Source organism: Cannabis sativa, chromosome X, assembly GCF_029168945.1.
Source record: "Cannabis sativa cultivar Pink pepper isolate KNU-18-1 chromosome X, ASM2916894v1, whole genome shotgun sequence".
Taxonomy (NCBI): domain Eukaryota; kingdom Viridiplantae; phylum Streptophyta; class Magnoliopsida; order Rosales; family Cannabaceae; genus Cannabis; species Cannabis sativa.
In genome coordinates this window covers 82,404,190-82,476,278 of record NC_083610.1, presented here as the reverse complement: position 1 = coordinate 82,476,278, position 72,089 = coordinate 82,404,190, and the positions used below count along the sequence as shown (strand labels likewise).

The window sequence follows — 72,089 nt, the reverse complement described above, 5'->3', positions numbered from 1 at the left end:
TTTGATTTTCAAAGTTTCGCTCTTCCTACAATATAAATACAAGGCTAAGGTTCACTCATTTGACACACTACTTTTTTATCTTCAAACACTGAGCTAGAAAGCTATTTCAGACTTGCTTATTCCAATAAGCATTTTCATGAATCTCTAAGTATTTGATAGTATGGGAAAGTAAATTTTTTTGGATAAAGGTATAGAAATCTTGTTCAAGCTTTTTTGGTGATCCCCCTTCAATCATTTTGTGTTATCCTTCATATTATTTTGTACACTATGAAAAACCAAATTTTTGTAAATGTCAATTATTATTACAGAAAAATAATAAATATTTAGCTGTAATAGTCTGCAGCAGCAGAAAGTCATTTTGTTACTGCAGAAAACAGTTTTGCAGAAACAAACCAGAACCAGCAGAAACAAAAAATTATTGCAGAAAATAAAATCACTTGACACAAGAGATTTGTACGTGGCATCAGTGTTCTTTCGAACACTCCTAGTTCATGGGGCCACGCCCAGAGAAAGAAATCAATTAGTAAAGTCTCAACAATTACAAAGACAATTGACTTATACGAGTTTAGACTCCCTCTAAATCTTTGCTGCAATCCTTGTAATGCACTTCACGAATCTAATTTCAGAACTACCTTCAAATAGCGAACTCCCTTCGTCTTTGAGGTGTGAGTGCTTACTTCCTTCTGAAGTAAGGCTTGAACAAGTCTTCTCCCGAAGACCTTTCTCTTGTTTAATCAAGATGTTCTAACCAACCCTAAGACTAGTATAAGAACAGATATATAAACACTAAAACCTAGATGTACAGCTAGGTTCTCACAAAAAGAACTCTCTCTTCACAATGAGAATATGCAAAAAATGAAAGCTAGAAGAGTTGAATCGATTGGTTGCTCTCTAAGTTCTATTTATAGAACATATGAACCCTAGAGACAGTCACAAAGTCGATTTCACAGTTGTACAAACTTTCCTAAATGAAAATCCTATTTTGCAGCATTAGAGACAGGTTCTGTAGCAGCAAACCAGACCAAGAAAGGAAACTTGCCAAAATGGTGTCCGATCATGTATATGGACTTGATACCTGCCAAAAACAGTGTGATTGATCTGATCTTATCAAGACACAATCGAACTCATTAAGAAGAAATAACAATAGTCAAAGTTTCTATGTAAAGCCAACTTTCTATAAGAGAATTCTTCTCCTACAAGAAGTTTCCAAACTTAAAAAAAGGACAGTTAAAAAATAATTCTTTCCTAAGATAGAAAAGAGCATTAAAAATATATTATTAAGGTGAGAAAATAGATTTATTAACACAAAGAAATCACACCATAAATAAAATATATTTTGGCATCTAAATTGCCAAAAAAATTTTTTTACACACTATACCCACTTCTCTTCTTCTCAATATATAGACGCTAGTATATATAATATTATTCTCTCATATATAGTATTATATATTATATACATTATTATATTATTTAACAATATAATATAGATTAAAATGTGACAAATATATGTTAATAAGAGAATAATATATATTATACTGTTTGGTGAATAAATTGTATAGCATATAATTTATTATAAACTAAATTTTGTAACATAAATAAGAATTCAAAAAAGTAACTATTTTGTAACTTATGGATCACAAACATAAATGTGTAATTTAAGTGAGTAAACAACTAATATCTGCACTACAACAGACTCCTCTTATGTTTCTCAATATGAACTCAAGCAGGGAGATAGTGATGACAAGTCCCCTAACTATTTCTCAAGAAGATCTCGAACAAGAAAGTAGTGATGAAGACTCTCCCCCTACTTCCCAAGATGACTCGGGAGAGGGGGAAGTGACGCAGATTCTTCTTCTGTTTCCAATAATGATCAGGAACATGGGAACAACAGGGGAAATGTATCTTATGAGTCTTCTGAAGATAGTGACCAAGAAAGTGACACTGAAGACTCCCAATGAGAGAGGGAGGGACCTTATATCATCACAAAAGCATTTGAACCCGAGATAAATAGGTTGGAGTTTGCTATGACTGCCACTTGAATCCAGTGCCAGTATTAAGGTACTGGAAAAGAGAGCATTTGAGACGATATTATCGACAAAGTAACTGTTCCCTAGATAGTTCACTTCACAGTGAGATTCACTTTATCTTGTGCAAGTGAATCTATTGCCTCTCGAACTGACAAGATGTGATGAAGTCATCTTTAGGTAGGGAGGTCCATTGCTAAGGTATGACCCCTACACTATTATTCAAACAAGACAATAGTGTAGTGGGGATCACTTCAGCTAAGGTTTGATGAAAAATAGAAGTCTACAACTACTACTTCTTTTTCTTTCAACTTAGCTCACAGTGATGTAACTGAATTTAATATCTAATGAATAAGAGTGTTGAGTAAAGTTTTTTGGTATTTCATTGTTATTAATCGATTGCAGCTCACGAACCTGACGACGCTTTCAAGCACTGAACAAAACTTGTAGAGTTAGTCTTGAGGTAACTACATCTATTTTTTTAGTGAGTTAAACACTGTTAACCCACAAATCTCCAGATAAGTGGACGAGTGCTCACACATGTAAGTTCAAGTTAAAAGACACTTTACCTTATGCACAAGAACTTTATAAAAAGTCTTGGTTTATTCAATTAAAGTGGGGGATATATAAAATATTTAATTGATTAAATAAGTGTTACAATAAAGTACCACAAGTTTTAATCTAGTGGAAGGAATATAGTATTATTTATAAATTAATTAAATAATATAATATTGAGATTAAATTTTAATATATTATATATTATTAAGAGAATAATATTTATTGTAAATTACATATTTTATAACACAATAGATGCTACAAAATTATAAGTTACATTATATATGGTGTAATAAATACAAAGTTGTAGCATTTGGGGTGTTACAATCTGAAATGGGTTTCTAAGATATGAATCAAACTTGATGATAAGTAATTAAAAGCATACTTATAGAGGTTATGAAAACATGTGGAGGAAGTTTCTCTGTTTGAAATTGATGAAATCAATGTATTTCACATGTGAAGAATTAGAATTGTATCATTGAAGAGATTCAAATCTCCAGATTTGAGCTAAAGAAATGTTTCAGGCGACATGTCTCCTAAATAGTGCATAACATGGTTTTCAACGTTAAACGTCATATCTCAAAGGGTTCAAAAGGTTTTGCTCCAAGCAACATGTTGCCTTAGCCATTTTTGAGATAAACATTACAAAATATTGTGCATTCAATGGGGGACATTTCCAACTTCTTAGCCAATATTTTTATGCTCCACAAATCTCTCTTACACGGACATTTCATTTGGTGTATGGGATTTGATTTTCAAAGTTTGGATCTTCCTACACTATAAATAGAGGACTAAGTTTCACTCATTTGACACATTACTTTCTATCTTCAAACACTAAGCTAGAAATTTTTTGAGGCTTGTTTATTCCCATAATCATTTCCATAAATCCCTAAGTATTTGGTTGTATGGGAAAGTAAACTTTTGGACAAAGGTGTACAAACCTTGTTCAATTTTTTTTTTAGACAAAACAAAAATATCCATTAATAGATAAATTGGACAAAGTCCATTGCATGAAAATATAGCTCAAAGAGCAAAATCATTAAAATTAGGCATACCAAGCCGTTTACAATAACATGGAAGAAAACCCTACCAATAAGTCACCAGCGGTTAAGCATAAAAAAAGTGTGAAGTATACTAGGCTTCCAAACTAAATAAACATCTGAAAGTATCCACCTATCAAAGAATATCAGCCAATGATCTTCCAATAAACACTGAAACATAACAACCCCATTATTTAAATCATAACTAAGGAAAATAACGCAACCAACCATGTTGTAATGCTTAATCATAAAATATTAGAGTATATATCAAAGGGCCAATAAAGATCTGGAGATCTCCTAGATCTGACGACCAAGGAGAGAGACCAAGATATCCTCTCCAAAATAATTTGGAATTATCGATGAGACACCCATAAACCAATAGTAGACAATACTTACATCTTGCACCAGGCTAATAACAATCCTTACTAATCTAGTAGGATGGTGAAAAAACACCACTATTAAAAAATTAAAACAAGAAATAACAACAAAAAACTAAAAAAAGACACCAAAGAGGGCAAACCAAAGACACAAATCTACCAATCAACTTCAATCTCCTAAGGATCTTTCCACACCCCGAAGCCCCCACACACCAAATCCGAACAAGCCACAAAGATACCCATGGTCTCAACCTAAGCACAATCCTGGCCGCACCCTCCTCCCACATCCCATAAACCAAACGCAATCTCCTTCCCTACCAAAACTGAGAATCGACCCAACCCAGAACCAAAAAACTGCCTTTGGTAGGCTCTACCAGATCTGGGTCGATCATCACCTTTCCATAGCACACGAGGCCAAAAAATACACAACGACTATCAGATAAATAGATTGAAACTAAGAGAAATAAAATAGATACAAGATTAAGGTGAACCATTCACTTACCCCCAACGTGCCAAATAAGGATCCCGACTAGAGCCACACCCAAGCTCGGGTTGGCGGGCCTGGCCGGAGGAAGAAATAAGACTGGCAGTGACTAGGTTTTTTGGGAAAACTCTAGCAAATTGAGAGAGAGAGAGAGAGAGAGAGAGAGAGAGAGAGAGAGAGAGAGAGAGAGAGAGAGAGAGAGAGAGAGAGAGAGAGAGAGAGAGAGAGAGAGAGAGATTTCTCCAATCGTACTTTCATAATATAGCTTCTTAATAATTATAATGTGTAAATTTTTGTTCAAGCTATCAAAAGAATTTCGTTACCCGCTTTTGAGAATAACTTATTATTCCACACATTGAGATGAGAACTGACTCTCTTAAGAATAAAATTAAAACTAACCTTCTTCGACCTGCCAAAACACTGAGGAACCTTAAGTTAGTTACACATAAAGGGTTTATTATCCAAACCAAAGTTATTATAAAAATAATTCGAGACACGAGGAGAAGTATTAGAGGAGAAAAGGATAGAAGATTTACCAAAATTGACCTGCTGGCCAGTGGGTTGATTATAGAGCTAAAGATCTGCCTTAAGAGCATCGCAAGAATCATGAGAAGCCTTAGCATACAGGAGGGTATCGTCAGCAAAAGGTAAGTGAGAGATGACAGGAGCAGAGCGAGCAATCGAGATACCCTTCAGGTTACCAAGTCTCTCCTGAATACAAAGGGCAGCTGAAAGCCCTTCAGAACAAAGGAGGAATAAATATGGAGATACGGGATCCCCCTGTCTTAAACCTCTAGAAGGGAAAATTTCTTTAGATATATGTCCATTGATGTTAAATCGAATAGAAACGGAAGATAAATAGTTGTTTATGAGATTAACAATTTTATTAGGAAAATTGAACTTTTTGAGAATTGCCAAAAGAAAATTCCATTCGACCATATCAAAAGCTTTTTCCATATCAAGCTTAAGGCCCATCCACCCAATCTTACAAAACTTCCTATGACTAATGGTATGGATCATTTCCTGAGCTATAAAATATTATCAAAGATAAGGCGGTTAGACAGAATGGCACTCTGAGTGGGAGAAATAATGTCCTCCAAAACAGACTTAATCCTATTAGCAATAGTTTTAGCAACAATCTTGTACAAGGTAGTACACAAGCTAATAGGCCTAAAATCTTTATGAGAGGAAGCATTGGTTCTTTTTGGGATAAGGACAATAAGAGTGCTATTAATAGTCCATACTAGAATTATTATTAAGAATGTCGAGAATCGCTTGACACAGATCCCCCCAGGGTATTCCAGTTTTTTTTTTTTATATATATATATATAAAAGTAAGCATTTAGCCCATCAGAACCTAGAGATTTGTCCCCAGAAAGCTGAAACAAAGCTCATTTGACCTCATCAGCAGTGAAAGGGGCATTCAGCAAGTTGAATTGCTGATCAATCAGTTGGGTGTTAATAACAGATAGGAGCAAATCAATATCATCCATGTTGCAACCCTAAAAGTTAAAAAGATGGGAGAAAAAATGACAGACAACATTCTCAATATCAACCAAGTTGGAAATAGTGCTACCATCATCAAGGTTGAGAGTCCTAATGAAATTAGTTCTCTTCTTGGAAGAGGCTTTATTATGAAAGAACTTGGTATTTTTATCCCCCGCCTTAAGCCAATGAACTTTGGATCTTTGTTTTTAAAAAAATTCTTGTTTATAAAGAAGACTATCTTATTGAGATTGGAGTTTAGAAGCTTCAAGCAAAGTCTCCTTGGAGACAGGGATAGAGGAAAAAATGTTACTAAGCTCTTTGTCCGTTCTATTAATCCTAGTAGTTAAGCTATTGAAATAATTATTCCAATTTTTAATTGCTTTAACACAGTTACTCTGTTTACAAAGGAAATTATACAAAGGCTGATAACTAGAACTAAGATCAGTATGGCTCCAAGAATTACTAACATTATCAAAAAAGGAATGATCAGTAAGCCAATGATTTTCAAAATTAAATCTTTTATTTTTTATTTTATGCATACTATCATCAGCTAAAACAAGCTTTAACACCCTATGATCCGAGCCATAAAAGCTAAGATAATGAAGGGTAGCTTGAGGATAAGAATCTAGCCACTTATTATTAGCTATACCCCAGTCCAAACGCTCATAAGATGATCCATATTTCCAAGTGAACTTATCTTCAACATAGTGTATAGGGGATAAGGAAAACTTACTAACAAAATTTTGGAAATTAATCATAGCATAGTTAAGGGGTGAGGAACTACTACTCCGATCGTTAATAGAGAGGTAATTGTTAAAATCATCGAGAATGAGCTAGGGGAGAAGAGGGGCATTATCAAAAAGTCTATCTAAAAGTTTCCAAGTATGAATTTTATCATTAAAATAAGGAGAACCATAATAACAAGAAATATGATTAGTTAAAAGTGGCAATACAATCTATGTAATTTAAGGAGTAATTTAAAAAATTGGCAGTAACCTCCTTTTCCAAAATAACAATAAACCACCACTTAAACCATGTTGGGTTTTATGCCCTAAATAAAACTCTTTACAATCTGATTAGTTATCAATATAAGAAATTTGAAGTGATTGATGTTTGCATGAATTTTACATGCTAATGGTTTAATATGTTTATTACATTCATACACACAAAATCAGTTAAATCCAGATCATATGTTTATTCACAATTACAGTATTGTCAACACAATGGAATGTGATTGTGATCATATATATCAAAAGTTTTGGTCCCTGTTTCATTAGTGTTATTGGATTTACACTAATGTGATAATCAGCGATGATGTGTACTTACACTTGGAGTAAGTGTTATGTTCTTTCCAGGACATTAGTAAAGTATACTAGTTTCGAATGTATGGAGTATACATTGGAGTAGATAGATATTGCAACTAAGTTAAGATATTACAAACTTACCGTTATACATATCTTTCCAAGTCAATATCAGTAGTTGATCTTAAGATTAAAAGAATCTAAATCCTGATATGCTTGGGCTCAACTCAGGAGTCTTATTCATGTTCTTTGATTTATTAGTTAAGCCTACTTTTGGGTCAGGGTGATACGTATATTTTGGGAACATGATAGTATGATTGAGTGGGAGTCTTGAACATAAATATGGAATCTATAACCTATTTGGTGTATAGAAGTCAAGTGATGATTCCCTTCGAGCTTAGCAAATAGAAGTAAATGGATGAGCTCTTGTTTAACTGACTAATTATTAGATCACTAAACACCATTTACAGGTAGCTAAGTGTTTTAAGGGGCAAAATACATTGAGGGGTGAGAACGGTAAAGAAATCCCATCTCGATGTAGATCATCTATATAGAGGATCTTTAAATCACAATAAGTTTATAACAATGGTTAAATGAGATAATATATTGATATCGTGGAACATACAATATGCTCTATATAAGTCTGAGAGTGCAATTCTAAGTTCTAAGAGTGGATTCAACGAAGAATTAATAAGTAGGAATTTACTTGGTAAATTTGGTTCACTTATTGGAAGCTCAGCATATAGATCCATGGTCCCCATTCTAGTTGAGAACATTCTGCTTGTAAGACTCATTAATTGATTCGTGATTGATCAATTATAATTCTAAAGTTAGACTATGTCTAATTTTATGAACTTTCACTAAGCAGGGGTGAAATTGTAAAGAAAAGAGTTTTCTAGGTTTATTTATTTATTAATGGACTTTATATGTCTAATTAATAATTAAATTAAATGACAATATTATTTAATAATGTATTTTAATTATTAAATAATTAGTTTTGGCATTTAAAGGGTTAGAATTGGAAAATTGGCGTTTTTGAGAAAATAGAGATAAAATTTGATAAAACTGCAAAATTAAGTGAGGCCCAATAACACACCATGGCCGGCCACTTAAATAGCCTTTTCAAATTAATATTTTCATTATTTTAATGCCAAATAAATCCTAACCTAAACCTAGTAGTTGCCTATAAATAGAAAGTGATGGCTCAGTCACATAACATGCTTTCATTAGTAATCTGACAGAAATTTCTCTCTTCAGAAAAACTGAGCCTTCCCCACTTTCTATACTTGGCCGAAACCCTCTCTCTCTTTTCCCTTCATCTTTTTCGTGACCCTAGTGAAAGAGTAAGTGCCCACACACAGCAAGCAGTAACTCAATCATAGATTGGAAGACTGTGAAGGATCAAACTTGAAGAAGAAGGACATTCGGGCTCAGATCTTGATTATACTCTGCTACAGAAAGGAATCAAGGGTTAGAGATCTCAGTGGAAGGACACATTAATTCCGCTGCATCAATGTAAGGTTTTCTTAACTTTATATGTGTTTAATTTATCGTTTTAGAAAGATCATATTTAGGATGTTTAAACAACATACTTGTGAGTAGATCTAAGATCCTGGTAAAATAATTTCCAACAAACCATTCCTAAGAACTTCAAAAGCACTGTCAAAAGAGAGTCTAGCCCTAAGAACATCACAACTACTTGCCAACAATTTAGACTCCTTAATAAAGAGAAAACTAGGGTTATGATTTTTTACAATAAGGGAGATATTTCAGAATGCTCGGGGACTCCATAACCCTCTAGCATTCCAACAAAAAAGATTCATTTTTCTGGGCGGGGTTGCTCAGCAACACCTGCCTGATCCGAAGAAGAAACAACAATTGATGAAACTTCATTGATAACAGGGCCAGCTCTAGCTCTTTCAAGAATATTCCTAAGAGAATCTCCCACCATGACAGAGTGAGGTATGAAAGCTAAACGTTTAGCTCCAGCAATAGCTTTGCCTTTAGACTTCTCCGAAGTCCTAGCAATGTCCTGAACGGGATCAGGATCAATCTGACTTTTGAATATGCACAGTGATAGCAGTAGTGGGAGGAGCAGTTTGAGAGGTATCACAATGAATACCAACTGGAGCAACACCACGCAAGTCTAAGATAGGGACATAACTCTGAGCAGCAAGAAACATGTCAAGAGCAGGATTATTGAGAGTAGAAATAAGAAGGCTATTCAGGAGCCCTTGGGGATTTGTCTCTTCCCTTCTGATAGCCGAGCCAGAGGAAGAAGAACTAGCACCCATCCTCAGTGGTAAGGAACTGGCTAATAGCAGCAACCAAGCTTTGATCAACATTACCATAAGGCAGAGGTGGCTCTTCAAACAAAAAGGAGTTACATAGGTCAAAAGGGTTACATTTGAACTTTGATTTAGCAGGAGCTTTCAAGAGAATTTTGTAATAAAGTAGAGGTGGATAGGCAAGATCATTACATTTTTTCAGGTATGTAATGCATTTAGTTAAAGTGTGGTCAAACATCCCACAATGAAAACAGATATTGAGCAAATTTCATACGTGAAATTCAACTATTTTTCCTTGTGAATGTTTTTGAAATCAACTAAGATACCTCTGGGAATCGGTTTGGAAACATCTAAAAGAACTCTAATCCGCAAAAACAGACCTGAAACTTTGAAAAGTGTGGTTTTATCTACTTCAAGAAAATCCCCAACCTCATCCCCAATCATTTTAGCCAATTTATAGGATTTCATACCGAAAGGAATAGAGTGAGCTTGAATCCAAAATGGAGAATACCTGAGTTGGTTGGGAAGGAGAGTGTCAAGACCAGCAGGATTTGCACTGGTGACCAGGCAATGGTCAAAGTGCCATGGCTGGCCTTCAATCACCCTACACATATCTCCCTCACAACCGAACTCGACCATGAACATCCCATTACCATACTCAGAAAATATTATAGGAGCTTGAGTGATCCAAGCATTTCTCATAGCTTCTTCGAACCACTCAATTTTGATAGTTCGTGGAGTGAGAACACAGAAGACCAAACAAAAAGCCTTCCCAGGTTGCTGATCCCCTCCCATGTCATCAAGAAGCTCATGGACAGTAGTTTCTTTTTCCAGTAAGATTTAAAACATGAGTCATATTTTCAGTAATTCCCTCCATTTCCCAAAACAGAAGACAGAATGAAAAATGGCAGTATTTTTTAGACAAAGAAAGTAAAAGAAAGCAGAAGAGTGAACTGTGAAGATCTCCAAAGTACCTACACCCTTAAATAGTTGAAATTAAAAAGATACCTGCATGTCCATGGCTTACATAGGAAGTCAGCTACGGAGATCTCCATCCAATCCTTCAGAAATCATAGGCCAAATCTCCGGATCTTAAGTATAATCATCGTTTTTCTCCTTGAAAGAGCTAAAATGGCGGCATCCATTTATGGTTACTTTTTCGATTTTTTATTATTTTTGTTAAGCATAATTTCTCAAATTTTGTTTTAGAAAGAGTAGGTTGAATAAATTAAATTGAATATTATGTGGTCCTTTTTTAAGTGTGATAATATTTAGTATTATAAATTAGAATTAAATTAATTTAATTCACAAAAAGATGTAAATAAGAAGGCGGAACTATTCATATTGGTACTGCATCAACCAATACAATTCTTGTGACACCGTTTATCCATTTATGTTATCTTTTCAATACAATTGAAAAGTCAAAAGAAAACAATAATAATAATAATAAGGGTAAATACCATTTTGGACCCTATATTTTGTAAAAGTTACAAATTAGATCTTGTGTTTTGTTAAATGACAAAATGGACCCTGTATTTTCTAAAATAGTAAAAATAGGACCCTGAGCTTAATTTTTGACAACTTTTTTTTTTTAATACAACCAACTTGAAGACAATGCTTAATACGAACAGATACAAAAATTGTAAACAGTTTTGTCATAGCACTTTTAGATCGGATTATAATTTAACTTTATTTTGACAAAAAATCAATTCAGGGTCCTATTTGTACTATTTTAGAAAATACAAGGTCCATTTTGTCATTTAACAAAACACAGGGTCCAATTGGTAACTTTTGTAAAATAGAGGATCCAAAATGGTATTTACCCTAATAATAATAATAATAATAATAATAATAATAATAATTAATCAAGAGATTTTGGAAATCAAAATGGGGCCATCTGGAAGTACGGCGTCCTCACAAGGCATAGGGGCCACTCCAAAAGTAAAGAAAGAAGATGGAGAATTTATTGAACCTTTAATTCCCAAATGTATATATTAATTAGGACCACTATTATAAAGTTTTAAAATAATTTACAATAAAAAAACATAGAAAAAAAATTCCCAAATGGTATGGCTACTACTACTATTATTATCTCATTGCTCTATTCCACGTGACAGAAAAAAAATATACAACATTAATTTCCAATTCTATTTTTTTTTATGAAGAATCTCCAATTCTAACTAATGTAAGAGAAACTGATCTGCCAATTTTCAATGGTCTCTGATTACTTGTCAAACAATTTCTTGGGTGTTGGGTCCACCATTGGTTGTTTTAGAATTTAATAAATTATGTAGTGGGTTAGGCATTTATGTTATTTAGGGTTGAATTTCTTTTCTTATTTCATGCTATAATAATATAATATGGCCTGTGTCACATCTATTCTTGCAATTAGGAACATGTTTCCCGCCAATATATCACTTTAATTATTAATATTATAAGCTAGAAGAGCAAGTATTAAGCAACAACAGTAGGTTTTTTAATATATTTCAGTTTCACCACTTAAAAAGTCTCAATTGCTTTACCAAGATTTCAAAACCAAACCCACTTTAATTAGTAGTTCTTCCATCCTAATATATAAGTATATTTGAGGAATTATTTCACACATACACAAAAACAATAAAAACAATTACAAATATACATACAGTTTTACGGAATTTTAAATATATTTACGATTTTTTTTTAATTTACAGAAAATACAATTTTTTTATATTGTACTCTTATTAATTAATTGTTATTTTTTGTTGTTTTGATATTATTTTCATGTTACTTCTATGTAATTTTCTTATTTTTTTGTATTATTTTTATTAAAACCCGTAAAAATATTTTTAAACGTAAAAATATAATTTTTTTTACAAAAAAAATTAATACCTTATATAATTATTTCTATATTTTATAAATCCCCCCATATTTTTAGGGGTTACCAGCCCAATTCCGGCCCAAATGAAATGTCCATCTAAACTTTAATAACTACAAATTTATTTGTCTTGCCGAACTCAATGGAAATAGATATAAAGGAAATTATTGTTCGGCCACGCCAAAAAAGTTAGTTGGCGAGTAGGTGAATTTGGACCTTTGGTACCTATAAAATAATTATATTTCATCATATCCCATAATTAATTAACAGTCCTACTTAAAAAACACTTATGGATAAAGTATTATAAATGTCACCTTACTTACTCTTACTTCTCCCCTATAATGAGCTCCCCTACAAATTAGCTTGGCCCCAAATTAAAGAAGTACCTCAAAGACTCACTCACACTAGCTTGTTTCAAAATTTGTACTAACTAATTTCCCATCCTTGTGTTGTATATACATTACAATGTGGGGTGCCTTTATTACAACACTCTCGGCTCTACTATTTTGGACTATGCTTCTATTTTCATTCCCCACCATTCTTTCTCATTCGGTTGATTCTCCTACCCCAAATCATCACAACGGCAACCACTACAGGCGGCGGCTACATCCACCGCCACATCATCCACGACCCCATAAGAGACTATCACCGCCGCCGCCGCCGCCGCCACCAGCATGGTTCTATTTCTACTCACCACCACCCCCTAGTCCTCCATGTGCTCCTCATGACGCTGGCCAACCTTTGCACGCGTCACCACCCCCACACTTGCACTCCAAGAATCGCCGCCACGGCCACCACCAAGAACCATTGCCATGAAGACAATTAAAGAAGATCTAGTTTTGTAGCTCTTCTAATGGGGTTATAGTAATAATAATTAGTTACAAGAACTAAAAGAGATTCAACATAAGGAGTGAAAAATTAAGTCAGACATCTAACGTTGTGTAGTTTTCCTTTTCAAAACAGAATATTATGAAATTTACTTTTAAACCACACGTTTATGTTTTACAAACGACGACAGACTTTATGTAGTTTAATTGTTGTTTTATTAAATAAAACAAAACTTTTAATAAATAATCCGTAGTGTTTTTTTTTATTTGTTTCCCCAAGCACGATGATTTAATTGTTGTTTTCGTGATAATATTGTATTAATCTTGATTGGTCTAAAATTGGGTTGGGCCAGGCCCGACCCGAAATAATATATACCTGGCCGGATTGGGAGCCCGATAAAAGCCCGAATAATTCGGGCCAAAGTCGCCCCGTCGGGCCGGAGGCCCGACCCGCGAAAATAGCCCTAATTGCCATCCCTACTTGGTGGTGTATTTGGTTTCGTCGAAACAAGCAAGTTCATGAAAACACAAGCAAGTTCATGAAAACACCATTCTCCCTCCACAGTTAGTAGGACCATGGGCCTCCAATTTCTTGGCTTCTTACCAGTTCAATTGTCGCAATTTAGGGTCTAAGAATCTTGCTCCACCTCCGAGTGTAGCACCGATGGCAATGCCCTCGTGAATGACATTTGTGGTTTGGGTATGGTGTCTCTAGATTTTCATGGGGTAGTTTTGGCTACTACTATTTGGAAGTACCAGAAATGGCAGAAGCTCTTGCTCTACGTCATGCGGTCACTCAATGCAATCATTTTGGTTTTCGCAACATTCAGTTTGAATTTGATTGCAAAGACTTGGTTGATAAGCTTAATCATTCCTCCAGTTTAGATTCATCCTTGAAATTAGTCCTCTCTGATATCAAAACATCTTGTAATCTTTTTAATACTATGAGTTTTACTTTTTGCCCCAGAACTATTAATATTGATGTTGATACTCTTGCTAAGTTTGCTATATCAACAACTGTAAATACAGTTTAGTGGCCTGGAATGCTCATTGTATTAGACACTTTATTTTGGCTGATGCCATTTATCAATGATTCTCCTAACTCTCGGCCCCATTGAGTTCTTTACTCTATGATAGTGTTTTCTGAGGCTATTTTTTCAAAATATAATAATAATAATAATAATAATAATAATAATAATTCTTACAACTAAACACCATTCCAACCATGATTCCAACCCCAAAATTGAGAATAACCATCTTTAATTCATAACTAACAACCACATACACTAATTCACAACAAATCCAATTTCATATATACATATAAAATTAAGGTATAAAACTCAAATTCATACCTCAAAACTTCTAAAAACTTTTTACTTAGCAGTCTCCATAGAACCCCTTGAATTCTTGAACAAAATTGATTGAAAAGAGATGATGAATTCTTGGGTTTGGTCTTGTCTATGGAGGTTAAAAGGAGGTTTAGGAAAGAGAAAGTTTTCCAAATTTTGATTTCTCTACCTATGGACTTTTACCAAAATGCCCTTACTCACAAAATCACATATACTTAAATTAAAGGTTAAAAGGGTAATTCCCACATAAACTCATAATTCTTAAATATCTATAAAAATTCTCGGTACCTCTTAAATACTAATCCGTACTATTGTGACCAGGGCCGGCCTCAACATTTTGGGGGTCTCGTGTAAAATTTTAAAATTGGGCCCTTTTAAAAAAAAAAAAACCATATATATTAAAACTACAATTCTATTAGTAGCTTTTTTTTTTTCTTTTAAATTGCTTCATAAATTTTTAATTAATTTTTTTTATTTATGTATAAATAATAGGAAAAAAAAATAAGCTTTTTTTTTTTAAAAAAAAAAAAAAAATTAGGCCTTAGAAAAATGGGGGCCTTGTGCAATGGCCCAAGCAGCCCAATACTTGGGCCGGCCCTAATTGTGACATTATCGGCTAATCCCTTGAGTGTTTGCTGTTGCTAAGCATAAAACATAAAAATCTCAAATTTCATATATAACATATATAGCAAACTTAAAACTCAACAAAATTTGAGAAATTATATCACAAATGTTTATTTCTAATAGGAGGACTTATTTTTATATTAACGCACATATAATCAAAATTATCTAATTGATTAATAGTAAATTACTAATAATTTATTAATTTTTATGTCTAATGATGCGGTCATTACAAAAACAATATAATTTTAATATAAAAAAAAAATGACTCCAAACTTATTGTGATATACTGTATGGCTCTCCAAGCCAAAGACAACGAATTCGAGAAAGTGTGGTGATAAGAAGCCCCACATCCAGAACCCATTAATTTGAAATTTATTTAGGTGTGTTTGCTGTACCACAATATATCACACTGGACTCGTTTGGAACGCTGTATTAGGTCGTATTGTATTGTATTGTATTATATTGAATTGTATTTTATACAATATTTTTATGTAAAACTATACGTGGTATTAACTTTTATGGACACCTAAATATATAATATTTTAGTATAAATTAAAGTTTAACATAGTATTATATAAAAGTATGATATATAATCCAATTCAATATAATACAATACAATACAACCTAATACCGCATTCTAAACGAACCCATAATGAATGTAATAATTAAAATAAGTTCAAAACAATCGTGTATCTTGTAAAAATTATACGAGAGAGAAAAATTGTCAACTCAATGCATACATATTCGAATCACATATAATTAAGTGTATAAATGAAGTAGCAGGATTCGAAGTTCTCCCAAATCCAATATCATCATCAAGTTGGAAGCAAAGGATATGTGCTGTGTATATTGTACTTTTTTTTTTCACTACTTGATAAACATAACGTCAACCCATATACCTAAAGAATTTAAAGTTATATATATTTAAACAAATTATATGACGTCGTATTAAGTGTTTTAATATTCATCGAACCACAATTATTAATCCTCAACCCCACCAACATTATTAATAAAAAAAAAATACAGTTTATTAAAATGTTCAAACTATTGAAAACACCACACCACTTATAACATATGTAAATTATAAAATAATATATTTCATGGGATTTTTCTCTTTTAGATATTCTAGGTAGATTTGGGTGCTAATAATTCAGATACCAGAAGAATATTTTGGTTATGTTGCATTCAATATATATATATATATATATTTATATATATAGTGATATTCAAAACCTTAGAGTTGGCTACATGGTATGGAAAATGAAAGCTATATGTATATATAAATTTCATATATACGTATTCATATATGCCGACTGAATCAGAAGCTGATTCTTGGATAGCTACGACATTGACTTAATTGAGAGCCTTTATTAATATCCATAGAACCCTATCCAAAGTTAGAACCCTATCCAAAGTGTGTCTGAGCTACATTCTCCATATGAGGGCCAAGTATTTTTTAATTTTTATTTTTTTAAATTTTGTTTAATTATTATTTTATATATATATTTTTTATTTTTTATTAAAAAATTAGAGGAAATTACACTCTATACTTTTTTTATATTATTCTCTTTTATTTTTACCCTCTTTTTTAAAATTTATTTTTTTTTTTTTAAATATTGTACCAATTTTGCTCCTGTCACTTCAAGATACTTTCTATGCGACTCTCTTATGTCAGGGTATTTTAGGTACAATACAGAGGTATGTTTCAATTAAATATAAAATTAGAGGTAAATTTGATTAATTGATTAATAAAAGTAGTATTTTTTAACTTACCCCAAAAATTTATTTATCGACCCCCTTAATTTTTTTTTCTTTTTTACTTTGGCCTTCTTACAAAAACTTTTTGGCTCCATCCTCATTCCATCTTCTTTCCCCCAATTTAGTCCTGTCATTATTTTAAAATTGCATGACTTTTTTAAAAAATAAAATAAAAAGAAATGAAAGAAATATTTAATTATAATACGTGCGAAATAATTTAGTATTCTCTAAAAATATAATATTATTATTATTTGTGTGAGACTCATATAATTTAATATAATAATTTTTATATAATATCACTAATAAGAGGCTAATTATAAATATAGTTAGATATTATTAGTGTCTAATAACAATCCTCTTATATTCAGTGGTGAACCAAAATTTAAATATTAGTGCTTCAGATTCGGACCGCATTGCAAGTAATGTGGAAGTTGAATCCCTAAAAAGATGGATGACGTTGTTAAAGTAGTACGTAGGAACCAACCACTTTGGTTAATTAATAATAATCAAACTATCGAAATGCTCTACACCATTTTTTTTTTATATATATTTACTAACTAAAGTTAGAGACCCAATTTTTAATTTACATCACAAACTGAATCATTATCATGAAGAGAAAAAAACATATAATGAATTATTTTCAAATATAAAATAATAAAAATCATTATAATATAATAAAATTGATTTTGTGCATGTGGTGATATATAAGTCTACTTATTTTAGAAAAAAAAAAGTAAATACTATTTTGAATTTGTGTTTTATAAAAATTAATATTTGGATATTCTATTTTCCTAAATAATAATAATTTAAATTATGTATTTTTCAAAATGCTATAAAATAGATCATGAACTTAATTTTCGTCATTTTTTTTTTAATATAATCAACTTGAAGTCAATTTCTAACACGAATAGATGCAAACAAATGTAACCAGTCTTGTCATCTCTATGTTAGGTAATCAGGTTAATATTAAGTTTTAATTTGACAAAAATTAAGCTCAACGTTTATTTTGTATCATTTTGAAAATATAAGTTATTAATTGTCATTTAACTAATCAGAGAGTCTAATCAATCTTTCTCAAAATATCAAATGGTATTTACCAAAAAAAAAATGAAGGCTTATTAGAATTGGAACATTCAAATTAGAGTAATTTGCGGCATAACCTCCTTAAGTGACCAGGTTTTTGCAACTAACCCCCAATTCTAAAATTTTGGTGGTAAAACTCCCTAAACTCGTGTTCTGTTAGCAGTTTAACATTCCCATCTATTTTTAGTTGTTAACTACCATCGTGGAATGTAGGGGTGTTCGCGGTGCGGGTAGTGCGGTTTTTAACCATTTTTTCAAACCAATTCGCACATGTAATTTTTCCAATTTTTCAAACAGCACCCGCACCGCGATTCTAAAAAACCACAAAAATTGCACCGCAAAAAATGATGTGGTGCGGTGCGGTTTCTGTGGTTTATGTGGTTTGAACTATTACATTTTTTTTTTGAAATCATCATAAAATAATTAAACTATCATTAATATAATTATTCCAAAACACTTAAGAAAATACAACAAACTTGAGACTAATAAAAGTTATAACAACAACAATAAGTCAATAATCTTTTTAATATTTCAACAACACACCTAAATCAAAATAACAAAATTGAGACTAATTAAATTCCGACAACAATATAAATTTACAACTAACATATACTTTTAGCAATAGATTAAAAATAAAACAAACACAAACTTTCCAACTCCAAATTTCAATACATATGTATGAGCTTGGGTTTGTTGCTAAGAAGAGATGGTTTGTGAAGAGTTATGGATTTCGCCCTAAGATTTATGGGCTTGGGTTGGGCTCATATGTATGGGCTTAATTAAATAAATATAAAAATTGAAATTTTAAAACATGCGGTGCGGTGCGATGCGGTTTGAATCGCGGTTTAATAATTCAAAATCGCAAATCGCACCGCACCGCGCAGTTTGGAAAAAATTCAAACCGCAACCGCACCGCGAAGAATTTCAAACCGCATTTTTTTTGCGGTGCGGGCGGTTTGAGCGGTTTGATGTACACCCCTAGTGGAATGTCTACGTGGCCACAGTGAACACGTGGGATAATTTTATTGGTCCACGTAAATAAATATTTAAAAAAATAAAAAATTAATTATTTTAAAAATAAAAAATAAAAAATAGATTTTTCTTTAAAAATTAAAAAATTTAAAATTAAAAAAACAATTTAATTTTTTTTTTTTTAAAAAAAAAAACATAACTCCCTAATTCCCTCACGCCCTCCTTCTTCTTCTTCTTCTTTCACCCTCTGCTAAAAAAAACCCTAATCTAAACCTAAAACACATTTCTTTCACCCTCTCTCTTACCGGACCCCAAGCCCGTAACCCCGGCCGCTCCTCTCCAAACCAGGTATTCATCTTTCATCTTCTTCTTCACTTCAAGATTCATGTATTGAAACTTCTGTTGGTAATCCACAAGTGCAAATCCCATCCTGGCAAGAAGAAGCTTAAGCTTTTTCATCCCATTATCACTCCAAGTTTTCAATTTAGTTGCCATATACGATGAACAAAGCATTGAATCAAACAAATTCTATTCTTGTAACAAGATAAGTCTAGGCTCATCTTCGTAAGCAATTATAGAATCAAACCCTCCTTCGCTTCCTCGACCCACGACCAACTAATTCTTATCTATTTTTATTTTATTTTCCAGATCTAGGTGGAGAGGGAGGGCATTTTCAGATTTGCCCCAAGTTTTCTAGCAAGAGAAGGAGCGGTGGAGGCGTTGCGAGAGAAGGCTTTAGATCTGGGGTTGGATGAATGTGAAGTGTTTTCAGATTTGGGGTTCTCAAATTTGGTTTGATTTTTTTTTGTTTTTTTTTTGTGTGTGTGATTTAGGTATAAAAAATAGGGTACGGTAGTGGCGTTGGTGAGCAGTGGTGGTTTCGGTAGTGGTGGGTGGTGGCTGTAGATGGTAGGTAGTGGTGGTTTCGGTGGATGTTGGTGGTGGTGGATGTCGATGGTATGAAGAAGATGAAGAAGAAGAAGAAAAAGAAGAAGGAGGTGGAGGGCGTGGGAATGGGATAGGGAATTAGGGTTTTTTCTAATATTATTTTTTTAATTTTTTTTAAAAAAGAAATTTTTTTATTTTTTATTTTTAAAATAATTAATTTTTTTATTTTAATTTTAAATATTTATTACGTGGACTAATTAAATTGTGCCACATGTACACAGTGTACACATAGACATATTAACCTGTCACTTAACACTCAAAAATGAATGGACAGGGATAAGTGCTAACAGAACTTAAGTTTGTGAGGTTTTACTACCAAAATTTTAGAATTGGGGGTTAGTTACCAAAACCTGAGCACTTAAAGAGGTTATGCCGCAAATTACTCTTCAAATTATAATATTTTTACATTAAGCTTAATCAATATACAATTATCATTAAGAATAATAAAATTTATAATTCCCCAAATCAAACAAAAATTAATTATAATTTTTAGTAAATTTATTATTTAAATGGGGGCTTAATAATATATCATTTGTTTGATGTAATTTTTAATTTAATTGGTGACTTAAGCCTACTTCTAATTGAGTGGTATAAATATGGTGTATTTGTATATTTTTTAGCACATCCTTATAAAATTAAACTCCAATAATGATGTATAATTTGTACAGTTTTTTTTTTTGATAATTTAATTATCAAAATATTTTTTTTAATTAATGTGAATATTTATTGAGAAAAAAATATTATTTTCTTGTGTTATTTTTTGTGTGTATGGTTGCCTTTTTTCTTTTAGGAAACTTTGGTTAATAGCTGTATTTTTCTTTTTAAAAACTTTTCATATAAGAGAAGAAATTCTCTATATAGAAAGTTTGCTTAAGAAAAATTGATTTTCCTTTTTGTTAGTTGATAATTTTTGTTTTGCTATGTATATAGCAGATAGTATAATCTTTTTTATGGTAGGTATTGAAGATCTTGATCTTATTTGGAAAATTTTCTGTTTTGGCATGAGATGCCTTTACAGAGTGCAATTTTGTCGCTGCAAATTAGGACATTTTTTTTAGAAAAATTTTGTACAACTAAGTAGACATGTTTGTGGATATTTCTAGGGTTTCTATGTTCTATAAATATGACCTAGAGAGCAGTCAAATGTTTCTCACTTCTTCTAGTTTCATTTTACATATTTTTTTTATCTATGTGAGGTGAGAGTTTCTTTTGTAAGAGCCTAGAGTGTTCAGCTAGGTTTTAGTACGTCCTTGTTTATTGTTCTTACACTATTCTTAGAATAGATTGAAGAGTTTAATTGAATAAGAGAAGGGTCTTCCAGAAAAGGGTCTTCGAGAGAAGACTTATCAAAGTCTTTTTTCAGAAGGAAGTAAGCACTCTCACATCAAAAGATGAAGGGAGTTCGCTGTTTGGTGGTGTTTAGAAATCATATTGGCAAAGTAAATAACAAAGGATTGTGGCAAAGCTTTAGAGGGAGTCTAAACTTATTTAAGTTAATTGTATTTGTAATTGTTTGAGACTTTACTAATTGATTTCATTCTCTGTACATGACCCTATAGACTAGGAGTATTTGAAAGAATACTGATTCCACGTATATTTCTCTTATGTCAAGTTTATATATTATGTATTATTATTTTTGTTCTGTTACTGCAAATTTGTGTTCTGTAGTAAAAAAGTTCTAATATGTTATTGCAGATCTTTACAGTCACATTTTCTTTACTATTATTAAAGAAATTTATTGGCATACGTAAAATTGGAATTTTTTATTTGGTATCAGAGCGAGACACTAAACTATTAGTGTGATCCTTTAACGTTTTTTTGTCTTTTTTTGGAATATGTCATTTTTTTTTTGCAAAAGAAAATTCCATTTCTCATCCACCACTTCTCAATGATTTTAACTATATATCCTCATTAGAAGGTTAGAATGAGGGTTTATCAAGTCCCAATATGACAAAGCATGGAGAATAATTCTTTCAAGATGATTTAATCCCATTGTAATAGATTTCAAAATTAGTAATTCAAAGTTAAAACCATTAACTTGAATGGTCTACTGAAGATGATAAGTTATCTGCTTACAATAGTAAAACTTTACATGTTACATTTAATGGAGTAGGTGAAGGTTTTATTATGTTTATATCTTCTTTTGAATCTGCTAAAAATGCTTGGTAAATTCTTCAAACTCAGTTTGAATGAATCTCTGATGTTAAGCGTTCTTGGTTATTATGCTTCAGATCAAATTTGATGGTCTTAGAATGTCTAAAAATGAAACCATGTCTGAGTTTTATGAAACATTGTTTGATATTGCTAATGAATATTTTACTATTGGTGAAAAACTTTATGAATTTGTTCTTGTCAGAAAAATGTTAGAGTTCTTGTAACACCCCACTAGTTTAGGCGTGTTAACGTGATTTTTAACTTAACTGTGCAGCTCGTTACTAATCAACAAGATTATTGAAGATCATGAATATTTAAAACTTCGTTTAACTAATTATAAATACCAAAATAACATACTTGTATTAAACCGAGATCCAGTTTTACAAAATATTTACAAATATTTCATAGTGCATGTTACAAAAGTTTGTCGCCTAGCGACTATACAAAATAAGCCCCGCTATCCCAAAGACACTATGCTCCAGCCTAACTGCCCCCAACATGTACAATTTTCATCTGCTGCTCTCACGGCTGCTCAACCTTAGCCTTATGCCCTTACCAACACATGCAAACAAAATCTGTGAGTCGACAGACTCAGTAAGAAAAGCATAAATAATAACATAGCAATAACTTAGATTATAATCAGGCGCCCATACACCCAATCACAAGCCTATCCCCGTGTCCAACACGGTGCTGAGTCAAGAACAATCATACAACAGTACTACTGACCATAATATCAGCCTATACTCGGTACGCTCTAGTCGTACCGATGTGATACTATCAAGTAGTACAGTACTATTGACTATAATATCAGCTTATACTCGGTATCCTAGTCGTACTCTAGTCGTACCGATGTGATATTGTCGAATAGCACTTAAGCCAACATACATTTATCGATATCCAGTATAATACTAAACATACTGATAACGCTATTATAATGTAATCTAACAGGCTTCACTAACATGCACGCTAAACATGTAAATACATATGCATATCATTATACTAATCTTACCTCGTTACATAAATTAAGGTGTGCCGGCCAACCTAAGTGGAACAGCTGCTCGACGAATTACAGGCCCCTAAATCACATAATTTGTAAAACTGGTAAGTGACACGCTAAATCACTTTTCGAGGACTTAAACTTGAAACTAAAAGTTTCTCTATCGATGAAAAACATGGCAATACTCTAAATATCGCAAAAATAGGAAAAATTAGGGTTCCTAAAAATGCCCCAACTGATCTTCCCATTTTGTGGGATTTTCTGGGGACCAACCAGTCAACCAGTTCCTACAGGTCCCCCTAAACCGGAATTTCGGTTCAGTGCAAGATACACATAAACTCACCCCATAACCACAAATCAAACCCAAACTTTTCCATAACATCCAGACCTGCTATTAATACCATAATAAACATATTTTATACAACAAAATAACTCAACATGCTCAGAATAAAAAATTGCCATGTAAGAGCAAAGTTTGAGCTTTTAAACTCCAACCTTGCTCACACACCACAACAACCAACAAAATAACCCAGAACAGCTCAATCAACCTCAAAATACCAAATCAAACAACTTTAAAAACTACAGAACCCTAATTCACAAAATCATGCCAAAAACCTTAACTTGAACTTTAAGAAACCAAAGAGAGAAGAGCTAAGGGATTTACCTTGACTTAGACACACTAAGGTCTTGCTAGAACACCCAAAAATGGAGTTGGAAAACTCAACTCCTTGCTAGTTTATCGAGAGAGAGAGAGAGAGAGAGAGAGAGAGAGAGAGAGAGAGAGAGAGAGAGAGAGAGAGAGAGAGAGAGAGAGAGAGAGAGAGAGAGAGAGAGAGAGAGAGAGAGAGAGAGAGAGAGAGAGAGAGAGAGAGAGAGAGAGAGAAGGTTGAAGGAAAATGTAATTTTTTTTTATTTTCTTTCTTTTTGAATAAAATGAGATAAACAAGACTACTCCACTCAATTAATAAATACATATCAGATTAATTTACTAACTTAAGGTCACTAGAAGACAAAACTTTACTTAGGGCAAAAGACAATTTTGCCCCCACCTTAATCAAAAAGTCTTAAATCCTCCTATGAGTAATTTGGTCAATTCTAAAATCCCAACTAATCCCAACATTCTCAATATCTAAAATATTCTCCCGTTACTAACAAAATATATCTAAACACTAATCCCAGCATGTGTGCGGCTGTGGTTGCAAGGGATCACGTTGGCAATGTGATCTGGGTGGTTACTTCTAAGCTGGATTTCTCAAATGCTCTCTGTGGGGAAGCGATGGCGTGCTGTCTGGCCCTTCAAGAAGCTAAAGCTCGCGGTGTCAAGTTTCTTATTTTGGAGAGTGATTCGAGGGTGGTGATCAATGCTCTTAACGGAAAAGATTCCCGGTGGGAGATTGATAACTACGTCTCTTTTTGTAAAATCACCTCTCCTTTCTTTATTGGATGTACTTTTGAATTTGTTAGTAGACAATGTAATTTTATGGCCCATAATGTGGCCAAGTGGGCTTTTTCCCATCAGAGGTTCGGCTCTGTGCCTCTATCCTCTATGCCCAAAACTATATTTTGTAATGACCGCGAGGTCTGACTGTTTTTAATCTAATGTATGCACACTTTTCTTCAAAAAAAAAAACACTAAAATCTAAAAATCTCTTAGCTACATTTAGTTAAGCACAATTCACGAGGTAAACTTTTAGCAATTTTAACTCATTAATTGTATGCGCTTTCTAGACATTTTTTTTTAACTCTTAGCTGAATTTCATTCTTTGTATTTATTTTATAGAGAAATGCTAAAGGGCACCACTGGTGCCTAGCACCCTTCTACGTGTCAATATCGCTATTGGTGCAATTAAGTATCGGGTCCCATATAGTTTAATATAATAATTTTTATAGAGTATCGCTAGCCAATTGCAAGTCGACACATTTAGAAGGTGCTAGGCACCACTGGTGCCCAATAGCAATGCTCTATTTTATATTAGCTATTGGGGGAGTGAGCTTCTTCAAATTTATTTTAATCAATATTTTATTATTTTGGCTCTACATTTCTGAATTATGTAGAGAAATAAAATAAAAAATTAGTGTATGATGTAATAAATTTGAGATAAAATAATAAAAAAATTAGTAATATATTTTAAAAAATAGATAAAAATTAATGCATGCAACAACTGGGTAATTTAAGATTTTCAGATAATATATATATAGGTTAGATGACCTAATTAATTTTGATCATGGTGCCACGAATTAAGCAATGATAAATGAACAACAATGGAAAAAAATGGCTAATAATAATATAATATAAGGAAACTTTAGTGGTATACATCTATGTCACCAATGATATAGAGCACTACTGGACCTATAAGTATACAAAAATTGCTTAAATAATAAGCTGAGTAGCTCTGAGTAAGCATTATATATTTTTCCTGAAGTGGAGCCATTTATTCATAATCCTCGTCAGTTTGCATTATTCAAACTTTTAAATTAATAATGATTTATGATATATGTATATATTTATATAGAATTAATACATAACCAGATATTACTCCACAGAAAAAGTCATCCCCAGATTTTTTGTTATCCCAATATAAATAATGAGCTACCTCACTAGTATATATATATATTTATATAAGCAGGAAAAGTTGCATCATACATGGACTATCCCACTATAAAAGAAGAGTTTCCCCACACCACTCTTCTCTGTCTCAAAATCTCTAATCCCATCATACATATATAAATAACAAGAAAAAGAAGAGATTTCTGTTAATCAATTCAAATCCACTAATATACAATGCTTCTTACATTGAATTGATATTAATATATTCTTATATTACTTCATTAATAAGACATGCATCGTTGCCAATATGGCAATTACTTTTTTTTTTCAAAAAAAAAAAAAAATCCTATTGGCCACATTTAATAAAAAAAAAATATTATGTGGGACCCCAAGAGCCAACTTTTCTCCTTGAAATTGAATTCTATTGGCCACATTTAATAAAAAATATTATTAATTCTCCTAAATTATTTTTTCACAAGAGTTTGGATATATATATATATAGGTGTGTACTAATATCGCACTACTAATTTATAGTTTGTATCCCTTCACCTATATTTTTTTATTACTAATAATAATAATAATAAAAAAAAAACTATCCTTGACCTACCTGTTATATGAAAACAAAATAAGTTGGCCATCGTCAGTAATAGGGCCTTCTGTTAATCATTTAATTCCACTACACTATTACGTACGTAAACAATAATTATATAGCGTTGCAATTTGTTCTTATGGTTGTGATCGTATCCTGTCAAGAGGTTAAGGTATTAATTTAAACTCGATCCATTTTAGTAATAGTGTCGAAACTAAAACCAAAATTATAAATAAGTTGACTTGACCATACCCACCACATAACCCATTTATATATATTCATGCAAGAAAGAACAGATAATTCCTTGAAGATTATGAGGAAAAGACTACGGTTTCGGTTTGAAAATATGTGGGCTAAGGAATCTGAATGCCAAAGCATCATCAAGGACAGTTGGTCTTCCTCCTCGACATCATCTATAAATGCCATTACCAGTAACATTCAGAGATGTTCCACAAATCTCTCTTTATGGAGTCGTGTCAAATTTGGTTCTTTAACTGAAAAAATTAAGGAGACTCATGACCAGATTGCAAAGTTGCATAATCTTCAACAACTTTCAACATACTCAGAGGAATTGGGTGAATTGGAAGAAAAATTGAATGATTTGCTTTTTAAAGAGGAAGTGTATTGGAAACAAAGGTCTAGAATACAATGGCTACAAGAAGGAGACCAAAACACTAAATTTTTTCACCAAAAGGCAAAAACAAGGCAAAAAACGAATATTATCAAAGGTATGTTTTCTAGTAGTAATTTTTTGATATTGGTATGTTGTTTATTAATTTATCACATCTCAAGGAATGTTAGAAAATCAAGGTGTATAGACAACTATACTGTGGAGGTGTTAACTCAACATATCTATAATATAAAGTGAAATTCTTAAATAATTGTGGTTTAAAAATAAACTTCTAAGACATGTTATAGGTTTCAAAAATAGTTATGTCTCTGTTCTAAAGTTGATAATAGGTTAATTTACAGAATTACAATTTTGAAAATACGAGTTTTTTTGTGTTAGAATGTCTTGATATTTTTGTAATTAAAGGAATGGTTTTGAATAAAGAAGAGGATGAAGATTATAATATTAAAAAGTATGTGGATAGGTATAGTTGGATTTAATACCAAAATTGCCTTCTATTAGTAGGTATAATTGGTGTAACAAGTTTGTTTGAAAACTAGCATAACTCTTTCAGTAGGAAAAACATGCGAAACTAAATCATGGACCTTAGATTTATTACTTAAATAATATTTTAAAGTTTTAAGTTTTGTATCCATGGTTTCTTAACTTTATATAAAACTAAAGAGGAAATTTTAAATTATATACATACATTAATTAGTTTTAGTTTTAAGTTTTTAAATTATATAAAACTATGTAACGTTAATTTTATTTTCTTAAGTTTTAATAGTTGTATTCTTGATAGGCCTTTTAAATAGGGATAATGAATGGTGCTCGAAAGTTGAAGATATGACCAAGATTATCACGAATTTTATGGACGAGTTATTCACAGCACGGGAACCCCATCTCTACCAAAAATTGAGGAGTTACTTGAAGTAGTTAAACCTGTAGTAACTTGAGATGAAATGAACTCAACACTTAGAAAACCATTTACACTAGAAGAGATAAGAAAGGCGGTATTTGCCATGTCTACGAGATAAAAGTCCGGGACACGATGGTATGAATGCAAAATTTTACCAGGAGTATTGGGATATAATAGGACCATTGGTAACCAGGACTGTGATAGATTGTATTGAGGGAAATGAAGAATTATCATTGATTAATTCTACAATAGTAACTCTTATTCCCAAAATAAAGGAACCAACATCTGTTAGTGATTTCGAAGTAGATAAGCTTATGTAATGTCCTTTATAAAATCATCTCCAAAGTTTTAATCAACGAGACTAAAGCCTTTTCTCTCAAAGGTAATAAGTGCTACACTGAGAGCGCTTTTGTTCCGAATCGGTTAATAACGGACAATGCCTTAGTTGCTTATGAGGGGTTACATAGTTTACGAAGGCATACAAGTGGGAAACAATATTTCTTTTGCAATGAAACTTGATATGAGCAAAGCCTATGATCGGGTTGAGTGGGTTTTCGTAGAGAGAATGTTGCTAAAGCTAGGTTTTGAACAACAATGGGTGGATAAATTGATGAAATGTGTACACTCGGTTCGGTACTCTTTTCAATTAAATGGGCAAATTTATGGGGAAGTAATACGAATAGAGGCTTAAGACAAGGAGATCCACTTTTCGCCAGTACCTTTTCCTTATATGTGCGAGAAGGATTTTCGGCGCTCATCGACATGCGAGAGGAAAAGAGGGATATTTTGGGTCTAAAAATAGCTAGACATGCCCCACCAATTAGTCAACATTATTCTTCACGGATGACGGTTGCTCATGTTTAAAAACTTGAGAGAGAACTTTAGTATCGATACAAAAATTTTATTTTGTATCTTGCTTGTTACAGAACGGTATATATAGTATTATTATTATTATTATTATTATTATTATTATTATTTTATTATATTATAAAATATTGGTTTTCTTGTTTTGTAGATGATTAATTACACCAAATCCTTTGCTTTTGTTTTCCCCCTAATACTCTGAAGGAATTAGAGTACAATATGTCTCCCTCTCTTGCAATGACGATGACGAAGAGATTGAAACATATACGGGATTGCCAATGGTGGTTGGAAGAAATAAAAAAGCTATATTTCGACCAATCAAAGATAAAATTTGGTCAAAACTAAACTCATGGCATACAAAATTATTCTCACAAGCCGGGGAAAAGAAATTCTTTTAAAAGCGAGTGGTACAATCTATGCCTATGTATTATATGTCGTGTTTCATTATACCGAAGGAACTTGTGAGGAAATAGAGAAACTAATGGCTAGATATTGGTGGGGTTCTTTCCAATCGAAGAGGAAAATTCATTGGCGAGCTTGGCAAAAGCTTTGTTTTTCTAAGCGAAAAGGAGGTTAGGTTTTCGAAGATTTGTTCAATATAACCAAGCGTTATTAGCAAAACGGAGGCATGGAGGGTATTGATAAATCCTACGTCTATTACGGCACAAGTTCTAAAGGCCGGATATTTCCCATGACAAAGTTTTTTGGAAGCTTCTGAAAGCTCTCATCCATCTCGAAATATGGCGTGGTATAGTTTGGGGTAAGGAATTACTTATTAAAGGATTGAGAAGGAGAATTGGGAATGGTGCTAATACAAGGGTGTTTAATGATCCATGGATTCCACGACCACCTTCCTTTCTACCTATTACAAAGGAAGTTGGTAATCTTATGATGGTATCAGAATTAATAGAGCAATCAGGACAATGGAATATAGATGCGATTCACCAAGTTTTTAGTACTGCGACTCACGACTCATTTTATCAATTCCAATTACCCCGTATGAACACGATGATGATTGGTTATGGCATTTTACTAGCCATGGCCACTTTATTCGATTAAGAGTGGATATAATGCGGCGATAGGAGGAGAAAATTTGCAACCTTCATCATCAAATGAAGTTATGGCGGCTTGGTGGAGTTCATCTTGGGCAATAAAAATTCCAAAGAAAATTCTACATTTTGGATGGAAGGGTTTTCATGAAATTTTACCCTCCTTTATTAATTATTTCGAAGACAAAGCTCATCTCATAGTAATTGTCCTATATGTGGTTTCGGGAATGATACCAATGCACATGCAATTTTTTGGTGCTCCTTCTCACAAGTTATATGGAAGGAAATGAGTTTCCCTTTTCTTGCAAGCCCAAAGAGGACACGACCTTCAAAGGAGTTACGTATGCATCAGAAATACTTGAAAAAGAAGATTTTGAGAAAGTGTTAATTTCAGCATGGACAATATGGTTTGAAAGAAATAAGAAAAGTCATGGAAGAACCATAAGAACTTCACACCAAATCAAGATATGGATTTCCTCTTATTATAATGAAATCTGTCGAGAAAGAAATAAAACCAAAAAAGGGTTTTCAACTGGGTGTACTAGTGAGCAAAGTAATACAGAGACAGTCGATAACTATAAACTATATGTGGATGCGGCGATATCAACCCCTCGAAAATGTGATTGGTTTTGGAGCGGTCATTTTCTCCTCGGACAAACAAATGAAGGCGAGCCTTATCTAAACCACTACAAGGTAAATCAATCAAAATTTACTAAGTTACTAAGTATTATGTCTCTTATAAAGCAAGAACGGGGGATAACACATACAATTTTAAAATAATATTAATAATTATCATTTGGGTCTATTTTTTAGTTTTCAGTTTATGTTTTCAAATTTACTTATGAAGGTATAAAACGATGTAATAATAACAAATGTGAATACAACTTAAATATTTTAACTAAAAATTTATAAATGGTTTTTATCTGGATTAACTTTAAAGAATTTTAATAGTTATAGTTTTCAAAATAGATATATGATTCCTTTTAGCATAGGGGTTATTTAAATTTATACTATTATATTATCATGTTAAAAGTTAGGGAAAGAGTCAAACCAAAGGGGTTTCCCTTTGGTGTTGACTCTATAATAATTATACTCTAAAATTTGAGTTTTAAATTTAAATGAACTTATTGGTTTAATTATCTCATTTGCAGGTTCCTTTTCAGTTTTCCAGGCAGAAGCAGTTGCTTTACTAGTAGGATTGCGTTGGGCTCGAAGATGTGGGACTTCCTAGTGGAGAAAGTTTTTTTCGATTCACTTTCTTTGGTCTCGGCTTTGGAGGGCAGGGCTTGTGTATTTAAATGAAGCTGGGGGTTATCTTTTACGATATTAAAGTCCTATTGTCTAGTTTTCTGGGGCATCTCTTTCTCATGTTAGCGCAACTTTAATGTTGAGGCTCATAGATGGCTAAGCATGCCACTTAGGATAGACAATGAACTTTCTTGGATGGAAGAAATCCACTCCTACTGTGTAACTCTTGTTACCGGTTGTTATCTTAACCTTTATCGGTTACCCGACAAAAAAAAAAAAAAAAAAATATACATAGATGATCATGCTTAATTTCAGTTTGCTTATTAATCCATTAAGAGCTCATTTGATACGCTGTATAAGAGTTGTATTGTATTAAATAATAAATAATATTATATTTAGATTAAGCAATGTATTGTATTAATTATTACGACTAAATTTTTTAATACAATGTATGTTGTATTATTTAATACATAATAAATGATCTGTATTAACTTGTATTATAATATTTACAAAAAATTTGGGGTCAACACAAATCTTCGACCCAGACCCGGACCCGAACCCCGGAACCGGACCCAGACTTGGACCCGAACCTAAACCCGGACTTGGACCTGGACCCGAACCCGAACTCCAGACCCTGGACCCTGAACCCCGGACCTGGACCCAGACCCGGACCCGAACACGAACCTGGACTTGGACCCGGACCCGAACCCGGACCCCGGATCCCGGACCTGGACCTGGACCCCGAAACCCGGACCTGGACCTAAACCCAGACCCCGTACCCGGTCCCAAACCCGGACCCTGGATCCCGAACCCGGACCCCGGACTCAGACTCGGGACCCGAACCCAGACTCAGACCCGAACCCCGGACCCAAACCCGATCCCAGACCCGGACCCCGGACCCAAACCCGGTCCCGGACCTAGACCCGAACCCAGTCCCGGACCCGGACCCGGTCCCGTAGTTGGTGTAGGGATCGAGTGTATTAAAAATATATTATAACGCTAATACAACACAATACAATACAATACAATACAATACAATACAATACAATACAGTACAATACAATACAATACAATACAATACAATACAATACAACACAATCCAACACAATACAATACAATACATTACAATACCGCGTACCAAACGAACCCTAATATGTTTATAAAATGTTTAACCTATTTATGACTCTATGATATATTTATGAGTTATTTAACATATATCTCCTACTTAACTAACTCAATATAATTTATATATAATAAATTATAATAAATATATAGTTGTGTACATTTTGAGTAGGTCATTGTCCAATTATTTTTGGGTTAGGCGTGTCAACCCGAAATGACATGTTTAAAAAATGGGTTAGCCGTGTTAACTCGAAAATGATCCAAACTTATTTAAAGAAAATTCAAACCCATTTATTTAATACGAGTTTCGAGTCATGTTATCGTATTTGACCCATTTACCAATAACTATACATAGTTTTTTTTTTTTAACATATTTACATTTATTTTTATGCATTTTTAGAGTCCATTTTAGTATGTATTTTAGTAGTTTTTATTTGTTTTTGTTCAAGTTTACGTTTGTTTTCTTTTTATTTCAAGTTTTAATGGCCAAATATATCATGTGGGTTAAAATGAGAGAAAATATGCTAAATATATAAATTATATGGATTTAGCATGAATTTTGGAATTGTAAAATACAATGGGTGAAAAATTCTAAGTTTAGGATGTTCAACACGCTCCGTTTGTGATCGAAAATATAGTCTGAAACTTTAAGCCAATTTTTTACTATGTTCTATTCACTTCCAGGAAAAACTTTATGAATAAAAGTTTTAGATCTTTCTTTCATCTTTCCAAAATATCTTGAATTGTTCAATTCAAAGTTATATCAAGAGGGTTATGACCAAAATACTATCATTCATCGCAATAGGAAATCAGAAAAACAAGAGAATCACAACTCTCTATCCAATGCCGCGGATCTTGCGAAAAAAATAGAAAACTTCCTAAATTTTTTCTATAAAATGAGTTGGAGCTAGGTTTCCTTTATCATTTAAACTTGGAGGCTAATTTGGAGCATAGAAGGACAGTTTGGAGCAGAAGACACTATTGGAGGACTCCAAACAGTGTTCTATCTCCTCTATCTTTATCTTGTATGTTTTTAATTAATTTTTTTTTTGTTTTAGAATGACTTTCAATAACTAATATTTTTTAAGGATTATTATGTAAAGCACTTGAGTTTATTTTATAGATTAATGTAGTTATTTAATTTCATCTTCTTCTCTTTTTTTAATTCTATACAATCTGATTTAATTTTATAATTATTGAGTGATCACCTTTAATTGTTATCTATGAATTCGAATTAAAATTCTGGAAAGTGAGATTTGATTATGTTTTGATTGTGATGGATGCAAATTGATTTAGGACGAAAGTATCTATATTATTTGTATGATTTTATGAGTTGTTTTGCTTAATGCTTTCTTTGTGATTAAACTTTACCATAGGAATATAGGGAGCTTTCACGTAGATTGGGTTTGTAAGTCTTAATCAGATTATAAACTACTTAATTCAACTTGTTAATTAATTGAATATGAAGAAGAGAAATTGGATAATTGCATTAAGAAATAAAATAAAGGATAATTGGGGATCATAATAATTCTTAATTTTATCATTGTTATTTCTTAAATTTTAATTATTTGTTTTGTGTTATTTACTTTTCTCCAATATTTTTATTAATTATACACAAAGAAGAGAATTAACTAATTGGTAGTTGATAATCAATGATCGCAGGAATGATACTCTATTTTATTATTATTACTTAGTTCGATTGTGTATACTTGTGTATCAATTTTACCGAACAAGTTTTGGACGCTATTGCTGGAGATTGAAAAATTATCAATATCAGTCTAATTAATTTTTATTCTAATTTGATTTCTTTTGCTCTTGTCTCTAACTTGTTTAGTTGCTCCTTTTGCCTATCTTAAGTGAATTTTTATATGTGTAGCAAAAGAGGAGCTAACAATCTTGCGTCTTTGAATCCTAAGACTGAGAAGTCTTGTAAGCAAAATTGAAAGAACAAGAGGAAAATGCAGAAGTCTATGGTGATGGCACAAAATGATGGGGATTATAGGAATGATCTCATTCCTGTAGTTGTACAAGGGGGTCAAGCTCAGAATAATGTTGAGAGGAGCCTAAGAGACTATGTACTGCCCACTCTGACGAGGTTACAAAACTGTAGAAGTTCACCAGCAGTTGAAGCCAATAACTTTAAAATTAAGCCAACTATTTTACAAATGGTGCATTCTTCTTTTCAGTTTGGTGGATTGTCGACTGAAGATCCTCACTCTCATCTGTCTAATTTTCTGTGGCTTTGTGGTACTTTTAAATACAAAGGAGTGAGTCATGATGTAATTAACTTAGGCCTTTCCCATTTTCTTTTAGGAAAAGAGCAAAAAGTTGTCTTAGTTCCTTTCAACTGAATTCTATTGTTACTTGGGAAGATTTGGCTCAAAAAATTTTGTCTAAACTTTTCCCTCCATCTAATGCTGCTAAACTGAGGGGAGAAATTAATAATTTTTGCTAGAATGATGGAGAATCTCTATATGAGGCTTGGGAGCGATTTAAGGAACTGTTGAGAAAATATCCAAGCCATTGCATTGAGAAGTGGATGTTAATTTAAAATTTTTATAATAGTTTGTGTCCCACAACTAGAACTATTAATTATTGATGTTGCTTCTGGAGGCACATTCATGAGTAAGAGCGCAACTGGAGCCTATGAACTTTTAGAAGATATGAATAATCATCAGTGGTCTGATGAGAGAGCATCTGGGAAGAAGAAAATAACTGAAATGTATGAATTAGATGTGATTTTCGCTTTGACTGCTCAGGTTGCTACTCTCACTTAAAAAGTTGCGCAAACAACCGTAGCTATTAACGTTATCCAAGCTCAAACTGGTTGTGAAATGAGTTGAGGTCCTCATACTTTTGATAAATGCACATCAACTAATAATATTCTTATGAATCCTACTCAAGTTCAAGCCATAGCCTATTTTTAGAGGCAATTCAACAATGAATGGATAAATAATCAGGGGCAGTAGCCTCAATTTCAGAATCAAAACTAAGCTTCTACTTCTTAGCAACAAAATCCAGAAGCTCCGCCTGCTCCAACAATTGATCTACTATGTGCTTTGCTTATTTTCACCAAACTTAGTTTATGACTGAGACAAGAGCATCCATCAGAAATTTTGATACACAAATGGGGCAATTGACTAATATGCTTCATAAGAGACCTCAAGGAAATTTATCAAGGAATACAGAGGTAAATCTTAAAGAAAATTGCAGTGCAATCACTCTAAATAGTGGTAAAGAGTTAAGAGAACCTATAAAGAAACCTATTCTTGTACCAAAGATTGAGGTTCAGAATGATAGTTTAGTGGAAGACAAGGTTACTGAGAACCTTGAGAAAAAACAGCCATAGATTAGTTGTGAGTACCACATCAAGATTCCATATCCTCAACGACTTTAAAAGAAGACACTTGACAAGCAGTTTTTAAAGTTTCTTGATATTTTTTTGAAAGCTTCGCATTAACATATCTTTTGCCAAGGCAATTGAACAAATGCTAAGTTATGTGAAGTTTATGAAGGAAATCTTATCAAAGAAAAGGAGATTGGAGGAATATGAGACTATAGCACTTACTAAGGAATGCAATGCTATCTTGCAAAAAAAAATTACATCCAAAGCTCAAAGATCTGGGTAGTTTTAATATTCCATGCTCTATATGAGGCTTAGCTAAAACAAAGGCCTTGTGTTATTGGGGGCTAGTATAAATTTAATTCCTCTATTAGTTTTTCGAAAGCTGAAAGTGGAAGAAGCTTGCGCTACAACTATCTCCTTACAAATGGCGGATTGCTCTGTTAAGCATCCTAGGGGAGTGATTGAGGAGGTTCTAGTAAAGGTTGGTAAATTCATATTTCTTGTTGATTTCATTATTCTTGACATGAAGGAAGATGCAAATATCCCAATTATACTAGGGAGGCCATTCTTAGCCACAGGGAGAGCGATGATTGATGTACAAAAGGAAGAATTGAAGTTGTAGGTGCAAAAAGAAGATGTAACATTTAATGTTTTTGCAACAACTGATATTCCCACTTGTTGTAGAATTTAAGTAGTGGATGATGGTCTAAGATTAAAAAGGAGAAAGAAGAAGACCAAGAAACGATCTCATTTTTTTCGGCGTCATATGAAGTCATTGTTCTGTGGAAAACTTGAAGGCTTTGATGATATTAGGGATAATTTTAAAGTTTCCAATGGTACAAGACGAGCTTCTTCTTGTGACATTATATGGCTCTTAACAATGTACGTGGTGGACTTGACCCGAGTTGAGCTATAAAAATGATTGAGTGTCTAGCTAAAGACGTTAAAGTAAGCGCTTTTGGGAGACAACCTAATGTTATTTTCAGTTTGAATTTATTTTTGATTGTTGGATTCCTTAATATTTATTTTTACTTTAGTTTTAATTTTTAAAGTTATTTCTTTGTAATTGAATCTCTTGAATTGTGAAATACGTTTAAAAAAAAACAATTGAGAAAGAAGGTAGAGCGGCGACACTACTTTGAGGGTTTAACATATTGAAAGATCTTACCGTCATACCATCCACTGCCGTACTTATGTGGCTTGAGGTAAGTTCTCTCTCTTTGTTCTTGTTGTCACACTGGGAACAATGTGAATTTTTAGTTTGGGGGATGGACTTATAATTTTTAGTTAGTTTTTTTGTGTTGTTTTGTTGTTTGTGTTAATGTTTGTTTTTAAGTTGTTAAGTCATTGTTTTTGTCTATATTAAATTGCTTTACTTATGAAAAAGAAATCGCTAATAACTGTGTGCTTTAATAGTGTTAGAGTTTAATTGAAAGGTTTTGTGTGGGAAAGTTTTAATATGTTTCGTAAATAAAATATGTTAGATTTTATTATATATACTTGATTAGGGTTGGTGGTATGATAGTTTGAATTTGATAGAACTTGCATTGTTTGGCCTTTGAAGCGAAATTATTGATGACTTATGCTTTGAAAAATAATTTAGGCAATTTCTTTGGAACGTTTGTATCTTTCAAACTAACATATTTTGTGATTATTCTTAGCTTACCCCTTTTGAACATTAAATTGATTGTTCTTTTTGTTACACACTTTTTGAGCTAAAAAAAGTAAAGAGAAATTGACTCATGTATTACTTTTCTTTGTCCTGACTATACCATGAGTTTCATATAAGTTTGGAAGAAATTACAATTGGATATTGTATTTTGAGGAGGCTTAAAAAGAAATTACGATGAGCTATCCTTGTTCGAGGAGGTTCCATGGCCGATTGTGGTTTGCTGCATTGTTTAATCATGTGTGACTTTGTTCACCGCGTCAAAAAAAAATGAGAGAGAATTTTTGTTTTAATATGTTGCAATTATTTTCTTTAATTACCTAAAAGAAAAAATTAAGAAGAAACAAAAGAAACAAAAAAAATATATAGAAAATAATTCTTCATATGGATTACAAAGCAAAGTAAAAAGAAATAAAAATTCTCTCTCTTGTATTGCATTATTAAGTGGGGATTGGGGATAATTTTGAAATGAAATTGAAGTTTTTGAAATGTAAAAAGCTTATGGTATGGTTGAGCATAAATGACATTTTTATCAACCTTTATCATAACGTTATAACTTGTTAAAGTCCTTTTGACTTCAAAACATTTGTTGTTGACATTAGTGGAGAAGGTTAAATAATGTAAGCATATTGAAAAATTGGTTTGTGGAATTGTTTGCTATGAAATGAACATGTATGGTGGAGTCAAAATATTGGGGTCATTTATTATTTATTTCTCTAATTGAGCTTTAATGTTGAACTTTGAGGCAGTTGAGCTGAAAATTTAGTTAAAAATTGCAATTGAGATTTCAGAGGAAGGGGATGTAGTATATGGCAATGGTGGCTTACTTTGTGTGTTCATTGTTTGTTTATTTTTTTTTTTTGTTCGTTAGTTTAACTTGGTCTTTACTCGAGGGCAAGTAAATGTTAAGTTTAAAGAAATTTGTTAGGTTTATTTTTATACATTTTTACAGTCTATTTTAGTATGTGTTTTAGTAGTTTTCATTTGTTTTGGTTCATGTTTACATTTGTTTTCTTTTTGTTTCAAGTTTTAATGGTCAAATATATCATGTGGGTTAAAATGAGAGAAAATATGCTAAATAATATGAATTTTATGAATTTAGCATGAATTTTGGAGTTGTAAGATACAATGGGTGAAAAATTCTAAATTTTTAAATGTTCAACACGTTTCGTTTGTGATCAAAAATAAAGTCTTAAGCTTAAAGCGAATGTTTGACTATGATCCATTCACTTTTAGGAAAAACTTTTTGAATAAAAGCTCTATATCTCTCTTTCAGCTTTCCAAAACAACTTGAATTGTCCAATTTTGAGTTATATCAAGAGAGTTATAATCTAAATACTATCAGTCATCACAACAAAAAATCAGAAAAATGAGAGAGTCGCAACTCTCTATCAAATGTCGCGGTTCTTGCGAAAGAAAAAGGGGAAACTTCCCAAATTTTGTCTATAAAACGAGTTGGAGCTAGGTTTTCTTTATCATTCGAGCTTAGAGACCAATTTGGAACATAGAAGGACAACTTGGAGCAGAAGACACCATTGAAGGACTCCAAACATTGTTCTATTTTCTCTATTTTTATCTTTTATGTTTTTAATATAATTTCTATTGTTTTAGAATACTTTTAATAGCTAATTTTTTTAAGAATTATCATGTGAAGCACTTGAGTTTTTTTTATGGATTAATGTCCTTATTCAATTTCATCTTCTTATCTTATTTAAATTCCATGCAATCTAATTTAACTTTACAATTATTGACTGATCACCTTTAATTGTTATCTATGAATTTGAATCAAAATTTGAAAAAGTGAGATTTGAATATGATTTGATTTATGGATGCAAATTGACTTAGGACGAAAGTATCTAAATTATTTGTATGATTTTATGAATTACTTTGCCTAATATTTTCTTTTGATTAAATTTTACCATAGTAATCCTGAGAGTTTTCATATAGGTTGAGTTTGTAAGTCTTAACTAGATTATAAACAATATAATTCAACTTTTCAATTGAATAGGAAGAAAAAAATTAAGTAATTACATCAAAAAATAAAATAAAGGATAGTTGGGATCATAATAATCCTTATTTTTATTATTGTTATTTTTAAATATTAATTATTTATTTTGTGTTACTTAATATTCTCTAATACTTTTATTAATCAAATAAAAATAAAAAATTAATCAATTAGTAATTAATAATTAATTATTGTGAGAACGATACTATATTTTATTACGTATACTTACGTATTAATTTTACCGAACATATATAAAGTAGTAAATTTTGTTTGAGCTAGGAGGGCTACAGCCCTAACTCAATGACTCCCTCCGTCACTGTTGCCGCCCTTACCTGCACAGAATATTTATTAATAATGTTTCGCCCATGAAAACAGACCAATAAATCATCCTCATTTATATATTTGGTTGTAAGGGCTGTTAAATTCTCTAATTACATTTACAGGTGCAATTCATTATTTCTGGCTCTGGTATATAACAATCGTAACAAAATAATACAATAACGTCATTATTATATATATAAATATTAATGTGTTTTGTGTTCGTGCGTGTGTGTAATTAACTAATGAGCATTGCTATGAGGTATCAGTGGTGCCTCAATATGTCACGTTGTGATTGGTTAACGATACTCCCTAAAAGGTATATTATATTAAATTATATGAGACTCGATACTTAGTTAGACTAATAACGATATTGATATGTAGGAAAGTGCTAGACACACTCATACCCTTTAGCATTTCACTTAACTAATGGCCCGAATATGATATATATCTATTCGATAAGGAACTAGGAATTTAAAGCGTGGCTAGTGGGTCTCAGTGGACCTCGTTGGAGAAAAGCAAGTTTTGTTACCGAAATGGCTACACCATTAATCCTTATACTATATATAGTGGACTTACGTTGCAATATATTTTCTTATAATATAAAAATCAACTTATGGAAGCATCTAATTAATGAAAACTACAGCTCTAGTCTAGATCTAATTAAATAACTTTGGTTGGCCAGCTCTCTTGAAGTATGTTTAGTTAAGAGGAATATTTCCTAAAAAAAAAACTAACATGCTTAAAAAATTTATTAATTTTTTCTCTTTTTAACCTTAAATTTTAAATAGTTTTTCCTCTTATTTTTAAATGAAATAATCATCTACATTTCAATCATTTAAAATATAACAAAGATTTTTTTTTTATTATTTAATATTCCTAATAATGGGAATGTTCTTGCAAGGCTGCGGCACACTCATTACCAAATAATTTTTTTTTTGATACCTAATAAATTTAGAATGTCTTTCAATGTCTATATATAATGATTCAATTCCTCAGTTTTTCGCACATCACATGATAACACAGTTGATTATAATTTCTTAATTTTCCATTAAACAAATCTAGTTTTTTCTTTCGTTTTATATAGAGAATTCAAATATATATAAAATTTAATATATATATATATATGTCATTAATTATGCATATCGTAGTTTTAGTAATTATACTTAAGTACTATATTATTGGTTTAACTAAAAGGTATTTATTTACCCCAGATATATAAAAAAATAAATTGAGGCCCTAACATAGATTAATTGGGTGTACGAGAGAGAAGCACGTGTGAGAGTGGGCGTATAGTAGACTCCGCACTAGAGTTTGTAGTGTATGAAACACAAGGCTAAGAAGTAATACATACACAATTAAATGGAATCCAACAACAACAACAACAGCCTAATACATACGTAATATATGATTCTCTGGCTTCCCAAATTGTAGGAATTCTAAATTAGATAATATTCTTGTCTTGTTCGGTGGATGGATTTTATTTTTATTATGGGGTTATCAAATCAATTATATATACTCCTATTTCTCGGGTTCATGATGTCTTCTTATTACTGCTTCTATTAGATTCTATTCTCATCTCATGTTCCTTATTCAATTAATTCTACTTCTCATGGAATCACTCTCTTAATTAATTTTGTAAAATTTATGGCTCACTCATTATTTTATTTATATATATAATAGGGTGTTTTCCAATAGTATATATATATATTGACACACCTATCGACCACATGATTTGATACATATTTGACCAAACTTACCCAACAGTACTTTATGCATCAGCATGCATGGTCCATGCATGGAAATACATTGTAAAAGTATATGTAGATCGAAAAATTTAATATGCAATGTATATAATGGAGAAGATGCCAGATGAATATGCTATTCATATGAGAATACATAATTATTTTATTTATTTATTTATTTTATTTCATTTATAACGTAGCATATAAAAAAGCTTGCTGTAAACAGAAATTCATGCGTGCCTGTGCCTGGATATGTAAATGTGATAAGCTTAATTTCTATAGAATATGAAGCTTAAAAATAAAAAAAAAAAATTAGCAGTCATAATGCAAATGATCACTTTTCACTTATAAATTTATATTCTAAAAAAATATTACTATCATTGTTATTTACATTTTTACGAAGTATAAAACGTGACATTTAATGAGAGAGAATAACGTAATACTTTCCTATTTGAGTCCTTTGATCCTACCCTGTCATGGAGAGGCTTCCTGGAATTGGGAAATATTCAAGAAGGAAGGATACACGAAAGCCTACTCATACTAGCTTTAACCTCCTAGACGTGGAAGGTGAAATACTTCTTCCTGACCCGGAGGGTTTAAGAACGGAAGCTCACCGAGATCATACTCGAATGGTTTAACACAGACATCTACCATCCTAAGTTGTCGCGAATGTTGACCTTTTATACATGCTAGGTCACCAAAGTGTCGGTTATGCTTTTTCTGACGAAGATCAGATCTTGTTTCCTACATCTAAGTATGGTAGTACGCATACCACCACCACCTTTTTGCCAGGCAGATATTACACACTCCCATTTGTAAAGGAGTGTATTTTGAGCAACATGTGACCTCTACTTTTAAAGATTAAATATTTGCACGCCTCGTATCCCGATGGTACGAAGTGGTCCCTATTATCCAGTTGTTGCACGCACGGGCATAATATTTCTCATGGGATCATTCAGTCAGCTTTATGTAATTTACCCCAAAAGTGATATTTGAGCAGTTACCTTAGGAAAATTATGGGCATGTCCATACCCGCTGCTTAGTCTATAAATACCCCTCGATTCTCATACGAAGTGGGCATCACATCTCACATAGCTAAAACTCTGCCAGTATTACTCTAAGTTTGAGTTAGGGTATCCCGCAAAAATATTATAAACACATCAATACCGCCCTTAGAGGCTAATAGACTGACTCGTGGACTAAGATTTATTTATACCCGAACTACGTAAAATTCTTCATCTCTTTATTTTTGCAAGTTACTATTTCTTTAGCTCCTAAATATTTAGTTTCTGAAAATATCGGTAAATATTTTTGTACTTTCATTGAGATCTGAAGAAAGACATAAACCACTGCTGCTGCCATGGTGTTCACACAAAAAATAGTTCCTAAAAAGACTCTTCAAGGTGGCCTCGAGACGGTCATGGAGGAAGTAAACCCCCTCTCGCCAGAGCACACCCAGTCGAGCAGTGCAAGGGGCGAGAATACGTCCAATATGAATGATCAAGAGGACGATCTAGAGAACTAGCATGACCATGTCGACGATGACAAGCATGCTGAGAATAAAGAAGGGGAAGAAGACGATGAAGATTATGTCAAACATGGATATTATAAAGACGGCTACCATTATGAGCAAGATCTTGAGGTGGTTTGAGTGCATAATGAGTTTCTTGAGACTAGATAGAAGCTAGCCCGTTAAGAGAGATTTTCTCAAAAGATGGAGAAGATGATGGCTCGCCTTTGAGCCTTCTTTGGAGATTTGGACGGGGAAGATTCTGACAATGACCCTTCAGTGGAGTGTGTTTGAGCAAATATAAAGGAAAACCCTAGTGATATTGGAACCTCTGCTCCTCCACAGGACAAGGGAGAAGGAAAAAGTAAGTGACCCTAAGAACTTTCATGCTCCTCAGCCTCATCAGAAAAATGCAAATCAGGCCAACAGGCCTTCTCAAGCACAGAAGGCAGCCAACACCTCCAGGCTCGGGCGCTCTTCTACCTAGAAAGGTCCTATGACGCCAAAAAGGCTTGGTGTGAAAGTACCTAAGCCCAAGGGAAGGAAAACTGTCCATGTGATTTAGTAAACCAAGATGGTGGGGCAGGGGGACAGTACTCCGACAACAGTCGGTCCACAGTGGATCTCAAAAGGTGTTTAGACGCCAAGTACAAGAAATAAAAAAGTGAGAAGGCGAGGCCTTGTGGTAATGAGCTCAGGTACCACTTGAACGACAAGGTCAGTGAGAGGGATCTCTCGGGAAGTGACACTAAAAGGTTGGAACAGTAGATAGTTGCCTTAACAAAATTGGTCCGAAAGCAAAGTGGGGTGTTATCCCAATTTTTGACCTCTTGACATGGCATGTCAACATAGGCAAAACTGAGGCCACGTGGAATACAACCTATCAATAGAATGAGCAAGGTCACCTTGGACAACACGTCAATTAACAAGGGTGTCAAATACTCAGGCACGACTGAATTGTAGGAAATGGCCAGCGAAGAGGGTCTGGCCGAACCATACCTAGCTGGCCAATGAAGCTTATGTGCCAGCCATGTCCTAAGAAAAGGGAAGGCCAACCAGCACAGACAAAAAGCATCAAAGGGGGAGTCCAATTGAATGGTGAGGTCCACGACCATCTTTCTGGACGATTCACAACTTGGTTTCAATTATAGGACAACTCCAACAACCCACAAAGTAAGGAATTTAACCTCAAATTATTTACCTATCTTTCAAGGATATTACTTAGTTATTTTTGTAACTTAAATATATGATAAAAGTGTTGTGTTTCTTATTTTGAAGGGATACTTACTTATTTGAATATTGATATTTTGTAAGCCCTAAAAATATATAAGGATCTTAAGCACTTAGAAAGGGGACCTGAATTCTAATCTCTTAAGCTCTGTAGCTCTATTACTCCCTCTCTCTCATGCCATATCCTATTCATTGGACACTTAGTCTATTTTCTCATCTCGCTTGTTCAGAATCTGTAATGCATCAATTCTCACCATTGTAACATTCAAAGAGAGTCATAGCTAGAAATTACAAGGTTTAAGCCTGTGATATGCATGGTATTATCCTGCATATGACTTAATAGGAAAAAGTTTTGTGTGAGAATGATTGGCTTCACCATGAAAGATGTCTAGAATTGAACATACTCTCAACCGAGCATCATTAGCAGTATTTGCACTAAAGAAAATTGATGAATTTTGCAAATTAACTTGCTGACCAGATGTTAATTGAAAACACTGCAATAGCTCCATCACATGGTAGCCCCTTCCTCTGAAGCCATACATTATACATATCTATCATCTGTAAAAAAGCATGTGTGAGAACCAACGAAGCTCCCCTTGCAACTTTGCAGCCACGAATCTTGCCCAATCTCTCATAAGTTTTTATCAAAGCTAAAAAATCCTTCACGCACAAGATAAAAAGATAAGGTGAGAGTGGATCACCTTGTCTTAAACCTCTCGTAGGAACAATTAGCCCAATCTCTTGACCCCTAGCCACAATTTTGTACGAGATCGAGCTAACACACATCATAATCAACCTTATCCAGTACTAATAGAATCCCATCTTCCTCAATATAGCATTTAAAAAATAACCCACTCGATCCTATTATATGCCTTGTTCATATCCAACTTAAAAGCCATAAAACCATCCTTACATGAATGCTTCCTTTTCAAATAATGCACAATTTCAAATGAAACTAAGATGTTATCTGTAATAAGACACCTCAGTAAGAATGCACTTTGAGTTTTAGAGATGATGCTAGGAAGTACCCCTTTCAATATATTTTCTAAAACCTTAGAAACAATTTTATAAATCACATTACATAGAGAAATAGGTCGCAAATCACTCATACTTTTGGGTCTGTATTTTTTTGGAATAAATCACAATATTAGTGTCCATTAAATGGTCATGGAACTTACCAAAAGTTAAAAAATATTGTACAAACTGACTCACATCTTTGCCAACAATATTCCAAAATTTTTGGTAAAAACCTGAATTGAATCCATTAGGCCCGGGTGATTTGTCAGGGTGCATTTGGAACAAATCGTCCTAACTTCAGCATCATCAATCGAGGCTAATAAACCCAAATTTTAACTTCTGAGATACCGTCTTGAACACATTTTGTGACCCTCTGCCAGTCCGTGTTAGAAGCCACAAACAAATCTTTGAAATAAACCTCTATTACCTCTCTCAAACTCATTATCCCAATCCATCACCATTCTTCAATCTCAGTATTTGATTATTTTTCTTTCGAGTACTAGCACAAGCATGGAAATATTTTGTATTTTGATCCCCTGCCTGTAACCATAATTGCTTAGAGCGTTGTCTATAGAAAATCTCTTTATAAGTAAGAATTTGAAACAACTAATATTCAACCTCCTTATATTTCTCGATAGACCTCGCATCCCTCTGACTTTTTAATAGCTTTAGAATCTTATTGCAGTTACGAATCCTTCCTTTGAGATTACCAATTATATCTCTTTCTCACTCTGCCAAAGCATTGTTGCAACATTTAATCGTCATATGCAAGGGACTAGCATCAAGCAGTTCCCAATTATCTTTTACAATCTAACGACACATAGGCTCACGAACTCACACATTTTCAAAACAAAACTTCTTGAAAAAAATTACAAGCTTGGAAATAGCAAGATTCACGCAAATTGGATAATGTTTAAAAATAGAAATTTCTAAGTTCTCTAACCTTGCTGCAGGAAACAAGAAATTCCAAGCTTAAGTAATAAGAGCCCGACCTAAACTTCAACCCATTGAATAATGTCCTTACCCTTTTCCCACGTATATGGATGCCCCACCGGCTCCATATTAATAAGATTATAGTCCGAAACAACATCTTGGAACCTTGAGAGAAGCTAATTGGGATAGGGATGCCCTCCCCTCTTATCACTATGATGAAGGGTTTTATTCAAATCACCTAGTAAACACTAATGTAATGAAGACTCTTTTGCTAGTTGCCTAATAAATATCCAGGAATTTCTTCTAAGACTCCTATATGGTTCCATAAAAACCAGTAGCATGAAACAAATGATAGCCCTCTAATTTCAACATACCATATGGCTTAGCAATGGTCTCCAATGGCTCATCAAACAATCTATGACAGAACCTTTCAGGATGCCCAATGACACCACATATAAAGCAAAAGGCTGGCGCTCTCTCATATTTAAAGTTTACCCAGAACCATTCTTCCTTTGTAATGCCTTGATACTTAGGCACTATAGTGATTTTTCAATTAACATACTACCTTGCTAATCAAGGGTTTTCTTCGAAAATCGTGTTTAATTAAAACCTTGACTAAAATTATTAAACATTATAAACTTATATATATTTACATAGTTGGGATCCCGAATTAAACTTTTACAAATGTTTAAAAAATACTTTCATATACATGTCGCACAGTGACTATAAAATACTATCCAAGATGTCTCAAGACCGAACACTCCAGTTCGCGTCGTCGTAACATGTACAACCACCATCCAAGCCCAGAGCTCAATCTTGTTCAGCCTTCGCCTTTTCTTTACCTACAAATGGTAGTAGCAATTGTGAGTCAACAGACTCAGTAAGAAAAGCATATAACAAATAATATAATATCGACTTGTATCTAGGCGTCCATACACCTATCTACAAGGCTTAACAGATAAGTAAGAACGTTCTTTACTAGGGTACAACCACTGTACCACATACACTACGTACTGCTACTGTACGAGTGTCGGTAGGGTTTGTTTCATACCCTGAGTACAGCTAAGTGTTGTACCACACACATTCTGTACCTGTCCGTACGAGTGCTGGTAACACCGTAATGTACTCTTTACATATCGTACACTATACCAATGCACTCAGTACACCGTACTAGTGTTGGTAGTATATAAAAAACAATAAGCATGCATATATATCACACATACATACATTCACATATATAATATGTCATATGCTATTCTTACCTCATTTTTGAATTTAAGTGAGTTGGTCGACCTGAATGGAAAATCTTGTGCTGGATGAATGCCCTCAAGCTAATACTGAATCTTTCACCTAGAGAAAGGCCCTTGAATCCTGCTAAAATGAAGAACTCAACGGCAAACCCCTTGGTCCAAGTTTGGTTCAAAGAGAAAGAAGGAAAAGATAGATAAAATTTTGTTTATCCTTTGAATAATTAATTTTTCTTTAAATTGATTAAACTCAACATCATACTTAACTAAATAAAAGAGATATGGCCAGCTGCTATCTTATGAGAAAGCCACAGAATCCCCTAAAGGAAAATTACTAAAATACCCATGATCTTTCATACTAAGAAATAGTGAGCCCGCTCAAACTCGGCATTCAAAATATTCCTTATGTTTGTCTTGCTAAGAATTAGGCTCTAGACTTACCTATGTGACTCTAACGTTCATCTATCGTATTTTTTGACGTCGCCGAACAAAAATCATAAAAATTGCATAATTTATATATAGCATAAATAATACTTTTAGAGTTTAATAAAATCTCCAGAATCGAGAAATTATAACTCTACTTCCCATTTTTAATAATAGAATTCACAAAATAATAAACCCATGCATAATTATAAAAATATCAATAATTAATGATAATTGCCTTTGCTAATCCATATTCTAATAACATGTGGTCATTACATCTTTGTTTTAGAGATCCTCATTCTTCGCTTGAGAGGCTTTTATTTATGAATACCCGAACTCTAAAATAGTCCCTCCAAATTCTAAGAAAGTTTTTCGGACATGATGAGACATACTTCCCAATATAAGCATCCACAACCTTTAAAGCTCGATCAGACTTAAACCCAACTTGTATATCTTGAACCTGAACCCATATTTCCATCGTAGTCAATGGTCGAATACTGGAATTCTCACATTCTTTCAATCATTCTATAATTAGTGAAATCTTATTGAATGTCCGCAGAGTACCCTCTATAGCTCTACCAATGTGCCCCATGAAAAAATTGCAATAGGTACTAATTTTCAATTTCTTTACTTACATACCCTTGCTTGACTGCCATAGAGATGCCATTACATTTTGGAAAGTGTCAAAATTAACGGGCCTATTCGACAATAGTTTACCCACCAAACACCAACGTGCATCAAAATCATCAACCAGTCCCTCCTCTTGATGAAACAATAAACCCACCCTTTCCTCTTCATCAACTTGTAAATCAGCTCATTAATTTCTCATGCTCTTTCATCATCTGACTACTAAAAGCCTTAAACAAGCAACACCGTTACCAACAAATTAACACATCAGATTGACGAACATGTCAAAAGACAAGACAGAAGAAACTTTATTGAGTCCCCCTTATGACTATATGTAATATGACTTAAGAAAAATTCAACATTAGGCTAGAAAAGAAATAAATGATCGTTCATGAATTTAGAAAAAGCTGCTAGAAATAAATGACTGTATGTGGACGTTAGAAGAAAGAAGAATTTGGATTCTCTTCTTCATATGAATAAATTTATGCAATTTATCAAATTTTTATATCAGATGAGAATCAAGTTTTTTTTTTCTCCCTCTTCGTTTGTAATAATTTTCTTCCTACTAATTTGTGCAACTGACTTGAGTTTTATATTATTATTATTAATTAAGGGATTTTTTATTTTATACTTTTAAAATAGTTTTTTTTTTTATTTTTACAAAAATTAGCAACTAAATGAACAACCTAAATTGCAATCAAGATCTATATAGCAACTCACGTAAAAATTAGTAAGAAAATCCAAACCATAAACTTCATAAAAAAAATTAAATCATGATATATAAAGTAATTCTCAAATTAATTATTAATATTGTCCTCTGCCTTCAGTATTTTGTCAAAAAAATTGACTATGTTCAAAGTTCGAACATATAATATAAACAATGACGGAATCAGGGGGAGAGGGTGCCATGGCCTCCCATTTTTTTTTTTAACTATATGTAAAAAATAATAAATAAATAATTTTTATATAACATTTTTGAATGTTAAAGAAAGAAATAAAGAAAGTTAAAATTAATGTGCAAAATGTAAATAAAATGACTTTTTTAAAATTTATATATCTTCTAAATTGTTTCCACAAATATTCGAACGCATCCCCTATGATGGATGACGCTTCAGAACAACTGTTTTCTTAAAAGAATGAAATAGTGCTTAGATTCATAGTAATAATTAGGTAACAACAAATTAGGAGTACACTATTTTATATTTTTTTTTTACTCCTCACTGTTACATACCATAATTTATATATACACAATTTTTTTTTATTCTCTTCTCTAAAAAAAAAAATGTAGATTCTTTTTTCTCACAAAAGATACCATGCAATTTTAATTCCAAGAAAACAAAAACAACCGCGAAAAAAAAATAATTAAATAAATTATAGGTTATTATAAAAATAAATAAAAATAGAAAGAAGACAATAAAGGAGAAAGGCGTAAGCCTTGAAGATTCTTCTGTTCTATGTTAGTAAGTTCCTCTCACCTCCGACCTTATATATATATGAGTACTCTTTCCCATTGTTCTAACTTCAAACCAAATACTCTCTCTCTCTCTCTATCATCAGTAATGGCGCTTCGGAAAATGCTAGCGAAGCGTCTGTTAACCGGTCGCAGACTAATCACTCCAGAAATCTCTCTTTCAATTAATACGATCGTTCCAATCAACGACGCCTGCAACGCGAAATTCCACCGGGAATATATAACCTCGCCGGATTCAGCAGAGAAAGGATTTTTCCGGCGATTCTTTCACCGGAGAGCTCCTGACAAATCAGCCACTCGGCTGCCGGAATTTCTGTCCTTGCCGGTCGGCGAAAAACTCCGGGAGAAGCTCAGAGGAAGCGACATTATTAGCAGCGATCGCATCCGACTCGATTGTCTGATCAGTCCTCCTGCGCCAGAACTCATCAGAGCCGATGATGAATCTGATATTTTCGGCTTATCGGTAGACGACGCTAAGAAGATTCTAAGGCTTGCACAAATGGAGAAGCTGAAATCGAAGCTCAGAGCAATCCCAGAGAACTTGATTTCCTATTCTGAGTTCTTTCGAATCTGCGTTGAAGATTGTGAGAACGAAAATCAAGGAGCGGAGTTCGCAAAGACACTAGACGATACTGGAAACGTCATCGTTTTGGGAAACGTCGTTTTCCTCCGCCCAGAACAGGTATACATTATTTTTTTTTTAATGTCATTTACGTCATTTCACCAATTTTTTTTTGTGAGTGTGATAGAGAATTGTATAATAATCAGGAAAAAAATATATATATTATTTTCAATTTTATCTTGTTTTTTTAATTAATTTTTTATTATTATGGATAATCTAGGTGGCGAAATCTATGGAGGCCATAATTTGTGAGGCAGTGACTAATCCAAACGATCCAAGAAGAAAGGTACTGGAGGAAATGGAGAAACAAAAATCGATGATCGACCAGAAAGCAAGAGAATTGGTCCGTGGGGAGCTTTATATTGGGCTGGGCTTCGTACTGGCCCAAACACTTGCGGCCATGAGACTAACCTTTTGGGAGCTGAGTTGGGACGTGATGGAGCCCATATGCTTCTTTGTGACATCGATCCATTTCGCTTTGGGCTACGGCTTCTTTCTCCGTACCTCGACGGAGCCAACTTTCCAAGGCTACTTCCAACGCCGCTTTCTCTCCAGGCAAAAACGGCTCATGGAGATCCATAGCTTTGATATACAAAAGTACAACAAGCTTCGAGAAGCGTTTTACCCATCAACGACGACGACGTCGTTTCATCATGGCCTTGTTTAGGCCTTTATGGGATTTGTAAATGTAATTGTAATCATCGTTGAAAGAAGAGTAGAGGGACGGTTAACAGTTGAATAACGTACTACGAACATGTAGGTAGAGCAGTAAAATTTTGGGTAAATGGGAGTGTGTGGTGTGGGTGAAAAAGTTTCATGTAGATAACTGTAAAAATTGTATAAATATAGTTTGGTCATTAGAGTCATGGACGGTTTAAGTTCAGTTTGGGTCACAGTTCAGTTTTATTAGAGTGATCTGACATGGAAGGGCCTTCCCTTATTAGGCTGGAATCTGGATTATGGAGTTTGGACTTCTTCTACTTTATTTTTGGAAAATTTACAAATTTATATATTTTATATTAATATTTGAAAAACTCTATTTTTACAAACACTATTATATTTATTAAATTTCATTAATTAAAAATACTAACTGTTACGATTTACAGTAACATAATGGAAATTTGTTACTGGATTAACATAACAAAAACAAATTTAGATAGTGCAAAATTTAAAAACTTGATACAAAAAAAACTATAAGTGGTACGAGTAGTTTTTTTAAACACTCTTAGCCCATAGAGTCACGCTCAAACAATGAAATCAATTAGTAAAGTATTAAATATTACACAAGCAATTGACTTAAATTAATTTAGACTCCCTCTAATGATTTACCGCAACCCTTTGTAATCCATCTTGCTAATTTGATCACTGAACCACATCAAGTAGTAAACTCTCTTTACATATTGATGTGTGCTTACTTTTTCCTGAAGTAAGGCTTAAACAAATGTTCTCCTAAAGATATATGTTTACTTCTTCCCGAAATGAGACTTGAAAAAGTCTTCTCCCAAAGACCCAGGCTTGTTCAAAACTTCTCTTCAACCTATTCTATGAATAATATGATAAAAAAACATAAATCTAGTTGAACACTCTAGGTTTTTACAAATGAAACACTCTTCTCAAATAGGTAGATATGAAAATATAAGACTAGAAGAGATAAGAAACGCTTGGCTGCTCTCTAGGTCCTATTTATATAACATAAACAACCACAAACACATTTTTAAAGCTATACAAAACTTTCCTAAAAAATTCCTAATATGCAGCATCAAATTCGTGTTCTGTAGAAGCAGATTATGACCAAACGAGAAACTTTCAAAAAAGAACCAAGATCATGATTCGATCTTCAATACCTATCAAACAAAGATTATTTAATTTGTTATATATATATAGCAAAACTAAAATTAATCTTTAGAGAAAGATAAAGTCAATTTGTCCAAAAATAGGCAGTTTTCCATAAAAATAATTCCTTCTCTTGAAAGACAAGTTTTCTAAACAAAAATCGCAGTTGTGAATAAAAGTTTTGTAAAAGAAAAAGAATAATCAAAGCCACCAAATTAACACATTAAAATTAATTTAATAGTACAATAAAAATTAAATAATATTTTAACAACTAAATTTCAAAAAAAGACCTAACAATCTCCCCCTTTGGCACTTTAGATAATCAAAATATTTTTTAATTTTCAAATACCTACAAAATGAAGATAGCAAAATCATAGAAATAAACTCCTCCTGAAAAGCACGCCAATTTACAATGCTAATTTTAACAAAAGTTTAACACATAAACAAAACTCAACTCTCCCTCGAAAAAAGGTCCATAGTTGAACACACAAATCAAAAATTAAAACTTACTGTTGACGCTGAAAAGTGGCAAACACCAGCTCGCTGGATTGGCAAAATGAATTATGATTGTAAGCATATAATTTAGAGAGACACACAAAATTTATAGTAGCTCACTCCTCATGTCGCGATGGTAATATAACTACGTCTATTTTGAGTTTTTATTTCTCATAAGATGGTAATATAGAAAAAGACTAAGTATGTAAACTCTAATTTCTAGAGAAAGATGCTCTGACCTTATGGATAGTTTTCTGAATGTGAAAAATGAGCTAAGGGAACTGTCCTTTTATAGGTGAAGGAGATCCACAAAAATAGGAAAAAAAATTCAAAATATAAATATCTATATATATATAAATTGGCAAATTTTTACTCTAGATGATGATTCAAAGATCAAAATTAACTTCTGAAGCTGATAATCAATTTTTGGAGCCAAGCGGGACCCGCTGCGGGTAACTCGCAACTTATTTTTCGTAACTCCCTTGGAGTGAATTTTGAGGTCTATAATTTCATAATTACGATTGAAGTGTGAGTCATTGCTTGATATAGCATTGAATTAACTTTGAAACTCAAGTTGAATCGCATCAATCGAATTAATATTGAGTGAGTTATGGTCGTTTTACTCAAGGCAGTTCACAACCCAACGCCCAAGTTGACATCCAGTGTCTAGGTTGACATCCCAGTGCCCAAGTTGACATATGACGTCAACTTGGACGCTGGGTAAGTGAAAAAACCTCCATATGTTGTATTTTATGATGCCTAAGTGATATTTTGACATCGCATAGTCTGTTTCTGTGCTTTGGTAAAGTTGGTTACCGATTCTCGGAGATGTTTTGCAGAAATGAGAGACTAGAAACTCTTTATTTCCAAGTGAGTTTTCCATGTTGGAATGGGAAATGTGAAATTGTGAATTTGACTTCTATGACTTCATGGATCTTAGTTATTGTGAAAAACTAGACAAACAGTTGAAACAGAATCAAATCGGATAAGCAGAACCCAGGGCACCAGGCCATTTGTCAACCTAGGTGTTGGGTACTCAATTCGGAGCTTTTGGGATGTCGTTTTGATACTTCCAATGTTCTAGAACTTGAGAACGAGATCTTTCACCCTGTTTTTGACCATTTCGAATTCAATGTTCGAATCAAATTTGGTATTTGAGTGATCAAAACTAGCGCACCAGGTGATTGTCAACCTAGGCGTTGGGCGCCCTGTTTCCAAAGTCTCAAGATTATGGTTTTCTCCCTGAGTTTTCTTAAATCTTCATTATTTTTTATGATAGAAAAAATACCCGAAATAATTTTTCAAGAACTTGATTGGAAACAGTCCAGGTTGACAATATGTCAATATGGGCGCTGGGCCTAGTGCTAAGTGTCAACATAGGCACTGGGTCCCTTTTATGGCCCTTCAAAAGTTCCGTTCGGTCCCCCAAAATAGTTGAGTCTCAATCTTTGCTGAAAAATGAGAAGATTCTTAGAAGAGTTCTCAGGAAACATCATCGAAATTGGCCCAGGCTGATGAAATGTCAACCTGGGCGCTGGGCGTTGTTCTGGCACCCATGAAGTGTTGTTTCTTCCTTGAAAGTACTTATTTACCCATTTTTAATGAAGAAGAAGATGATGCAAAAGTTGGATCACCAATCTGATACTTGGAAAGCGCCAAGATTGACAAATTATCAACCTGGTCGCTGGGTGCCCGGGCACCGGGTGCTCTGAGTGCTCAAAAATGAACTTTTTTCGAATTTGATTCAGATGCCTCAAATATGTCCGTGGTATGTCTACTTGATGTTCCAATGCAAAATTTGACCTATTTGCATTAAGACGGTCCTAGAAACTCAAATCTTAGGGATGTCAACCTGCGTGTTAGGCAAAACCCTAGGTGCCCAAGTTAACTCTTGTGGTGCAGGTTCATGTAATTTCAGCTCCTAAGGCCTGGATTTGATTGCTCCATGTCCTCATGGTATAGAATACTAAAAAATAGTGAGTGGAAACAAGTTGCCAAAGTCCAAACTTCCATTTCAAAGTTCCCGAAGCCAACCTAGGGGCAGGGCTAGGGACCCCTCCCAGGTTGACTTGCTATGACTCGGAACTACTCACGTGTCAAACATTGATGTCCACATCATCAAGGCTACTTTTTGTATAAATATTTACCCCCCAAGTTAACTTTACACTTGTGTGAGGTTGACTTAATAACGTGAACTTAGCATGTTTCTCTTGAAACTACCAGGTAAACATCAATTTTGACAACAACAGACTTACTCACTTAAGTATATCATATTTTTATACAAAGCAAGTCATAATGCCCCCATCATTCTTTACCATATATAGTGCAAAGCAACAAAAAAAAAAAAGCTCAGCTCAGCTTAATATACCAAAAAAGCCATAATGCCCGTCATACACCAATAAAAAACAGCTCAGCTTAATATAATTTATTAGTTGGTAGAGAAAGAGGTCAACGAAACAAACCTTCCTAACATGTTGACTAGAAATTTATGTTGAATTTTTTTGTTAGCTTCTGGTTCACCATGCTTCTTTCCTCCCAAGTATAGACCTGAAAACATTTATTTTTTTAGTATATGTTTTAAAGAAAAAGAAAAAGAAAGAGAACTAATACAAACACTCACATTACTTTTGGCATCAACAAGCTTAAATGACACATGTAAGTTTTGTTGAAAAGAAAAACCGAACAAGAACCACAAGTACATTTATTGTACATTTCCAGTTTCTTGAACTCATATCTCAAAGAAGGCCTTTGATTATTTTAATTTGGGGACCACTTCCTGATAAAATTCATAGGATATCTCTATATCTATATGTGTATAGCCAACACTAAATCAATTAGTATAAGAAAAAAAAAACTCACAGGAAAGATGAAGAACTATTCTTCTTCATCAGTTCTTTGTTTTCTCCTAATCCTTATCACAACCAATATATTGAGCATTAATCCCCTAAAAGCTATAATCGTAGTAGCAAAATAAGAGGGAAAAAACCTCCCCCAGGACAATGCAACCCTGAGAATCAATCGGACTGTTGTAAAAGAGGCAAAACGTATACCACTTAGGAGTGAAAGAAGCAGAACATTTCGAAAAAAAAAAAATGCTATCAAGCTTTTAGTATTGCAGAAACACAAAACATCAATAAATTCATCATCAAACTTACATATTATTGAGAAATTTTTCAACATTAATCATAAAATTTACCTCAAAGCCAACAATTCAAAATTTTTAAACAACACCAATCCTTCCGAGATATTTGAAGCGAATCCCCAAAACTAATAAAATCATACACAAGTATAAAAACCAGTTCAAATAGTAGAAAGTCATGAAATATATAATATATAAATCAAATAACAAAATGAAATTGTGCTAAGGTAGTATTGTGGTGATGTGAGCTTAGAGTTCAAGAATTTTTTTGAGCTGCAACCGACATATATCAGAATTCAAAATCAAAAAGATGTGAATGGGGTTTACTTTGCTAATTTACTCTATATCTCCTTCAATCGACCTTTACCTTCGCCAATCACACACTGCCAATGTCGTCAACGATAAGAAATGGCCACAAGGGAGATAAAAAGCGTAGGCGTTTTGGATTTTAGGGGTTAGGGAGCTCCATCGAAGGTGAGTAGAAATAATAGAGGGAACACGAAATGGGAATGAACACTGAAATGGGTTTTGGGTTTTTGTCATTTTTTTTCATGAATATGTTTTTTTTTAAAGTCCTGAATAGGTTTTTTTTTTAAGAAAAGCGTTCATTCAATAGCAAATATCAGTTAGACCGAATGGTCATTACAAAAGATGTGTTCAGGAATAGAGGAAACCGGAATACAATCCAATATCTGGTGGATAAACGCCCACTTAGCCACATTGTGAGCGACAAAATTACAGTTACGACTCATATTAGCGAAAATACAACCATTAAAAGAAAGAGAGGACTTAGTACAAAATGAGACATAGTTCTCAATCTCCCAACGGGACTCCTCCCTATTAAGAGCGTTGATAACTACCCTCGAATCACTCTCAACTAAGATAAACTTCCAGCCTCTGTCCAATGCAACATCCAAAGCATAGCAGCAAGCCCCCGCTTCACTGCATAACACATCAGTAAACTCTAATCTAGAAGTATGAACCCAAATCACCTTACCAAGATGATCCCTTGCCACAACCGCAACGCACATGCTGTCAAGATCGACTTTAACATTACAAGTCAGCTTAATCCAGTCTTGAGGAGGGGGCACCAGACAACTGCCCCAATCGGAGGTGAATAAGGGAGCATCGAGGCATGGTGATCTGCAAAAGAAGAACGAATAGTGTCAATACAAGTAAAAACATCAACTGGACAATTATTGTGTACCTTATCATTACGGATTTGCCAGATGTTGTCAACAATTAACGAGGCATAAAGGAAGACCTCATCAGAGTTGATTCATTTATATTTAAGGTTCCACAAGAATTTGACCCAATCCCACATCCAAATACCGATGCCACAAATAGGGTAAATACCCCAATGAGATGACCGCCACAAGTGAAACGCCACATGACAAGAAAGAAAAAGATGTTCAATGGATTCATCCTCTAATCCACAAAGAGGGCATTTAACATCCTCTATAGGAAATCTTTTACAAATCTCCAAGCGAACTGGGATTGCATTGGACAATAAGCACCACCAAAGGATCTTCAGCCTCTCTGTAATTTTACTATTCCACAGTTTGTTTCAGAGCGAGGGGGCGACCTCACAATGAGGTGCTCGATCAAAAGCTTGGGCTAGATAAGCCGACTTGCTCAAGAATCGACCATTACTTTCCAAAGTCCAGATCCATCTATCATTGCCCTGGCTAGATGGAGCCCCTCCTTTCAAAATTGCAGACACAGTCTCTTGGTCAAATAGACTATTTAACTTCAAGATATTCCACCCACCATCATCGTACAGGAGCTCAGCAACTTTATTCACCCGAAGCAAGGAAGATCCCTTAGGTCTAGGGAAAAAATCTTTTTTATGGACAATCCAAGGGTCTTCCCAAATAAAAGTATTCTTTCCATCAACCACTAACTTGCAAGCCCCTTTTCTTATGATACGTTTAGTCTTCATCACATCTTTTCAAAATCAGGAGTCAGAGTCTTTAGAGGTACAGTTAAGAAAAGGCTTTTCTTTCAAATATTTGGCTTCCAAGATCTGACAACAAAGGGATTGGTTGCCCGTTAAAAGAGACCAACCCCATTTTGCTAGAAACGCTTGATTCATTTTTATAGATTTCCGAAAGCCAAGGCCCTTGAATAGGTTTTAGTCAATTATTTGTTTGGATTATATAATATTAATTGTATTGAAAATTTTAACCCTATTTCTTTTTTTAAAAAAAAAAATATCACTATTTATAAAATGAGAAAAAAAAATTATTTAATAATTAAAAATATAAATATTAATTATTAACAAAATAGAGATATTATTAAAATAATATTAATAATAAATGAAAAATAATTTTAAAAGTGACAAAAATTGTTCCTAAAAATTTAAAAAAAGCGCCCATAATACTAATTATTTCCTAAAAGTCTTTTTTTATATAATTATTTTAAATAAAATATTTATTGTTCAATTATTAAGGGTGATAAGCCATCCCTAAAAACATTAAATATTGTTCCTACTAAATTTTTAAGGGATAATTTCAAAAAATAAAAAATAAAGACAACAAAAAAAAAATTATAAAAATAGTACGAAATTTTTTACTTTTTTAAAGATTTTAGCTTTTATTTACATAAAATGCGGTCTTTTTATGTATTTTTTAGTTGTACTCTTGTTAATTTGTTGTTGATTTTTTATTATTTATATATTATTTTGATGTTAAATTCTTATTAATTTCAAGTTGTTTTCTTGTACTTTTATAGAATGTTGTTTTCTTGTACTTTTATAGATTACCGTAAAATATAAAAAAAAAAATGAACATAAAAATATAAAATTTGGTGTTTTATGTAATTATCTTAATTTTTAAATTAAAATAAAAAATAAAAACAAGAATTTAGGGGCGACTAATAAATATCGCCTCTAATAACATATTATTAGGGATAATTATTTGTCGTCCATAAAATTATCGCCTCTAATACTATCTTTTTGGTTGCCTATACTTGTAGTCTGATTATTAAAAAATTAATCAATAACAAAAAAAAAAAAGTTAATTAGGATTTTTTTCGCCCGAACTTTGACATGTACTAAATCATACTTCTTAAACTTTTTTTGCTGTTCAAAATTCTCCTGAACTATTGAGATTGTTAGATTTAAGGACTTTTGTCTAATTTTAGTAAAAAAATTCTAATATGGATGAAAGTTCAGGGGACATGATTTAGTACATATCAAAATTTGAAGGGCATGATTTATAGATATTAAAATCTAGGGAGTACATAAACAATCACTGAAACATTAAAATTGAATAAAATTAGACAAAAGTCTTTAAATCTAACCATCTCAATAGTTCAGGAGAAATTTTTAACGGCCAAAAAAGTTCATGAACATAATTTGGTACGTATCAAAGTTCGGAGGAAAATATCCTAATTAGCCAAAAAAAAAAAAAAAATCTAAAAACGAGATGTAACTAGAAAACATGATGATGACAACCAATTTTAAAGTAACCATTTACGAGAAGAAGAAAATACTTTTTGGTGTAATTTCCACCATAAAATCAAAATGTCGAAGAAGAATTTAATGCAATACGTGCAAAATATCTTCCTTAGCCAAAAAAAAATAATAATAAATGCAATACGTGGAAAAGTACAGGTAAGATATTTTATTAAAATGGTATAGAGCTGCAACGGAAAAGCTTCAGGGCTCCAGATAAGTTTAAAGAAAAGATTGCTAAAGACGTTCCTTACAGAATTGGGCTAACTAGGCCCACCTAAAAAACTCAGCCCTATCTGTAGTACGATATCCAGCTAGTGGGCGTTTTCTCTTTAGGTATCAGTTATTTTTTGAAATAATTTCAAAAATACACAAAAAAAAAAATTACAAAAATATGATTATACGTAATTTTAAATATTTTTACAGTTTTAAGATTTTATTTACATAAAATACGTTTTTTTAATGTATTTTTATATTGTACTCTTATTATTTTATTGTTGTGTTTTTTGTTATTTTTATATTGTTTTTTATGTTATTTTTCTGTTATTTTTTACGTGACTTTCTTGTTATTTTTATAAATATTGTAAAAATGTAAAAAAAATTCTTTAAACGTAAAATAGTAAAAAAAAATTTATCAAAAATAGTAGTTTTTATCGATTTCCCTTTTTTTGGGAGGGAATTTACACAATACACCTAAAATTAATTTTTTTTTACAATTTCACAAAAAAATTATTTACATTTTTACGGTTTTGTGTTGTTTTAACGTTTTTTTTATGTTGTTACAATGTTATACTATATTTTCACAATGTAAAAAATAACATGTAAATTACGATTTTTCTTAAAACAAGTGTAAACAATAGTCTGTAAGAAAAAAAAAAGTCCAGAAAATGTAAAAAAAAAAAAGCTGAAAACTCCGTAAAAGAATGTAAATATTTTATTGTTTTTAAGTATTTATGAAAAAAAAATTTCTTTAAGGAAAAGTATCGGTTAATTTCACTAATATGATATTGCAATTTACATGGTAAACAATAAATTAATATATATACGGATAAAAGTTTAAAATTCTTTAAGACTGTAACAGATTGTAACAGTTTTTTATTTAGTCCCTAAGGCTATGTTTGGTAGAAGGGAAGGAGAGTTAGAACTTAGAAGGATGGAGAGTTGATGAAAGATGGAGAATATAAGGGAGGGAGAGGAGAGTGATGATCCTTTTATATTGTTTGGTAGGAAGGATGGAGTGATTGAAGGATAGATAATTACTAATTTATAAAATTACTATTTTATCCTTATAATTATTTTTTAATAATATTTATTGAGGGCATTTATGTAATTTACAATAATTGAAAATGGAGAGTTCCTATATGGAGGGATTATAAATTAGAGATTTGAGTGAATTTGCTATCCCACCTCTCTTTTCTCTTCTATTCACTTCCTCTTGCCAAACAAAGGGATTCGTTATCTCCTCCCACTTCTATCCCTCCTCTCCTCTCCATCTCTCCACTTCTCTCTCCAACTAAACACAGTGTAAATGTTAATTACAAATCTGTAACACTTTAATGGCACGTTTACTATACAGTAATCAGAATCGGAATAAATTAATGTAGAAATGTAACGGAATAAATGAAAAATAATCGGAATCAATATTTGTAATATGTTGTTTACTAAAATTTTTTAGAAATGGAATAGTTGTGATTTATCTTGTTTACTTTATTAGGAAACGTAATCGGAATGCTTAAATTGACTAAATTGCCCTTTTGAGTTAAACTATATTATATGGTAGTTATTTTGCAAGACATATTTTAAAGGACAAAATTGTCATTATATATTTAATATTAAAAAATAAAATAAAAATTATAAAAATCCATTACCCTTAATGGCATTCCTTACAAAATTGGTGGGGGAAGTTCTCCCTTTCTTTTCTCCCTTATTTAATCAACTTCTCCCTTTCCTAATTTTAATAATGCAAGTAAACAAATGTAAGGGAATGATTACCTTACTATTGATTCCCATTACTTATTAGTAAACATGCCATAAACTTCTGGTACAAAAAAGAAAATGTATTGTTGCAAATTTATAGATTTTGTTAATTTTGTTTGCAGAAAAATAAAATCCATAATTGCAATTATGTCATTAATCATTTTGAACCCTAGATTAAAAAGATTTAAGTACTTCTATAATTTTACTTGTTATAGTGCTATAACTACTAATAAACCATAATAATTGACACTAGTCTTACGAGTGTACTCACAATTAGATGTACTGCCAGTCTGCCATGCCACCATTTATTATTAATACCACCAATTTGGGCTGTCACTTTCTCAATGAGCAAAATGTGGGCATTATAGCAACCCCCCAAGAACTCAGTATTGCACATGTATGCACACTCGAAAGCTCAATAACTCATCATCATCATCTCTCTCTCTCAAAGAAAAAGATGTTCCAACTCTTCTTTCTGTCTTCAGCTTAGGTCCTTGGCATGATTAATTTTGGAATGAAAATAATATCATTATTTGGTACCAACTTTCACATTCTTCCCAAAGCTTTTTTCTTAAAAACAAAATCTTCTACGTACACCGATTTGTGACCCACTACCCATTAATGAGTATTGAGCTTTGAGCGAACCTATGCCACCAAATTGCCTATAATGCTTCTTTCTTTTTTCTTTTTACCACATATACACAGAGTGCCGTACTCATATTGAAGCGATGAAAATAAAATAAAAAAATATATATATTTTAATTAGTTACAACGTATATTTATAATAAAATATGATATTTATAGATATAATATTAAGTTTGATGTAATGATTAAATTAGATTGCATTTATGTTAGAAGTCCAATGTTCAAATCTCACCAACAATAATTTTGTTTTTCTTTTTAAGTTTACTTTTGTCCTCTACTTTAAAAAAATTTACGCCTCTTCACCAATAATTTTGTATACCCATTTTCTGTGTTTGAGCAGAACTCCATTGGCCAAGGACACTTCGAGCCGATCTCAGCACTTCCATAGCAGAACAAGTTTATTCTTCCACAACAACTCGTTTTTTACAGCCCAAATCTTCCAACTAACCATTGCTGCCTCCAAAATAACAGCAGCAGGTTAATTTTCAATTAACCTGAAGAACCACCTGCTAAAATCATTGACCACTAACCCAGCCATACTAATAACAGATAAATTCTAATAAGAACGAGCAAAATCACATTCAACAAGAACATGAAATATAGTCTCATAAGCAGTATAACAGAAAGGGCACATGAGATCAACATTAACATGCTTAGTGGTCAATTGTGCCTTAGTATAGGAAGGCAACCCGAAATAGCGCGCCACAAAAAATGATAAACTTTTGGTGGAACTGCAAGCTGCCATAAAGTCCTCCATCCTCCCCATTCTTCTTCAATAGATCCAACATTATTACTCAATTACGGAAGCTTATACACACTTTTAACTGTGTAAAAACTGGTTGACTCTTTATTCTAATACTACTCATCCATCTCAGTTGTATCACTTAGCTAGATAGATAAAATTAATTCCCCATGTTGTCCCAAACAGGTCATTCAACACCTCCAAATCCCATGTCTTTGTTCCCACAGACAGCAAGTTGAATACCGTTTGTCCCTCTAAACTAGGATGAAATGAAGAGACATATGGATTATCCAAATCAAGCAACCAAGGATCAAGAAGAATACTAACCAATTTACCACAGCCAATTGATCTTCTAACCCCTGCCCAAACCAACTCCTGAGCTTCAAAAAGGCTACACCAAAAACTCAGATTTTGTCCTAAGGTAGCTGCTAAATAACTACCTGAAGGATAATATCTAGCTTTATAAATTTTACTCACTAAAAAGTCTTCCTTAGTCAATAATCTCCAACTTTATTTTCCTAGGAAAGCAAGATTGTAATCACGAAGATCACGAAAACCAATACCGCCAATATATTTGTGATGACAAAGACGCTTCCATCTCACCCAACTAACACCTTTACTAGTTGAACTAGATTGAGACTTCCACCAAAACTTTGACATCATTCCTTCAAGACTTGAACAAATTTCCTTAGTTAGCAAAAATATGCTCATAGCATAGCTTGGCAAACCCTGAGCAACAGACTTCAATAAGACTTCCTTACTATGGGGGTCATGTTATGGGCCCTATACTTCCAGGCAAAGGGATAAGGCAAGGAGATCCGTCATCTCCTTATCTTTTTTTGGTTTGTGCAGAGTGTTCATCATCTTTGTTGAAATATTGTGAGCGAAATCAACGATGTAAAGTGGCTAGGGGAGTCCCAAGAGTTTCACACGTGCTATTCGCTAATGATAGCTATCTGTATATTGTAAGGCACATGAGGAAGAAGCTTCAAATATCTTACAACTTCTTTATGTATATGAAATGGCATCGGGATAGCAGGTGAACTATGCAAAGTCATCAATTTTTTTTCAGTAAGAATACTATTGTGGATGTTCGTTCTCATATGTGTGAGATGTTGGGAATGTTGGAAGCCTCAGATAATAGCTTTAATTTAGGTTAGCATTGTATCATGGGAAAGAATAAAAATACAATTCTTGGCTTTCTTAAGGATAAAATGAAAACAAGCATAAGTCACATTATACCTGAATGTAGTAACACAGTGTATAAAATGAAAGAAACTAGATACCGGCTAAACCCCATACGAGTCATCATAGCTTCAAGAAATGCCCAACCAACCCTATCATATGCTTTAATCATATTGAGTTTAAGCACCATAAAGCCTTCCTTCCTAATTCTCTTCCTCTTCAAGTAATGCATTTTCTCAAATGATACCATAATATTATCTGATATCAAGCGTCCAGGTAAAAAAGTACTTTGTGTATTCAAAATTACATCAGGCAAAACAACTTTCAATCTATTGGCAAGAACTTTAGAAATGATTTTATACAGAACATTGCAAAAAGAAATAGGACAAAGATCACTCATATACTCAGGAAATTTTTCCTTAGGAATGAGAATTATATTAGTTTCATTCAATGAGGAAAGGAAGGAACCAGCTGTAAAAAAAATGCCTCGCTAGTGATACAATATCCTCGCCAACAACATTCCAAAATTTTTGATAAAATACCGATGTCATACCATCAGGTCTTGGTAACTTATTGGGATGCATTTGAAACAACACATTTCTAACCTCATCTATGGAGATAGGCTCAAGTAAGCTTGCATTTTGATCAACTAAGATAAGAATTGGAATGCTCTCCACCACTGTTCTGTAGTCAACAACTTCAGAAGCATATAGCTGTTACAAGTAGTCCACAACAATAGAAGGAAGACAATCTTTCATCCAACCCAAATTCCCTATGAATTTTTTAACTTTTGAATGGAATTGTTCCTTCTTCTTGATGTGGCCATCACATGAAAATACTTCAAGTTTTGATCTCCTTCTTGAAGCCAAAGCTACTTACTTCGCTGCTTCCAAAATATCTCACACTGAAGCAAGAAATTATTTAACTTTAATTCGGCCTTTTTATAGTTTGTCACTGACACGGGATCACGACCTCTCTTCCAATGATAATTTTCAAATTTACAGTCTTTAATTCTTTGTTTAAAATTACTCGAGTAGTCTTTTCCCCATTCAAATAACACCTCTCCACAGTGTTCAATTTTTTCCTTTATTGTGAAATCCGAAAGCAAACTCCAAGTATCCTCCACAACCTTAAAGCACATAGGTTCTTTTAGCTAGGAGTTCTCAAACATAAAAATTTGATTTTGAGCAACCGTAATAGAATTCACTGGAACCAAATGAAGGGGAAATGATCAGACGTAGACACCTTCAAATTAAAAAGTTTAACAGAAGGAAACTTATCAAGCCAATGTTGAGTGACAATAGCTCTGTCAATTTGAACCACCACCCACTCGTCCGTACCTCTGCTGCATTCCCATGTGAATGGGTACCCATTCAATTCCAAATCATATAGTCCACACTCATCCAAAGTATCACAAAATCCTTTAATCAACCAATTTGGATAAGGATTACCTCCACGCTTATCATCTTGGGAAGTAACATTATTAAGATAACCTATTATGCACCATGAAAATTCAAAATTTTCTTTCAGAGAAAATTCTTTTCCTCAAGCTTCTATTAGGTTCACCATAAAGACTAGTAAGCCTCCACTTCCCATAACCCTACCCTCAATCGAAACATCAATATAATTTGAACCATACCCTAACAACTGAACCTCTTCACCAACTTGCCATAATAAAGTAACACCCCGACTCTTTCCTTGAACATTAACAGAAATCGCACCCTTAAACCCAACAGACAAATAAAGCTTTTCCACAACATCACTTCTCGACAATGTCTCACACAGAAAGACAAAATTAGGTTTCTTTTGGACCACCAGGTCCTTAATGAATTGAAAAGCCCATGGGTTCCAAGCCCATGGAAATTCCAAGATATAAGACTCATAATGACTGGTGGGCCTGGAACCAAGACCCACCTTGAACCTATTTTTTGATCTAGTTCCTACAATATTTGCTTGATCCATTTCCTCATCATCCATGTTACTATCAACCAACTCAGTACGCCGCCTTTTACTTTTAGTAATAAGAGTCAACTCTTTACCCTGTGGATTGATTGTACTCTATAGGCAATATCTCCACCATTATTTTCATCACTTATCTTTCCTAAAATATTGGGATCACAATTACTTCCAAAAATTTTGGTATCACTTTTCATAATTCTAATAGTATTAACTGTCCTTTCACCTGCAACAGACCGACGAGAATGCCCACTGCCTATCACCATCTCGGACTCTTCATTCCCTGTACGAAGTCATTGTGCACCAATAAGGTAGTTTTTCTTCTTCTTCTACACTCTCATCCCAATCCCATAAGGTTTAACAATTTGATCCACATTTTGGTCAAAGCGTTTGGAACATTACCTTTCTGAATGTCCAATGATACCACAAATGAAACAGAAGGTTAGGAGATGCTCATACTTGAAAGTAGCCCAGATCCACTCGCCATTCTCCTTACATAGTTTCATACGACACTTCAATGGCTTCTCTGTATCCACTGTAGCACGTACCCGAAGATAAACTCTTCAAATACCATTGAAATTTTTTAGATCAGATTTGAAAAAAGACCCAATATAAGCTCCTGCACTACATACTACCTTGTCCATCATGAACCATGTTCCTAAATCATGAATTCGCACCCACATATCCAGTTTATGCAGACAAACTGATCTTGGATTTTTACCACTGTTTAACCAATGGAACACCAACGGGAACTTATTGAACAACCATGGGCACAAATTAACCAATGGAACACCCACTTAGGATATCCAATTCATGGTAGAATTGGAATAAGCACAAATTAGTATCCAATTCTTTGATATACATTAAAATGTATGTCATCATATGGCTCATTGCATCAAAATCAATTGATCGACCTATGAAAAACTTTCCTTCTAGACACCATCGATCATCAAACACTAGCTCATCCCCCTTAAATTCTCCAATTCCTTGTCATCCAAATGTATTTAATATAATAATTTTTATGAAATATTATTAACTATTTATAAAGTGTCACCTCGGTATTAGGTACTAATATATAGTTATTATGTGTATCGTTACTCTAATATAAATTACTTACCTTATTTTAATAGGAGCTTTTTTATTTTTACACTTTAAACTAGTTTTTTTTTGTATTTTTACGGAATTCTACGTAGAAACTCCTATTGCAACTAGCGCTGCAACCTAAATTGTAACAGAAAATCGTACAGAAACTCCTATTGCAACTAACGCTGCAACCACTTTAGAAACCCAAACCGTAAATTTGAAAAAAAAAAAAGTTAAAAAAAAATAGTATATGGGGTAATTCCCCATTTTAATACTTAATACACAGCGTGTGGTACATGGCCAATATATCTCTCATTTACGAAGTTCTTTTCTTTTTATGCTATATTATATAAGGGTGGCAAAACGTGTCATCGTGTCGTATTCGTGTCATATTTTATGTGACCCGCTTTTTATTTCGTGTCAAGCGTGTCGACCCATTTTTTGACCCGTGTCTAATTATCTCAACCCAAACCCGACCCGTAAAAAATCGTGTTGTATTCGTGTCGACCCACTGTGACCCGTTTTGCTATTATTGAAGCTAGAATTGAAGAGAAAAATAATAGATTTAAGCTCTATTAGAAAACTTATATACATTTATATATATATAGTTTGTTAAATATATAATAAAAATTGAAAAAATTAAAATATTATTAATTTCATGTTAAAAAAAATTAAATTTAAAATTTTTAACTTAACATTAAATCACTAAATATATATTTTTATATAATTATATTATTATTATTATTAATTTTTTATTTTATTATATTTAAAAAAATCGTGTCAAACGTGTCACATTCGTGTTAAGCGGGTCGTGTCGTGTTTGATCCGTTTTTTATTTCGTATCAAGTCGTGTCGACCCGTTTTCAACCCGCGTCTAATTTTTTCAACCCTAACCCGTAAAATTCGTGTTGTGTTCGTGTGCCGTATCGAAACCCGTTTTGCCACCCCTTTATTATATTAAGATATATCCCAAGCCAACGGATCTATTTTTACATAAATGGCAGCGCCGCAGAAACTAGAAGGCCTCCTTGAATTTACAGCCACAAAAAAATCTAAACAACTTCTACTTGAAAGATTAATGACACTAGTCTTCTATATATTTCGAGTTTTGAGTTTTGACCAATAACCATTTCTTTATTTATATACATATACTTAATTATATGTGTAGTAATCCAAGTTGAATGACATTAATGAGAGAACATTCTCCATTCCCCAGTAAATAAAGATATTGGTTACCTACCGTCATGGATATGTCTGTCACTCTCTAATCTCTATATATAGTCCCATCGATTTGGCTACAGCTACAACTGCATTAAATTTCATCTCTCTAAGTGTCTTATGCTTAATTGTATGGAGAAATGCTAAAAGGCATTAGTGGTACTAAGCACCTTACTACGTGTCAATATTGTTATTGGTCTAATTAAGTATCAGGTTTCATGTAGTTTAATATATGAGAAATGCTAAAAGGCACCAATGGTGCCTAGCACCCTCCTATATATCAATATCTCTATTGGTCCAACTAAGTATCGGGTTTCATATAATTTAATATAATAACTTTTAAGGAGTATCGCTAGTCAATCGCAACGCGACATGTTTAGAAGGTGCTAGGCACCAGTGGTACCTAACAGCAATGATGTTAATATATAGTCTTAAAGGTGCTAGGCACCACTTGTACCCAATAGTAATGCTTAATTTTATAGAGAAATGCTAAAAAGCACCAGTGGTGTCAAACACCCTCCTACGTGTCAATATCGTTATTAGTCTAATTAAGTATCGGGTCCCATATAGTTTAATATAATAACTTTTAGGGAGTATTGCTAGTCAATCACAAGACGACACGTCTTAAAGGTGCTAAGCATCACTAGTGACCAATACCAATGCTCATGATTTTTCTTTTCCTTGTATTAGATTTGCTTTTAATTTGTATAATTAATTACCACAAAATATATATAATGATTAATAAAATATAAAATATTTTCTAAAAATATATAATATATATATATTGAAGAGTTAATGGACCGTTACCTAATTTCAACAATCATTAATTTATTATCTTCAGAAGATATGTGACAAATGCAAATCGGGGAAGAAAATGGGAAGTACACGAAGACAAGTAGAAAGTATTTGATTTGAGGTTACTGATATAGTTATAATATACAGAAATTTCCAAATATATATACTTTTTACCAATTAATGTCCTTTTTTGAGTTCACATAGCTGATATGGTCTGATTTTGAAAAAGAAGAGTTGGCAAGATTTGGCAACCTATTGCACTAACTAGTGACACTACTATCGATCTGTCTGGATTCTTTTATTGCCAATTTCTATATCCTAAATTAATAATCTTCTTCTTCTTTTAAGTATTTCAAAGTTTTCCGTGGCATTAAAAAAGTAAAATAAAATTAAAAAATAGGCTTACAAAAAGTAAAAGAGAGAAAAAAATAATAATAATTGCTAAAAAATATCATTGATGGCTAGTACCCTTTTCGTGTTTTTTTTTTTTTTTTTTTTTTTTTGAAATTAGCGTGATGACATTAAATAAAATAGAAACTAGACCTCACGGTCATTACATAACAGGTTCTCCGGTAACATAGAGTCCGGGATAGATCCAAACATATGAAGAGCAAAGGCCCATCTAGCCACATTGTGAGCGGCAAAGTTACATGTTCGATTAATGAAAGAGAAATTACAGCTAATAAACGAGCGAGAAGACTTAGTACAAAATGAGACGTAATTTTCAAGCGCCCAACGAGATTCCAACCCATTGAAAGCATTGATCACCACCCTCGAGTCATTCTCAACTATAATAAACTTGTAACCCATCTCTAAGGCTGTCGAAACCGCTAAACAGCACGCCTCAGCTTCTCCGCAAAGAGCATCAGAGAAATCCACCTGCGCCGTCTGAATTTTAACCACTTCTCCGAGATGGTTCCTGGCGACAACTACAACGCACATATTGTCAAAACCCACTCACAATTCAGTTTAATCCAATCCCGTGGGGGAGGGGACCAAACTTCCTTTAGATGAGAAGTAGGACTAGGTAACAAAGAATCATGTAGATCAGCATAGACAAAATATATATCATCAACACATTTTTTCACATCAACAAGGCAATTATTATGAACTTTGTCATTCCGCACCCTCCAGATTGTATCCACAATAATGGAGGCATACAAGAAAGCATCCTCCACTAGAACTCCTCTACGGTTTAGACCCCAGATGAACTTGACCTAGTCCCAAACTCTGATTACAGTATCACAAATGGGATAAAAACCCCAAGGAGAAGATCGCCAGAGATGAAAGGCCACGTCACAAGAAAGGAAAAGGTGTTCCATAGTTTCTTCCCTAGTTCCACACAGAGGACAACTAGTATCCTCAATGCGGAATCTTTTATTGATCACTGATCTTGTAGGAAGCGCATTTGACAGAATACACCACCACAGGACCTTGTGTCTTTCTAGAATTTTGCTATTCCAGAGCTTGTTCCAGAGATTCGGAGCCACCTCGCACTAGGAGGCTCTATCCAAAGCTTGAACAAGATAAGCAGACTTACAAGAGAACACTCCATTACTTGTTTGAGTCCATATCCATCTGTCGGTGCCATGACCAGAGGGGTGACCCCCTTTTAAGATGGCTTCAACAGTTTCACGATCAAAGCTCTCTTTCAGCTTATGTACGTTCCAGTGACCATTAGAAAGTAACAGATCCGACACTCGGTTGAGATTGGTTGCACCTCCCCTGATTGGTTTTGGACAAAAACCTTTATAATGAGGAATTCAGGGATCCTCCCAAATAGCTGTATTCTCTCCATTAGCCACCAGCTTACAAGCACCTCTCTTTAAAATAGAGTTAGTCTTCACAACGCTCTTCCAGAACCAAGAGTCAGAGTTTTTATATTTATATTTTAGAAAATCCTTCCCTTTTAAATATTTTGCTGTTAAAACTCTGCAACACAGCGATTGGCTACCAGTAAGGATATGCCACCCCCATTTAGCCAGAAAAGCCTGATTCATCTCTCTAGTTTTCCGGAAACCGAGGCCACCCAGAGATTTAGGAAGGCACAACTTGTCCCAAGCTTTTAAATGGAGGCCATGATTTCCTTTCTCAAAACCCCACCAGAAATCCCTGACCAGACCATCGATACAAGTGACCATACGATTAGAAAGTTTGGTGGTCTGCATAGCATACATTGGTAACGAGAGGCCCACCGATTTTATCAGAGTAGCCCTGCCCGCCTTTGACAAAATCTTAGCCTTCCATCCCTACAGCTTTGAGGTGAGATTATCAAGGATGAAGTTAAAGTCAGGGTCCTTTTGTCTTGAACGGAACAGGGGCAGGCCTAAATACTTGATGCACCCTTCAGGCGAATCAATCCCCAACATTTCCTTGATCTCTTTCCTCATGTTGGACGGGGTATTGTTACTGAAAAAAATAGAGGTTTTTAACTTATTAACCTGTTGACCAGACCACAAACAGAATTTTTCCAGAAAACTCCAGAATCCCTCAACCTCGTTCAAATAGGAGTCCACCCTTCCTCAAACTTGAAACATCTCTTGATTTTGGGCTCGAAACCACCCGACTGAAGGAACACCGGCCTGTGATCAGAGTTACTAGTATGGACCGAGCTGAGAATAGCTCTTGGAAAAAGATTGAACCATGCACCGTTGGCTAAACCTTTATCAAGGGCAGATTTAACATGACCTCTACCAGAACGATGATTATCCCATGTCATCGTATCTCCTTGTATGGCCATATTGATAAGACCACGGGAGTCAATAAGATTCGAGATTATCGGGATAAAGGGTTCCCTTCCCGAGGACCCTTCTCTTTCAGAATCACATAGAACAAAATTCAAATCCCCCAAAATAAGCCACGGACCACCAAATCTATCTCCCAATTTTAAAAAATCAGTCCAAAAATTTTTCTTAGCATGCAAGTAAGGAGGGCCATAAACACAAGAGAGTAACCACGGGTGGGTAGGAGGATCCGAATACACTAAACCAGAGATATGATTGCGCGAGCAGGATATACATTCAAAACTAAAACCAGACTTCCAAGCCAAAATAATACCACCCGCAGAACCAGATGGCGACACACAAATATTAAAGTAAAAGTGGAGGGTCTTAAGAGTACGTACCAGAGGCTTAGGGTCCACTTTTAACTCGGACAGAAAAATAAAATCCGGAGAGCGCATTGCGATCAGGGACTTCAGTTCCAGAACTGTAGAGGTCTGCCCCAACCCTCTACAGTTCCAAGCAATGCCTCTCATGGCTCCTGTGGAGGAGATTCGACATTCTCCTCCACAGGGTTTCGAGAGTAAGCAGACACACTGGAACTAGAAT

General features: G+C 33.3%; 3 protein-coding genes and 1 non-coding gene across 5 annotated transcripts; 3 read left to right on the top strand and 1 right to left on the bottom strand.

Annotated features, from left to right (window-relative positions):
- The first annotated feature begins 12,876 nt into the window (after nucleotides 1–12,876).
- On the top strand, nucleotides 12,877–13,227 carry LOC133032406 (extensin-like). Its single transcript, XM_061106339.1, has one exon. It carries the CDS (start codon nucleotides 12,877–12,879, stop codon nucleotides 13,225–13,227), a length of 351 nt encoding a protein of 116 aa, XP_060962322.1.
- Nucleotides 13,228–26,540: 13,313 nt separating this feature from the next.
- LOC115720515 (uncharacterized) lies at nucleotides 26,541–30,933 on the top strand. The gene is made up of 2 exons (XM_061106338.1): nucleotides 26,541–26,988; nucleotides 30,854–30,933. The coding sequence occupies exons 1-2, from the start codon at nucleotides 26,541–26,543 to the stop codon at nucleotides 30,931–30,933; spliced, it is 528 nt and encodes a 175-aa protein (XP_060962321.1).
- A 3,561-nt stretch (nucleotides 30,934–34,494) lies between these two features.
- On the bottom strand, nucleotides 34,495–34,601 carry LOC115703277 (small nucleolar RNA R71). The gene has a single exon (XR_004009054.1). It is a non-coding gene; the product is annotated as a small nucleolar RNA R71 (small nucleolar RNA).
- Nucleotides 34,602–49,332: 14,731 nt separating this feature from the next.
- LOC115700416 (calcium uniporter protein 4, mitochondrial) lies at nucleotides 49,333–51,258 on the top strand. Of its 2 annotated transcripts, XM_061105603.1 has the most exons (3): nucleotides 49,523–49,602; nucleotides 49,700–50,295; nucleotides 50,456–51,258. In XM_061105603.1, the coding sequence occupies exons 2-3, from the start codon at nucleotides 49,702–49,704 to the stop codon at nucleotides 50,900–50,902; spliced, it is 1,041 nt and encodes a 346-aa protein (XP_060961586.1). In that variant the 5' UTR covers nucleotides 49,523–49,602; nucleotides 49,700–49,701; the 3' UTR covers nucleotides 50,903–51,258. The 2 variants fall into 2 exon arrangements, with proteins under 2 accessions (XP_030483825.2, XP_060961586.1); XM_030627965.2 differs by having other exon boundaries at nucleotides 49,333–50,295.
- Nucleotides 51,259–72,089: the final 20,831 nt, after the last annotated feature.

Bases quoted from the DNA above. Each gene is read 5' to 3' on its own strand.
- LOC133032406 (XM_061106339.1), top strand. From the start codon at position 12,877: ATGTGGGGTGCCTTTATTACAACACTCTCGGCTCTACTATTTTGGACT.
- LOC115700416 (XM_030627965.2), top strand. From the start codon at position 49,597: ATGTTAGTAAGTTCCTCTCACCTCCGACCTTATATATATATGAGTACT. The intron at 50,296-50,455 runs GTATACATTATT...TGGATAATCTAG, and splicing joins TTTTCCTCCGCCCAGAACAG to GTGGCGAAATCTATGGAGGC.
- LOC115720515 (XM_061106338.1), top strand. From the start codon at position 26,541: ATGCAAGAAAGAACAGATAATTCCTTGAAGATTATGAGGAAAAGACTA. The intron at 26,989-30,853 runs GTATGTTTTCTA...TCTCATTTGCAG, and splicing joins AAAAACGAATATTATCAAAG to GTTCCTTTTCAGTTTTCCAG.